The 69535-nt window shown below is 60.0% G+C and overlaps 2 protein-coding genes across 2 annotated transcripts; both read left to right on the top strand.

The window, feature by feature from the left end:
- Positions 1 to 12719: 12719 nt before the first annotated feature.
- On the top strand, positions 12720 to 24953 carry LOC141997317 (WAP four-disulfide core domain protein 2-like). Its single transcript, XM_074969627.1, is given in 5 exon segments — positions 12720 to 12767; positions 12769 to 12967; positions 13241 to 13375; positions 21884 to 22037; positions 24768 to 24953. Coding segments are annotated over 4 exon segments (519 nt in total). The 5' UTR covers positions 12720 to 12734; the 3' UTR covers positions 22036 to 22037; positions 24768 to 24953.
- Positions 24954 to 28634: 3681 nt separating this feature from the next.
- LOC141997643 (uncharacterized) lies at positions 28635 to 56976 on the top strand (the record flags this gene model as incomplete). The annotated part of the gene is made up of 25 exons (XM_074970070.1): positions 28635 to 28741; positions 29299 to 29439; positions 30400 to 30540; positions 31377 to 31520; positions 32605 to 32748; positions 33330 to 33470; positions 33647 to 33790; positions 34437 to 34577; positions 35508 to 35675; positions 36317 to 36460; positions 36747 to 36887; positions 38651 to 38692; positions 39212 to 39352; positions 40076 to 40249; positions 41053 to 41220; positions 41327 to 41494; positions 46218 to 46364; positions 47910 to 48050; positions 49297 to 49527; positions 50542 to 50700; positions 51543 to 51686; positions 54397 to 54540; positions 55017 to 55166; positions 55810 to 55953; positions 56891 to 56976. Coding segments are annotated over exons 1-25 (3573 nt in total), but the record flags the coding sequence as incomplete, so codon positions are not given.
- Between the last annotated feature and the right edge of the window lie 12559 nt (positions 56977 to 69535).

Genomic DNA, 69535 nt, shown 5'->3' with positions numbered 1-69535 from the left:
CACCTCACTGCCTTTGAGCAGGCTGGAGATTTGAACCAGGGGGACCCTGCGGAAAAGCCCCGGTGTCTCGCTCCCTTGCTGGGTCCCAAGACCATAGACACCATCAGCCAGATGGGTGGGGAGGTGGACAGGCTCCCACTCCTGACCCCAACCTATATGTCTGTGTGGAGTTCCCTGGGGTCGGGCCCCTCGGACCCCCCAGTGGGAGCGGAAGGTGATGGTCAATGGGGAGACATTCCTGGGGAGGCGAGATCCTGGGACAGAGAGAACTGGTGTCAGGCCCCGTGTGGTGCAGCCTCAGATGCTGAGGGGCTGTATAAGGGTCCAAAGGATGAAGCCCCTCGCCCTGCCTATGGCCCAGATCCCTGTGCTGACCCAGGAGGGGTCGGGCTGGCTGGTCGTTGGGGTTCTCCAGGATATCAGCTGCGAGACCCTGTTGGGAGGTGACTGTGTCTCTTTGGGACAGGATCCAGGCCTTGCTCCTGTAACGGCCAAGGGTTTGAATTTGAATCCAGGGAACCAATCGGCGGAGAGGGAAATGGTCAGTGAAAATGCAGATGACCTGGCTGGCAGGGGGGGAGGAGCTGCTAGGCTCAGGATACCTGCCTGCCTGTAACCAGCTCCTGGGGCTGGATGGGACAGAGAGATGCTCCCCGCCCCCCTGCACACCGGAGAGGGGGCTCCCGCTGGCTCTGATGCTGTAAGGAGAGCAAAGAGCTCGCTGCCTGCCCCACTGGGACAGCAAGGGCAGCGCTGAGCACGGGGGGAGCTGAGACCCCAGCTGAGGGGGGGATCCACAGGCAGGGCAGGACGGCTGCCAACCAGGTTTGCTGGTCCAGAGGTGCTGCTGGGAACTGATCCCACGGCAGGGAAGGGGGCTCTGGACATAGTGGGGCCCCTCAGCAAGTCAGTCGGGTCAGGGAAGAAATGCATCCTGGTGGTGATGGATTTTGCTAACCGCTACCCAGGGGTGGGGGATCTGCCCTCCGCCGAGGCAGACACGCTGCTGACCATCTTCAGCAGAGAGGGGGTCCCCAGAAAGGTCTTTACAGACCAGGGGTCAAATTTCATGTCAGTCTGACTCCGAGGCTTGTGGGAGAAATGTGGGGTCTGGCCCTCGACCTCTGCATATCATCCTCAGTCCAACGGGCTGGTGAAGAGGGTCAGAGATTGGCCCGTTCTCCAGACCAAGAAACAGGTCCAGACCTTTATCTGGATGGCGGGGTACGACTGGGACTTTACCTCACTTTAACTCCTAGCTACTCCCATCACTGAGCTATGTAAGAAGGAGAAGCCAGGCGAGCTGGTCTGGACCGAGCAGTGCCAGAGGGCTCTCTGTGCACTGAAGGAGGCTCTAATCAGGGCCTGGTAAATCTGGTAAACCCGGACAGTGCCAAGCCCTTTTCAGTGTTCACCGACGCCTCAGACGCAGGGCTGGGCACGGAGCTGATGCAGGTCGATGCGAAGGGGGGGGAGACACCCCATTGGGTGCCCAAGCAAGAAGCTGCTGCCCCAGGAGCAGAATTAAGTGGCCATAAAGAAGAAATGCCTGGCCATGGCGCAGGCCCTTAAAGAGCTGCAGCCGTATCTATTGGGGCGGCACTTTGCAGTGTATCCTGAACCCTCTGCCCCGACGTGGCTGCATCCAATGAAAGGGGATGATGCAGAGCGGTGGGGGACAGAGACACCTGGTCAGAGGGCGGCCAAGTTCAAGATGGGGGCTCTTAATCAAGACAGCCCAAATCACAGCCCTCCAGACTGGAGCGCTGGGAGAAGACCCGATCCCAATTTGAACCCCAAGGGTTTTGGGGTGGAAAAAGGGCGCGAGCCGCATAAACCTTCCCACATGCCGCCAGCAAGTGCCATCAAGCACACCCAACCCAAGGAAGGGCATAAAACTGGAAGGGCCTGGTGTAACTCCCACCAAGGAATGGGGGAGATGCTGGGGCATCCATGGGAACGTTGGTGGGTTTGAACTTCCCCAGGTCACCGGCTAAAGTGACCCCGCTAAGTTTGGTCTCGAAGGGGGGACAGATGGACGAAGTGGGACTGTTCTTAATGTTTCCTCTGAATACTGTAGGGGTGCCTCAGTTTCCCCAAGGCATTTCTTAAGTCTCTAGGTGGTGGGATAAGGGGGTGTAATTGTTGCAGAGCAAAGGGCCAGCGTACATAAATGGCCGACACTCTGTCTCCTGGCAACTGATGGCCTGGGCCCTTCCCCCCTGCAAGGTGAGATCTAAAGGATTGCAGAACAAAGGAATCCGGTGACCTCCTGGCCCGGGAAAGGGACAAAGGCCAGAGGAGGAGGGGCTGGAAGGGGAGTCAGTTTGGGCTGGCTAGAGAGGAGGAGTGAAGTGCAGACGTGCTTGTCTGGCTCACTGCCTCCCAAAATGGACCCAACTGAGGGGTTGTGATGCAGTAGGGAGCGGGGTGGTGTGACGCAGCAGGGAGGGGGAGTGTTGACCTGGGAATGTGGCAGGGGAGTTTCACTGAGGATGGGATACCTGAGAGCCTGTAACCTGAGCCGGTGGGGGGGGCAGGATGGGGAAGGTAGCACCTCTGCCCAGGAAACTGGACAAAGGCTGCAGGAGAGAGCCTGCTGGAGAGATTTTGGTTTCAGTTTTGGGCTGGGTGTGGAACGCAGGGAACCCCAGGGCTGGGGTCTAAGCTCCCTGCCCCCGAGAAGGACTTGACTGAGGGGTCCTGGTTGTACCTACAAGCTTTGTTTTGGACTGTGTTCCTATTGTCCAATAAACCTTCTGTTTTACTGGCTGGCTGAGAGTCTCAGTGAATCCCAGGAAGAGGGGTGCAGGGCCTGGACTCCCCCACACTCTGTGACAACTGGTGGTAGCGGTGGGATGTACTGCACCCCGTGAACGGCGCTTCCTGCAGTAAGTGACTGGGGAGCAGTAAAACGAAGGGGGATTGACGGGGACCAGGCGTGCTGAAGATTCAGAGAGAGACAGTTTCAGGGGGCGGTTAACCCCTGGGAGTGTGTGACCAGAGAGAAGGACTTTTGCAGTAACAGGGTACCCCGGGGGATTGCAGCGAGTGGTCCCGGGGCAGAGGAGTCTGCAGCTCGACCCTGGCAAAGAGGTGGTGACCTCAAGAAGGACTGGCACACGAGGGCTTCTTCCTGGAAACCGTGGAAAGCTGCCCGGCCTGCGAGTGGCCAGCCGGGAGATGTACGCTAAACGCCTTAAGAGCGACCTGGTGGAGCTGTGCAGGCAGAGGGGGCTGCGCATTGGGAGGTCCACCAAGGGACAGCTGATTGCCCAGTTGGAGGAGAGGGATCGCTTGGATGACCCGATCCCAGTCCCTGAGGGAAGCCGCCCGGCGGACGCAGCGTGGGCCCTGGGGCCTGACCAGGCTGGGAGGGGTCCGACTGCTGCCGAGGACATCCCGAGACCCTTCCTACCTAGGCCTGGGGGAGGGGTTGGGGGAAGCCAAGCGAATAACGAGGGGACCCTGACCCCAGCAGTCAGCAGGGGATCCTCCTGGCGGAGCTCCCCGTCCCTGGAGCGGATGCGGCTGGAATGGGAGAGGGAGATGAAAATGAGGGAGCTGGAGGATCATGAAATGCAATGTCAGCATGAGCAGGAGGAGAAGGAGAAACAAAGACAGCATGAACTGGAGCTGGCCAGGCTGAGGAGCAGTGGGGCCCCGGCTGCGGTGAGTGAGGGGGGACCCAAGACTGCAAGGAGCTTTGATAAGTGCTTCCTGGCCCAGCGGAAGGAGGGGGAGGACATAGATAGCTTCCTGACGGCCTTTGAGAATGCCTGCGAGATGCACAGGGTTGACCCTGCAGACAGGCTCCAGTTCCTCACCCCCTTACTGGACCCCAAAGCCGTGGAGGTGTACAGCCGAATGACAGGGGCGGAGGCAGGGGACTACGAACTGTTCAAACAGGCCCTGCTCCGTGAGTTTGGGCTGGCCCCCGAGATGTACCGGAGAAGGTTCCGGAGTCAGCGTAAAACGCCTGAGGTCACCTACCTACAACTGGCCAACCGGACGCAGGGATACGCCCGCAAGTGGACAGTGGGGGCCCAAGCTAAAGAGGACCTGCTGGACCTGATCGTACTGGAGCACCTGTATGAACAGTGCCCTTCCGACCTGAGGCTGTGGCTGGTGGACAAAAAGCTCGCGAACCCCCAGCATGCAGGGCAGCTGGCCGACGAGTTTGTGAACAGTCGGTCAGGGGGTAGCAGGGAGGAGTCCCAAAAGAACAGGCCCCCCCCGATGCAGAGAGAGAGTCACCATGGGACCTCCCAGCGGGCAAATGTGGAGAACCCTCTCCCAAGGGGAACGCCTGGTGTCAGGACCATCCAACCCGCTCGAGGGGACCAACGTGACCTGAGCTGCTATCACTGTGGCCAGAGAGGCCACGTACGGACCCAGTGCCTCAGGCTCAGGGACAGACTGAACAGACCCAACCTACCCAGGGTTAACTGGGTAGGGACCCAGCGGGACGAGGGGCAGACGGCCCAGGCAAGGGGGGCTGCCAGCTTACCACCTGCTCAGGAGGGAAGAGTACCCCCGGCCAGCTCCGCCAGAGGGCTGGAGGCTCTGGACTCAGGGTGCTCGGTTTACAGGGTGGGCGCGGGGCTGTCCCTCCGGAGCGAGTGCCTTGTTCTCCTGGAGGTGGATGGGAGGAAGGTCAATGGATACTGGGATACGGGCACGGAGGTGACGCTGGCCAGGCCCGAGGTGGTGGCCCCAGATTGGGTGGTGCCCAACACCTACCTGACCCTGACGGGGGTGGGCGGGACCCCATTCAAGGTGCCCGTGGTAAGGGTACACCTGAAATGGGGGGCCAAGGAGGACCCCAAGGATGTGGGGGTGCACCACCTTTTGCCCACTGAGGTTTTGATGGGGGGAGACCTAAAGGACTGGCCAAGCAAGCCCCAGACCGCCCTGGTTGTGACCCGTAGCCAGAGCCGGCGAGGGGCACTGCACCCCGACCTCGGGGAGGGTACCACACCGGAGGCGCAGGACCCTACCCTGGTGGGGAGGGAGCGCCGAGGGGCACGGCTCAGAGAGGCTGAGGCCTCAGACCTGACCACTGAGGGGGAACCGGGCCCCATCCCTTCCCCAGCCGCTGAGTTCCAGGCCGAGTTGAGGAAAGATCCCTCCTTGCGGAAGCTCAGGGACCTGGCCGACCTCAGTGTGGGACGGACCATGAGGAGAGGTTGCCAGGAGAGGTTCCTGTGGGAGAAGGGGTTCCTGTACCGAGAATGGGCTCCCACAAGGGAAGTGGAGTCCTGTGGGATCAGGAGGCAGCTGGGGGTCCCCCAGAAGTATCGCCGCAAGCTCCTGTCCCTGGCCCATGACATCCCCCTCGCAGGGCACCAGGGAATCCGGCGCACCCGGCAGAGGTTGCTACAGAACTTTTACTGGCCCGGGGTCTTTACCACTGTCCGGCAGTATTGCCGATCCTGTGACCCCTGTCAGAGGGTGGGGAAGGCCCGGGACAAGGGGAAAGCAGCTTTGAGGCCTTTGCCCATCGTAGAGGAGCCTTTCCAGAAGGTGGCCATGGACATCGTGGGGCCTCTTAGCAAGACAACCCGGTCGGGGAAGAAATACATTCTGGGGGTGGTAGATTTTGCCACCCGCTACCCCGAGGCAGTGCCCTTAGCTTCCATTGAAGCAGACACCGTGGCAGATGCGCTCCTGACCATTTTCAGCCAAGTGGGGTTCCCCAAGGATGTTTTGACAGACGAAGGGTCCAACTTCATGTCGGCCCTGCTCCGGTGCTTGTGGGAGAAATGTGGGGTCCGGCATGACTGGGCCTCAGCGTATCACCCCCAGTCCAATGGGCTGGTGGAGAGGTTTAATGGGACGCTAAAGATGATGCTGAAAACCTTTATGAACCAGCACCCGCAGGATTGGGACAAGTACTTACCTCACCTGCTGTTCGCGTACAGGGAGGTGCCCCAGGAGTCTACCGGATTTTCGCCTTTCGAACTGTTATATGGAAGGAGGGTAAGGGGCCCTCTGGACCTGATGAGAGACGAGTGGGAGGGGAAGGCCACTCCCGATGGAGAGTCAGTGGTGGAGTATGTCCTGATCTTCCGAAAGAGACTGGCTGAACTCATGGGCCTGGCCAGGGAGAATCTGGCCAGAGCCCAGAGGAAGCAGAAGGTCTGGTATGACCGCACGGCGCGGGCCAGTGCCTACGCCACCGGGGATCAGGTGATGGTTCTCATCCCCGTGAGAAAGAACAAACTACAGGCCGCCTGGGAGGGCCCTTTCAAGGTTGTCAAGCAGCTCAAGGAGGTAAACTATGTGGTGGAGCTGTCTAACCGGGCGCACCACCGCCGGGTGTACCATGTGAATATGATGAAGCCATATTATGCCAGGGGGAATGTGGTGTTGGCCGTGTGTGGACAGTGGGAGGAGCAGGGAGATGACCCTTTAGTAGATCTATTCCCTGGGACCAGAGCTGGTTCCCCCCTGGAAACAATTCCCCTCTCGGATCAGCTAACCCCTGCCCAGCAAGCTGAGGTCAGGGGGGTGCTGCATCCGTACCGACAGCTGTTTTCCAACCAGCCTGGATGCACTAATCTGACTGTCCACCGGGTGCAGACAGGGTCTCACCCGCCGATAAGATGCTCCCCCTTCTGAGTCACAGGGAAAACTGCTCAGGACCTGGAAAGAGAGGTCTGGGACATGTTGGCTTTGGGGGTGATCCAGCCATCGGCCAGCCCTTGGGCCTCGCCGGTGGTGCTGGTCCCCAAAAAGGGCGGGTTGATCTGGTTCTGTGTGGACTATCAGAAGCTTTCAATGCCATCACTGTATCTGATGCCTACCCCATGCCCAGGCCTGATGAGCTCCTACACAAATTGGGAGGAGCTCGCTACCTTACCACCATGGATCTTACAAAGGGCTACTGGCAAGTGCCGCTGGATGCAGATGCCAGGCTGAAATCCGCCTTTATCGCCTCTCTGGGGCTCTATGAGTTCCTGACCCTGCCTTTTGGCCTCAAGAGAGCACCGACCACCTTCCAGCGCCTGGTGGATCAGCTACTGAGGGGGATGGAGGATTTGCCGTGGCATATATTGATGACATCTGTGTCTTTAGCCAGACCTGGGAGGACCATGTGTCCCAGGTTAGACAAGTGCTGGAGCGACTCCAGGGGGCTGGGCTGACTGTAAAAGCGGAGAAGTGCAAGGTGGGGATGGCTGAAGTATCTTACCTGGGCCATCGGGTGGGGAGTGGCCGCCTAAAGCCGGAACCAGCTAAGGTGGAGGTGATCAGAGACTGGCCCCCTCCCCACACCAAAAAGCAGGTCCAAGCCTTTATTGGGTTGGCAGGATACTATTGAAGGTTTGTGCCCCACTTTAGCGCCATAGCCACCCCCATCACTGAGCTATGCAAGAAGGGGAAGCCAGACAAGGTGGTCTGGACCGAGCAGTGCCAGGAGGCTTTCTGGGCGCTGAAGGAGGCTCTGGTCAGTGGCCCAGTTCTAGCAAACCCAGACTTTGACAAGCCCTTTGTGGTGTTCACCGACGCCTCCGACACGGGACTGGGGGCGGTGTTAATGCAGGAGGATGAAAAGGGGGAGAGACACCCCATCGTGTACCCGAGCAAGAAGTTGCTACCCCGGGAGCAACACTACGCGGCCATCGAGAAGGAGCGCCTGGCCATGGTGTGGGCCCTCAAGAAACTAGAGCCCTGTCTCTTCGGGCCACACTTCACCGTGTACACCGACCACTCTCCCCTGACCTGGCTGCACCAGATGAAAGGAACCAACGCCAAGCTCCTGAGGTGGAGCCTGCTCCTGCAGGATTACAACATGGACGTGGTCCACGTGAAGGGAAGTGCCAACCTGATAGTGGATGCGCTGTCCCGGAGAGGGGGCCCCGAACTTCCCCAGGTCACTGGTCAGAGTGACCCTGCTCAGTTCAGTCTCGAAGGGGGGAGAGATGGGACACAGCAGGGAGGGGGGAGTGTTGACCTGGGAATGTGGCAGGGGAGTTTCAATGGGAGACCTGAGAGCCGGTAACCTGAGCCAGGAGGGGGAGGGGGAGGTGACACCTCTGCCCAGGAATGTGGACGGAGGCTGCAGCAGGGAACCTGCTGGGGGGGTTTAGTTTCAGTTTGGGGCTGGGTGGAGGAACGCAGGGAACCCGAAGGCTGGGGTCTAAGCTCCCTGTCCCCCAGAAGGACTTGACTGAGGGGTCCTGGTTGTACCCACAAGCTCTGTTTTGGACTGTGTTCCTATTGTCCAATAAACCTTCTGTTTTACTGGCTGGCTGAGAGTCACCATGATTCCCAGGAAGAGGGGTGCAGGGCCTGGACTCCCCCACACTCCGTGACAGGGGTCCTGTTCTCTGTACCTACAAGCTCTGTGTTAGACCATGTTCCTGACATCTAATAAACCTGTTTTACTGCCTGGCTGAGAGTCACGTCTGACTGCGGAGTTGGGGGGCAGGACCCTCTGGCTTCCCCATGACCCCACCTGGGCGGACTTGCTGTGGGATGCACATGGAGGGGCAGAGGAGGCTGAATGCTCCGAGGTCAGACCCAGGAAGGTGGAAGCTGTGTGAGCTGTGTGTCCTGAAGACAGTCTGCTCCCAGAGAGGAGACCTCACCAGAGTCCTGCCTGGCTTCGTAGGGAGCCGTTCCAGAGCATTGCCCGGGGACCCTGTGACACAAGGGAAACAGAGGGGAAGCCTGGAACAGGAAGGGGAGGATGGATTTGCTGCAGGTACATCAGTACCATCAGACAATGCCCCAGCATCACTGCTCTCAGGCTGGCTGTGCCTGGAGTTATGAGTCCAGGTTACTCCATACTCCTGGGCTCCATAAGGTGGAAGATCCCACGTATCTGGACGAGGCATTGCAGGCCTGAGGGTGCTCGAGTGCGGTGAGGTGATGAGGGGCCGATTCGCCCAGGGCGAACCTCTCTGCAACAGCAACAGGCATTACTCACAGGGACATTACCCCCTCCTCGGTGCCTCTGCTCTGCTGTGAAGCGTGGGTGCTGATGTCCAGCACATGTGCCCCATCGGGTACCATGGCTGACCATGCAGACCACTGTTGTCTCCTTGTTTCCTTGTGCTCTCCCCTTGCGCCACCCGTTGTCTCCCGTCTCATACGGAGGCGGTCAGCTCTTTGGGGCAGGGCCTGGCCTGTTCTGTGTTTGAACAGCACCGGACACCCTGGGGCTCCCGGGCGCTATGGTAACAGAAATAGCAGCGAGTCTGGGTCTCTGACTGCCTCCAGAGCGAGGAAAAGCCTCCAGGCCAGAGCCCTTCTGAGCCGAAGGGAGGAGAAGAGCCAGGACGCAATCCGCCACGCCAGGCAAACCGGTAAAGACGACGTGTCGGTAGCTGACAGGACTCACCCCTCCGGGCTGGCCGAGGGGAAGGAGGCGGTTTAGCGGATGCTGGCCAGTAGCTGGAACACGGGCTGCTCCCAACAGCCAAGGGGAAGCAGAGGGGCCGATTTCTCTCTCTTTAGAGCTCAGCCGTCAGTACGGTTCCAAGTGCTTCTTGAGCAGAAAGCTGTGTCCCGCGGGCTGAGCCGGGCAGAGGGCAATTGGCTCCGATCCCCTTGGAGACACTTTGAGGTTCTGCTGTTGATCTCCCAAGCCCTTAGCACCGAGGCCATGGGCCTCGCAGGGCCAGCTTGGACTCTCTCCTGCCAAGGCAGATGGGACAGCGGGTTCTCCTTCGCAAGGGGAAGTCTGATTAGGGCTAGGGGTGCAGCCCCCTTGCTCAGCGGGGCTCTCTGTGGCTGTCTTCAGCCCTCCCGAAGCCAACTCTCCCAAGCCCATCTAACAGGCCTGAGTCAGCCATGGGGAGGGGTTTGATGCTGGCAACTCGTAACTGGTCAGTTCCTGTGTCCCATGTGTGGGCAGCACACGGGGACCTTGGCAGGCGGGCAGCCAAACAATGACGCTTCCAGGATTTCCTGGCTACGGTGGAAGAGGAAGCACCATTTAGCATGTTGCCTGGTATTATCTGATATCTGTATGGTCAGAGCACCTCGGAGCCCCTATCATGGGTCACAGCCCCGCGGCGCTAGGTGCTGTACAAACAGAACACAAGCCGCTCCCTGCCACAAGAACGGACAACCTGCCTGCCTGCCATTCCTGGGGATTGCCTCAGGTCACCTTAGGCTCCCCCAGATGCCACAGGGTGATGTCCATGTCCCTACACCAGTCCCTCTGGTGGAAACGGGCCCCCCGCCATCCTCCCCAGCATGGGGATGCGGAGGGCCCTCCCGGAGCTGCTGTGCTGCAGTCCAGCCGCAGGTGCTGTTGTGCCTGGAGGGGGACGTGAACGGCACCACTTGGCTGATTCAGAGAGAGCCCTTGCTTCAGCTTCACCAGCAGAACCGGAGTCTGCTCCAAGCCAGAGAAACCGGAGCACCACCCACGCAGCTCTCTAGCAAGGCTGTTGAGTGACAACAGCACCCAGCCAATAGAAAGCAAAGCAAGAAGCATTACATCATCCAAGCTAACTGTCATTGGCTGCTGTGGGGTACGAGGGCTGGACAGCGTTACCATATTGCAGGCGTGCATGATGCAGCTGAATGGTGCTGAGGCATCGCTCTTCCCCGCGCCCAAGTCCTGGCGTAAGGACCTCACCCTTGCCTGGTGTTGACACTTGCTCCAGACATCAGACAAAGACATGCAATCTGTGCACCTCAGCGCCGCACTCAGCTACCCCAGCCGGGCATGTAGGTCTCCGGCCTGTGCATGACGTCGCTGGGACTGTGCGTAGATCAGACACTCGATTGCACACCTAGGTAATCGGGGAGCACGCCTCCGCTGGTGCCTGGTGGAGGAGTGGGCCCCACACATGGAGCACCACTTGGCTGCTGCCCCTCCCCCTGGGGCCATGGGGAAGGATTTATGGGGTTCACTCCCTGCTTTGTCCTCCCCTTCCCTCTGCTCCGACGGAGTCCCAGCAGGGTGCAGGTTATGTGAAAGCGCCCTCTCCTCACCCTCTCCTGCGGTGCTTCTGGGTATCAACCCTGGCTTTGTTATTCCATAAACGCTCCCTCACTCCCCGAGCAGTGTGTGCGAGAGCAAACAGCCCGCTGATTTACAGCTGCTCCACACCTTGCCTCATTGTTGACTCTGGACTTTAAATTACTTGGCAGTGTGCACAGGGACAGTGCTGCCAAACTCCGTGTGACCTCAGAGCCTCGAGAGCTCGCCCAGAGCCTAGACGTGTGCCCAAAGCCTGTGCCATGTCCCTGTGACACGGACACGTCTGCCTGCAGCAGATGTTGCTTCCATGTCCAATGTTGCCTGGAGCAAGTCAGTCTCTGGCTGTGCCTCAGTTTCCCCACCTGAGACATGGGGATAAGAAGACATGGACATTCACCTGCCACGCTCCATAACATGGGGTGACAGCACCCTCCCTTCCCTCTTGAGAGCACTGAAAAGCTGAATTCATTCAGGTCTGTGAAAGGACGCTGCTTCTGGGTGGCTACAGGGATGGGCGCAGCAGCTGCTACTCCCAGCCCAGTGCACACAGGCTTTTGGTTCAGACAAACTGCCCCACTTCCCCTGAGCTGGGACAGCGGGAGCTGCGCTGAGCTCTTGGCGGGTCGCTGTATGGAGGTGAGTCCATCACCGTGCTCTCCGAGGGCCTGCGATCATGTCAGCTCTCTTGCGCCCCATCACGCCTTTAGCTCGTATGGGTTTTGCAGTCTCAGCCGCAGAGCGGATTCCTCCTGTCCCCTCCCAAACAGGAGGCGGGAGCGTTGCTAGCACAGTGGCAGCTGCTTTCCACCCCGGAGGCTGCACAGTGGAGCTGTGGGGGAGTGATTTCCGCAAGCCGTCGGGGGTCAGTGCACCCCTGCCACAACCCAAACCAGGGAAGCGTCAGTGCAGGGGGGCGTTTCTAAGGGGGTTGCTAAGGGATCAGTTCTAGGCCCGACGCCATTCAACAGTGTCCTCAGTTACCTCCCTCCATGGAGAGAAACTCCCAGGTATTGCAGGGGAAAGGCAGGACAGGAGCCAGTGGCTGGAAGCTAGACCCGGACTCGTTCCAGTCAGGCGGAAGGCACAAACTGTTAACAGTGCAGGATCAGCCACTGGACCAAACTTCCCCGGGAAATGTGAAGTCTCCTTCTCTTGATGCTTCCAATGCAGGCTGGAGCTTTTCTGGGAGGTGCTTTAGTCAAACACAGGTGATTGGGCTCAGTACCGGGGGGCCAGGAGAAATTCGGTGGCCTGTGAGCTACAGGAGGCCAGACTGGATGATCTAAGGGTCTCTTTTTGCCTTAAGTTCTGTGACTCTATGAAACCACAGTCCTTGGGTTTCTGTGTCCAACCTGCTGCAGTCTGGGGGGACCCAGGCTGCTCCCACTGCCCCAGCTCTCAGACACTGAGCCATCCGTCCTGATGGACCACGAGGGCACAGCTATTTGGAGCCACGCTCGGCGACGCACGGAGCATGTTCAGCCTGTGATTCTCCTGCTCACCAGGATGCAGCAGCCCCTGAGATGTGCCACCCTCAGAAACACCCCTGGGGGAGCTGCAAACCCCAGCTGCTCCCAGGAAACCTGCATGAGAAGCAAGTTCTTGAATCGCCCTGGCCCCCACCTGTCTGGGGCCGGCGGTGGCCACGGGGGGCTGCCCAGGAGCTGCAGCAACTTGCTGTCAGCCTGCCCACTGTGTACAGAAGATGCTGGGTCCCTTCCGAGCTCTCACTTCCTGGTTCGCAGGAGGGCCAGAGCAGATACCTGATACGCGCGGATTGTGCAATGGAATGAAGAGGGAGCGCGACTCTCCCCTTCCCTATAAATCACCTGGGAACCAGTCCCCTCCCTCCCAGGCTGCAGCCCCACCTGTGGGAAAGCTTAAAGCCCAGCCTGGGTAGGTCTGGACAGTCGGAGCTGGCTCCCCACAGCACCATGGTGAAGTCCAGCAGCATCGTCCTCCTCGTGGGGCTCTTGGCTCTCTGGGCCGAGCTGTCGTGTGCATCTGGCCACAACGTTACAAGTGAGTAGGAACGCCACGCCCCAGCCCACATCCCCGCCGAGGGCACCGGTCCTATGTACGCAGCGCTTTGGCTGGAGGGACCCCGGGGGGGAGGGGGTCTGGTGCATCGAGAACCAGGATGGAGCCAGGACCTGGCCCCACACCCTCTAGCTTTCAGGTGCTCCAGAGCTCTCACCATGAGCAATGTTCGTGGGCCCTGGTCCTCAGGGACTCCGGGCCCACAGCCTGGCCCTCTCCCTGGGACCAGCGTGACCCTGGCCTTTCCCGTTTCAGAGAAAGAGGGCGAGTGCCCAGACACAGTGGTGGAGGCGGCTAACTGCACGGAGGAATGCCAGACTGACAGCGACTGCGAGGAGAACCTCAAGTGCTGCCAGACAGGCTGCGGCTGGTCCTGTCAGATCCCCAACGGTAACGCGCCCCCTTAGTGCTCCTGCGGGTCGCCCGGCCCACTGAGTCCCCGCCACTGCCCTGCCCAGGGGGCAACTGGCTGGGAGCACTTTGACATGGGCTCCACCTGACACTGCCAGGTGTGTTGAGTGGCCGGGACGTGCTGAAGTAGCAGGTGGCAAAGGCCGGGGGGTGTGAAGGGAGCTGGGGGACCTCTCTCCAACACGCAGGGACTGCTGTGTGCAGCTCAGCTCCACCGTGCTGGGCTTCTGGTCAGCACCTGTGCTATGTGGCGGTGCCTGCAGGCCCCAGGTGGGGGGAGGGCCCCCACCAGGCTGGGCACTGTAGTTCCTGAGCTGGGGGCCCGGATGAGGGCTGTGCCAGGCACTGCACAGTTCCTGAGCTGGGGCCCTGGGTGGGGGCTGCGCCAGGCGCCGCACAGTTCCTGAGCTGGGGCCCTGGGTGGGGGCTGCGCCAGACACTGTAGTTCCTGAGCTGGGGGCCTGGGTGGGGGCTGCGCCAGGCGCTGCACAGTTCCTGAGCTGAGGGCCTGGGTGGGGGCTGCGCTGGGCGCTGCACAGTTCCTGAGCTGGGGGCCTGGGTGGGGGCTGCGCTGGGCGCTGCAGTTCCTGAGCTGGGGCCCCGGGTGGGGCCTGCGCCGGGCGCTGCACAGTTCCTGAGCTGGGGCCCCGGGTGGGGGCTGTGCCGGGTGCTGCACAGTTCCTGAGCTGGGGCTCCGGGTTGGAGCTGCACCAGGTAGCAAATGTAACACCTGGCAATTACAGGCCAGTAAGCCTAACTTCAGTACCAGGCAAATTGGTTGAAACTATAGTAAAGAACAGAATTATCAGACACACAAATGAACAAGATTTCGTGAGGAAGAGTCAACACGGATTTTGTAAGAGGAAACCATGCCTCACCAATCTGTTACAATTATTTGAGAGGGTCAACAAACAAGTGGAAAAGGATGATCCAGTGGATATAATGTATTTGGACTTTCAGAAAGCCTTTGACAAATGTCCCTCACCAAAGGCTCTTAAGCAAAGTAAGCTGTCATGGGATAAGTAACTGGTTAAAGATAGGAAACAAAGGGTAGGAATTAATGGTCAGTTTTCACAGTGGAGAGAGATAAATAGTGGGGTCCCCCAGGGATCTGTACTGGGGACCGGTGCTGTTCATCATGTTCATAAATGATCTGGAAAAAGGGGTAAACAGTGAGGTGGCAAAATTTGTAGATGATACAAAATTACTGAGGAGAGTGAAGTCGAAAGCAGACTGCGAAGAGTTACCAAGGGATCTTACAAAAAGTGGCAGATGAAATTTAATGTTGATAAATCCAAAGTAAGGCGCATTGGAAAACATCATCCCAACTCTACATAAAAACGATGGGGTCTAAATTAGCTGTTTTCACCCGATGTGCAGCGGCAGTCAAAAAAGCGAACAGTGTTAGGAACCATAAGGAAAGGGATAGATAATAAGAAAGTAAATATCATGATGCCACTATATAAGTCCGTGGTACGCCCACACCTTGAATACTGCGTGCAGTTCTGGTCGCCTCCATCTTACCAAAGAGATATTAAAACTGGAAAAGGTTCAGAAAACAGCAAAAAAATGATTGGGGTATAGAACAGCTTCGATTTATGAGAGATTAAAAAGACTGGCACTGTCCAGCTTGGAGAAGAGACGACTGTGGGGGGATGTGACAGAGATCTATAAAATCATGGCTGGAGTGGAGAAAGTGAAGTGTTATTTACCTTTACACATAAGACAAGAACCAGGATCACCCAATGAAATGAACAGGCAGCAGGTTTAAAACAAACAAAAGGAAGTGTGTCTTCACCCAACGCACAGTCAGCCTGTGGAGCCCGTTGCCAGGGGATGTTATGGAGGCCAAAAGCATAACTGGGTTCAACAAAGAATTAGATACGTTCCTGAAGGTTAGGTCCATCAATGGCTATTAGCCAAGATGGTTGTGACGGGGCTGCCCGTGGGAGCCAGCTGAGGTCACTCAATCAGGGTGAACTGCAAACAGAACGGTGCCGACAAACCCCAAACGCTGGTGGATATTCCAGTACTTAGATTTATCAAACCAGCACAAAACAGCTTCTATAGCCCCTCCCTGGGTACTCAGAAGTCCAAACAACGCAGTTCCCTTAAAGTGCCCAGCCTCTGGCTCCATCCAGACACACCTGTCAAACATAGGATGATAAATTCTGAAAATCTTATTTCATCATAGAAAAGAAAAGGTTCTCCTGACCCCAAAGGGCCAAGCCCCAGGCGCAGGTCAAATAATAACTCAGATCTTACCCCAAATACACGCTTATAGTCAATTCTTATTAACTAAACTAAAATTTATTAAAAGAAAAGAAAAGAGAGAGCGTGCTGGTTAAAAGATCAATATACAGACAGACTTGAGTTCAATTCTTGAGGTTCAGATACAGAGCAGAGCTGAGCTTGTCGTGGACAAAATTCCTTTTAGAGATAGCCCATAGGTTATAGTCCAATGTCCATGTTCAGGGTGACTCCAGTCAGTGACTGGGGATCTCAATCCTTAGGGCTCAGGGTTTCCCCTTCTTGAAACCCAAAGCAGATCTGAGATGAAGAGGAATCATGTTCCAAGGTTTTTATACATTTCCTGCAGCCTTTTGGCCTGAGAAAACAATCGGCTTAACTTTCCTTCTTCCAAACATCCTGGCAATTAGCACAGGGTAATTTATCCATTCAACAGTTCAGATACCGGCTATCACAACCTTCCCAGTGACATATAGACAACAGTACTATTTCACTCCAGTGTCTTCCTAAATGTTAATAGTCCTTTTCTGATCTTTGAATCAAAGCTATAGCCATCGACAAGACTTGTTTGCTGACATCACAAGACCTGAGCAAATATCTCCCCTTCTACCTCTAACAATGCAGACTTGCATTTCAAAGCTCTCTCCATTTCCATCTCTTCCTAACCAGTCTTTAAAGTTTGGCCATAGGTCAGGTCAGTCTGTGAGTTAATTAACTCTTTCTGGCCCTGTCACCTTTCAGTGAGATATATTACACTCATAACGTCACAATGGTCAAGGACGCAACCCCATGCTCTGGATGTCCCTAAACCCCTGACTCCCAGAACCTGGGAGTAGATGACAGGGGATGGATCACTCGATAATTGCCCTGTTCTGTTCACTGCCTCTGAAGTATCTGGCACTGGCCATTGTCAGAAGCCAGGATAATGGGCTAGATGGACATTGGTCTGACCCACTGTGGCCGTTCTGATGTTCTTATTAGGTGGGGCCCTGGGTGGGGCTCAGACTCAGGCAGACAGGCATGTCTGAAGGCAGTTTGTATTCTCCTGTGCAGAGATGCATGGCCCCATGCTCCCGAGCCCCCTCCTGCCCCCCGGGATTTGCAGTTATTCTGAGCAGAAGTTGCCCAGACTTTGCTCGGTTTTAAGCCCGGTTTGGCTGGGAAGCAGACTGCAGCCTGAGCTCGGGCTCGCTCTGCTGTCACCTACAAGCCTGTGCAGCAGGGGGACAGGAGGGGCCCAGTGAGGTGCGTGGAGTTACAGTGCTGTTAAACTAGTCTGAGACCCCCAGTCAGGCCCTACAGATCCCAACATGCAATGTGCCAAGCTGACTGTTCAGATCCAGTGGGCACAGGGCAGCTGCACTTTGCCCCACTTGCTCTGGAAGCTGTGGCAGGCAGCCCCACGCCCCACATCCCGCGGGGAGGCAGGAAGCCCTTGTGCTCTGCCTATCAGTCACCATAGCAGGCGAAAGAGAGTCAGGAGCTGCTTATATCTGCTCCTCCAACCCCCAGCCCCTTCAGAGCACCCCAGCAAACCGTGCAGCCTCCTCCCAGCCAAAGGGAGGCCAGCGGGGACGTGTTTGGGCTCCGGGAAACCAGGAGTCCCTTCTCCCCATGTGCATTGCTCGCTGCACCTCTGTGAGACTCGGTCCCATCTCCAGGCTGGGGACACACAATGCTGGTGGGCCAAAAATAATCTACGGCCCAAGAACAGCTACAGAGGCAGCTGCCGGAGCGGGTGAGAGAAGAGAGGTGGCAAGGCCAGGAGAGCAATGCCTGAAGGCGAGGAATTGCCATGAGCAGAGAGGGATCAGGATTGTCCCTTCTGACATTAAAGTCTATGAGTCTGTAAGAAAGGGAACACTCAAGCTACTTGCAGGGCTAGAGAAACCTTCTGCCTGGGGATAATCCCCGGAGAGGCGGGGAGTCCTGCCGAGGGGCCAACAGGGACATGGAGTGGGCTCTCAGCAGGCGGGGACAGGAGTCCCTTTCCTGTGCCGGGGGAGATCCAGCACATACAGCCCCTGCCAGCCATAGACTCTGCATCTGAACGTCCTTTTCCTCAGGTCATGGCTCCGGGCAGAGTCCCTCTGGGCTGCGTCCACTGGCTTCCCAGATGCCTTCGAGGAGCAGTGGGCGCTGTCCGGGGGGTCTCTGCTTGGTCTCCCCCTCTGGCTCCCTGATTTTGACCCTGTGACCCTCACTCCTGTCCCTGTTTTTCCATTGGTTGTGCCCCGAATGCAGTTGAGACCCGGGTCCAGTAGCTCCGCCCCTTAGGCTGGGGGAGGGGCCGTTAGAGGTGGGCGGGTGCAAGAGCCTCAGCAGGTGCCATGACTCACCCTGGGGCCCGGCTGGGGCATGTGACCGCCAGACACAGGTGTCCCACTCACCCCGCCGGAGCTGCCTCTCCGTCTGTGCAACAGCCCTGCCCGGCCAGACCCCCAGCCGCCTCGCAGGCTCCCGCGGTGCCGGGTCCTGCCCAGCCTTGACCGCCTCTTCCAGCCCCTCCAGCCTTGTCCTGGCCCAGCTCTGACCGGACCCGCTCCAGCCCTGCACCCACCGCCTGACCCCCAGGCCCTCGCACTCACTCCAAGCAGCCTTTGACCTTTGGCCTGCATCTGGACGCCAGCGTCGGTCCTGATTTGCCTAATCTGCAGACTGACCGACTCTGACCCATAGCCTGCCCCTGGACCCCAGTTTCAGTGCTCCCTCAGCCCCGTTCCAACTCCACACCTGGCTCCAACCACCAGGCCTGACCGCCTGGAACCCAGAGCTGACAGGCTTTAACAGCTTCCCATACCGGACCCCAGAGCCTAGATGGAGCAGCTCTGGGCTGCGGCCCTGGAAGTGGCATCCCGGCTCCAGAAACTCCAGAATCAGGTTGTCCAGCTGCAGTTAGAGAATGTCTGCCCCTGGGTGCAGGTCCTGACCCCTCCAGGACCCTTGGGCCTACCCATAGTTGTGGCCCTGGAGTATGGTCCGAAAAGGCCCTTGCCAGAGCAGTTCGATGGAGACAGCTACAAGCTTTGAGGATTTATTAACCAATGCCGCTTGCTGGTCCTGCTGTAGCCATCCTTCTGTCACGGAGTCCCCGGACGATGCTCTGGAACTGCACCCTACGAAGGCAGTCAGGACTCTGGGGAAGTCTCCTTTCTGGGAGCAGCCTGTCTGCAGGACACACAGCTCACACAACTCCCACCTTCCTGGGTCTGACCTCGGAGCATTCAGCCTCCTCTGCCCCTCCATGCGCTTCCCACAGCGAGTCCGCCCAGGTGGGCTCCTGGGGAAGCCAGAGGGTCCTGCCCCCCAACTTCGCAGTCAGACGTGACTCTCAGCCAGCCAGTAAAACAGAGGTTTATTAGACGACAGGAACATGGTCTAACACAGAGCTTGTAGGTGCAGAGAACAGGACCCTGCAGCTGGGTCCATTTTGGGGGGCAGTGAGCCAGACAACCACGTCTGCACTTCACTCCATGTCCCCAGGCAGCCCCAAACTGCCTTCCCCTCCAGCCCCTCCTCCTCTGGGCTTTGTCCCTTTCCGGGCCAGGAGGTCACCGGATTCCTTTGTTCTCCAACCCTTTAGCTCTCACCTTGCAGGGGGGAAGGGCCCAGGCCATTAGTTGCCAGGAAACAGGGTGTCGGCCATTCTCTGTGTCCAGACCCCTGCACGCACCTGCCCTCTAGGGCTCTGCAATGATCATACACCCTTATCCCACCACCTAGATACTTAAGAACTGCGTAGGGGAAACTGAGGCACCCCCACACTATTCAGAGGAAACATTAAGAACAGTCCTACTTCGTCACACCTTCTAACCAACAGAAGTGGGACTGGTCTGCTGAAAAGGACCTAGGGGTTACAGTGGATGAGAAGCTGGATATGAGTCAGCAGTGTGCCCTTGTTGCCAAGAAGGCCAACAACATATTGGGCTGTATTACTAGGAGCATTGCCAGCAGATCGAGGGAAGTGATTATTCCCCTCTATTCGGCATTGGTGAGGCCACACCTGGAGTACTGTGTCCAGTTTTGGTCCCCCCACTGCAGAAGGGATGTGGATAAATTGGAGAGTCCAGCGGAGGGCAACGAAAATGATTAGGGGGCTGGGGCACATGACTTATGAGGAGAGGCTGAGGGAACTGGGGTTATTTAGTCTGCGAAAGAGAAGAATGAGGGGGGATTTGATAGCAGCCTTCAATTACCTGAAGGGGGGTTCCAAAGAGGATAGAGCTAGGCTGTTCTCAGTGGTGGCAGATGACAGAACAAGGAGCAATGGTCTCAAGTTGCAGTGGGGGAGGTTTAGGTTGGATATTAGGAAACACTATTTCACTAGGAGGGTGGTGAAACACTGGAATGCGTTACCTAGGGAGGTGGTGGAATCTCCTTCCTTAGATATTTTTAAGGTCAGGCTTGACAAAGCCCTGGCTGGGATGATTTAGTTGGGGGTTGGTCCTGCTTTGAGCAGGGGGTTGGACTAGATGACCTCCTGAGGTCCCTTCCAACCCTGATATTCTATGATTCCATGATCAGTCTATTGTCTGGAGAAGCCCTAGACTGGACATTATCCCTCCCAGCCTGCCCAGATCCCTCGCTAATATTCGACCACCCTGACAGCCCACAGCGCCGATGTGGACCCGCAGTTCCTCACACTGGGTCCCCAACCTGTCTCTGCCTACAAAGCCCACTTCCTGTACCCAGCGTCTGATACAGCCTGGAACCAGGTGGCCTGGAGCTACTGTTTCTGTCAGGGACTGAACGATGCCAGAAAGGATGAGCTGGCTCGGGTCCAGTCCCCTTCTGCACACAGCCATGCCCGCACATGCCCAGGTCCCAGCCGGGCCTCCCCGTGGGGGGCAGCTCAGTTTAGGAGCCAGCTCTGGTACGGCCTTCCGGGCGCCGGTCCCAGAGAATGACGTGCCGTGTGACGCCCTCCTGGAAGTTGCTGGGAGTGCCACCGATGCCTGACAGTGAGGGGGTCGGGGCCAGTCTCCAGAGCAATAGCGGGTAATAGCCCCCTGAGGTGCTCGGTGCACAGCTGGAGTCGGTGACTCCGCAACCAGACTGGGCCTGGGGGAGCGCAGGGGTCACAGCAAATTCTGCCCTTGGCTGCCCTGCAGGCTCTGACGCTCGGGGCCTGTTTGTACCAGTTCTGGGGGGAGTTGTGGGGACGGGGCCCCTCCAGCTCATCAGCCGGGGAAATCCTGAGCAGAAATGGCTTTGCTCCAGGGGCACAGAGACAGGCCAGCCCTCCAAGGGGCATTGTGCATCCCCTTGGTCCCCAGGCCATTGCCGGGGAGCCTCCGGAGCAGCTGCCCCCCTGCTGATGGGGCTAGTGGAGCTGCTCTGAGCGCAGGCTGTGTCAGGTGCAGTCCATGTGGGTGCGTATCTGGGGCTGCTGCTCAGCATGGAACCCCACTGTGCTGGGAGTGCCCTGTCCCCCCAGAGCAGGGGGCTGCCGCACCCCATTTCCCTGCAGGAAGTGGCTCTCTTGTGGTGAGTTATTATTGTCCAGGCTGGGGCAGGGTCTCAGGGGGGATTCAGCCCCATTTATCTGCACCCCCGTTCCCAGCCAGTCTGCTCCCCTGCACCCAGCTCCTGGCCTGCTCCTCCCTCATCCCCTGCAGGCCTCTGCCTCTCCTCTGGGCCTCACAGGGACTGGAGCAGCCCAGCCCCTTGCAGCCCTCCAGGTGCTGTTTGGCCTGTCGCCTTCTCAGAGGCCTGCTCTCCACGAGGCATTCCCCTTGGTCTGGCTACAGCTCTCAGGGTGTGAAAGCAGCAGCTAGACCTAGCCCTGGTGTAGACAGCGCTAGGTCGACGGGAGAGTGCTCGGTCTCTCGGAGAGCTGGAGTACCACAGCAACCGGAGCGCCCCTGCCGGCCGTGTGGATAGGCACCGCCCCTCCGGCGGTACAGCTGCATCGCTGCAGGGTTTTGCGTGTAGACAGGCCCTGAGATCTCCATACCCGCCCCTACGCACACGGTGTGCGCACAGAGCTGGTACGCGCACAGGCGCTGGGCTGCACACAGCCAAGGCAGGGGCACAGAGGGAGGCCGATTGAAAAGTGAGGCCCTTCGTCTCCTTCACACAGAGCCCCGGAGCCAGGTTGTGCCCCTTGGGTGCAGACACTTTCCTTCCAGAGCAGCGAGCGCTGGTCCCAATCCTGACCCCCCTGGTGGGTGTGTCTGCTGAGCCCCTGGGCCGGGGACCTGCACGCGAAACTCATACTGTCTCCTGCCCTTTCAGTGAAACCTGGCTCGTGCCCAGTGGTGCCAGGTGGAATCCCCTTACTGGGTCTGTGCAGGAACCAATGCAAAGTGGACTCGCAGTGCCCAGGGATCATGAAGTGCTGCATGAACGGCTGTCGCAAACAGGCGTGTGTCCGCCCAAATGTTTAAAGGTGAGCGCGGGGTAGACGGCCCGGCATCCCCGTGCGTGCCCCTGGGGCGCGGGGTAGATGGCCCGGCATCCCCGTGCGTGCCCCTGGGGCGCGGGGTAGACGGCCCGGCATCCCCGTGCGTGCCCCTGGGGCACGGGGTAGATAGCAGAGCATCCCCTACTCCTGGGGGAATTCTGCGCCACTGCATGTATGCAGAATTCATGCCCCCTGCAGATTTTTCTTTGGTTCCCTGCAGAAAAATGACTTTCTGTCAGGGAAGCTCAGGAAAGCTGCAGGAGCAGCCATGCACCACTCCCGAACAGCACAGGTACATCATGTCAGGCACCCAGAGCAGCCAGCGGAGAGGTAAATCACCACGGGGCGGGGGACACCCCAGCCAGTGGCTCCTACCCTGAGCTGGGATCAGCTGCTCGTCCCAGCTGGGCTGGAGGCAGGAGAGGACAGGATTTCCTCTTCTCCTGCAAGAGTGTCTGGGGCTGTGTCAGACCCAACCCCAGAAACCTCCCCCAGCTGCAGGAAGCTCAGCATCCTCCCCTGCTTCCTGCCCCCATTGCTCCTCAGATGTGGAGGGAGGGGGTCACTGTATGGGGACTGCTCCCCCATCCACCCAACCGCTGTGCATCTGGACCTTCCATACCCAGACACCTCTGCCAAGCCTCACCTGGTACATCCAGAACTCCCCTAGCCCTCCCCATACCTGAACCCCACCCCACCAAACCTCAATCCCTGCATCTGGAGCCCCCCTGCCTCCAGACCCCCACCCCTGCAGCCAGACCACCCCCACTGAGCTCCCTGCACTCAAATCCCCACCCTGATACCCCACCCCCTGCACCACCTTGACCTCCCACATCCAGACCCCCACGCCACTGACCCCCAACTAGCTGCACCCAGACCCTCACCGAGCTCCACTCCCCCAGCACCCAGACCCCCTGCTGAGCCCCAACCACCTTCACCTGGAAGCCCCTGCAGAGTCCGATTGCCCCTGCACCTGGAAACCCCACAACGAGCCTGTGTGCATCCAGACCCCCCTCACACCTAGACCCCCCACTGAGCTGCCTGCCCCCAGATTGTCCCACACAGAACTCTCTCATCCCATACCTGGATCCCTCCACACTTGGATCCTGCCTGGTTGAGCCTACCTGCCCCACACCTGGTGCACCTGGCACAGAAGGGCAAGGCTCCAGGGTGTTTCTGGGGAAGGTCCAGGCCTTGTGTTGTGTCAGGGTCAGGTGCATCCTCACTGCTGAGTCCATGTCCTGGGGGGTGGGGGGTGATCTCCCACCTTCATTCAGCCAGTGGCTTGTGCTCCTCACTGCCATGCTGGAGCCTCTGCATTTATTGATTGACAAATAAAACTTGCAGAATTTTTGATTTTTTTGGCGCAGAATTTTTAATTTTTTGGTGCAGAATGCCCTCAGGAGTAATCCCCATGGGTGCTCCAGGGGCATGGGATAGATAGCCGGCATCCCTGTGTGTGCTCGGGGGACACGGGGTAGATAGCCCAGCATCCCTGTGTGTGCTCCTGGGGCGTGGGGTAGACAGCACAGCAGCCCTGTGTGCTCCTGGACGGAGTGGCAGCGTGGAGTGGGGTGGCAGGCAGTGTTCCCTCTAATTTTTCCCACCCATGTGCAGAATGAATTTTGTTATGTGACACATCACCTCCAGGTTGGTGCACAGAACAAAATTCATGTGGCGTGGGTGGGGCTGAGGGGTTCGAAGTGTGAGAGGGGACTCAGGGCTGGGGCAGAGGGTTGGGGTGGGGGGGTGAGTGCTCTGGCTGGGGGTGTGGGCTCTGGGGTGGGGCTAGGGATGAGGGGTTTGGGGTGAAGGAGGGTACTCCGGGGCTACGGCGGGGAAAGAGGACTCCCCGCCCCCCAGCTCTCTCTCCCCACAGCAGCACCTGGGCTGGGGGGAGAGGTCCCTTTCTCTGCCATGGCAGCTCCAGGGCTGGGGCCGCAGGATAGGCGCCCCTCCCGCAGCAGGTCCGGGCCAGGGCTGGGGCTGGGTTTGGCCTGGGGGAGGGGCACCCTGGCTGGTCTGGGCACCCCGGCCATGGCAGAGTAGGGGTTGGGGGAGGGGTCTCCAGGCCACGGCAGGTTGGTGGCCGGGCTAGGTTGGGGCTGGGGGAGGGGTGCCCCTCCCTGGCTGTGGCAGGTCCCTGGCACGGGTTCCCTGAGCTGCTGCACGGTGGGACGCTTACAGGGAAGGTAGGTGGCAGGGCACCCCGCGCCCTATCTCCTATGCGAGGGTCTCATGGCCAGTGCTCCCAGGCACTGTGGGACCTCCTTTCCCACTGCACAGCTATGTGAGAAGCCCAGATGCCACGAGGATGGGCAGACAGCCAGACCTGGAGGGAGATCTGCTACTTGCCCCCCCTCAGGTAGTCAGTGTCATTTATCCTGTGGGGCCAGAGCCAGGAGAGGAGAGGATCTCCCCAATCCCGACCTAGCCCAGGGCGTCACTGTGAGCAGGGCTGATACCGCGAGCCAGCCTCAGCCTCCCGAGATCTCCACCGGCCCCAGGCTTCCAGCAGGGCTCTCCATACAGATTCCCTAGGCTGCGTAGGGCTCGTCAGGGGCCCCAGGACGCAGCCTGCAGGCCAGCAGGGGCTGGCAGTGCCCAAGAGGCAATTCACTGTCAGCACCATCACTGCACCCAGTGCTGGGGCGGGCAGGAGTCCTGCTCACAGCCCGCTCCCTGCCTCCTCATTGCTTGACCTTCCCTTTGCAGATGCCTCCTAGATCTGCCCATCACCAGGCAAAGGGGGAGCGGCTCTCTGACACGCCTGTCGCTCTGCACATGACTCCCAGCGCCCCAGCATGGAGCTGCCCTGCTCTCCAGCTCCCTGCCCAGGGCTCTCACGGACCAGCACATCCAGACTCCAGTCTCTCCCTGACCCCAATAAAACAGCCTCGCCCTACAGCTCTGGTGGTTGTGTCTGCATCTTCTCCAGCTCTTTGGCCCAGGTACCTGGCCAGCTCTGATCCTGCGCCCACATTTCCCCCTGTACACCTGCCTCACCTGTAGGCTCCAGTCCTGCACCCCTGCCTCACCACAGACATTGCACGTGTCCAAACCTGTGCTCACCAGCAATCTGCACCGTGCAAATGGCTGTTTGTCTTGCAAAGTGGGTACACGCTCAATATACAGCTACACTCAGTTGCAGCTCGGTGTGCACAATCCAGGGCTGGGGCTGAGAATGTGCCCCGTGTCGCCCTCCTGGTCCTGCCAGGCTAGGACAGGGCAGTTGCAGTTGGGCATCTTGCTCTCCCCCACGCACTGAGTTTGTCCAGCCCCCTCCTGCGCTGTAACCTCTGTTCGGCCCCTGGGCAGTAGCGGTTGGAGGGCGGAGCTGTTCCCGGCATTGCCTCTCTGTTGTAAGACACCGGGGCAGCGAGGGCTGGGACGGCCTTGGCATAGGCTCTTTGCACCCCTCGGGCAAATGCACTTCATTTGCAGCAGCCCCAAGTGGGGCCATGGAGCCCCATCGAGTGGAGTGGCCCTGAAGTAACGCAGCAGAAAACCCAGCCCTGCAGCTTCCAGCCCGACTCCAGCTCCTTGTGAACAGCCTGCCCCACGGGGCCTGGCCCACTGCCTGGCTGCGTGACTCCCCACGGCCAGGGCCTGGGGCGGGCAGACGCACTCCTGCCTTGGCAGAGCCTGAGCTGCTCTTTGCTGGCCCCGCTGGGCTGGGTCTGGGCCCCAGTCTCAGGCTTGGTCAGCGACACAGGGCACCTCACGTGCCTCACTCCCGGAACTCACTGCCCTGCCCCTCCGCCCGGGACAGCCGGTGGCCCTGCCTGCGGAACGCGCAGTTCTGCTCCTGGGGGCAAGCCAACAGCCAGGGGAGCAGGGGGCCAGGGACGGAGCCAGGCAGGGCGAGCAGCACCCAGTGCCAAAGGAATGAGGAAACCCGAACCCCTCCCATTGTTACCCGCCCTGCCTCTCATGCCCTGGGGCCCCACACTGTCAGCAGCCTGGCATGGCCCCAAAGGCGGCAGGGCTGGCTTTCTGGGCCGGCCTGGCTGTGGAGCTCTGCCCAGGGGCTGGATTCTGGCTCAGCAGGAGCACCCCAGGGATGCTGCCGGCAGCCCAGGTTCCCCCAGGAGCAGGGCTGGTCGTTCCCTCCCCTGCTGGGCGCTGCCTGTGTGATTCTCCCCGGGGCTGGATCTCAGGCCCAGCCGGGGCACACGTAGCCACGCTGGCTTGGTGCCCACATGCCTCTGTGTGCACAGGAGCCGTTTGCAGGGAGAGGTGACACCTGCTGCTCATTCCCTCGTTCCACGGGGACCCGTCTGGACTCCAGGCATCCAAGCTGTCCTGACCCCTGTACGTCTGGCTTTGCCTCACCTTCCCTGCTGCCAGGAGGGGGGCTCGCACTTGCTTGGGCTTCAGGGGCCCTGACCACTTGGGGAAAGAACTCCCCAGGCCTCAGACCACAGGGATGGAGACGACTCTGGCACCAGCAAGGGCCACATCCAGAGGGCTGCGCTGCACCGGCCCCACGGCTGGGCACTGCCAGGGCCAGGCAGCAGGTCCACCCTTGCCAGGCTGGCCTCAGAGGGTCTGACTCACAGCCAAGGGATGAGCTGCGGGGCCCACTGGCCCTTCTCAGTCACACTGCCCAGCTACTCCCAGAAATACCACTGCCTACAAGTTCCACCCTTGCCCAGGCCCCCACCATCCCTGAGCACAGATACCCCCATCGCGCTGGGTGCCCGCAGGCCCAGCTGAGGCAGGGGAGTCATTCCGGTCTCTGCAGGGGGCTCCGTCTCTGAGGAGGGTCTGGGGCTCAGTGCTAAAGGGGGCTTGGCTCTGATGCCCTGCACCTGTGGTGCGGTGGAGGAGCCCAGCACCCTGCCTGACCACGCCCCAGCGGGAGAGGAGAGTGTCCCAGGCTGGCTGGCAGCGCTGCATTGTTCTCTGCTCAGTGTTTGTTTAAACCGAGCCCCAGGCAGCAGGAGAGGCCGGGCCCCATTGCTGAATCACACACTGGTCTCCTCTCTCCCTGGGATCAGAAGCCCCAGCCCCGGGGAGCTTGGACCCTGGCACAGCGGGATGCATGGGCTCAGGTCCCAGCTCTGCACCCGGCTGGCATGGGCTGGGTGTATCAGAGACCTGCACTCTTGCTAATCACAGGGGGGGCAACATGGGCTGATGTGGGCACCAGACATGGGCGTGTCTGAGCCTCCGCTGGAAAGGGCCCTCCCTTAGCGGGGGGGAGGGGGGGGTCGCTGTGTGGCAGAGTCCCTCCCCTTGCCCCTGAGTAGGCGGGGGAGGGTTACTGCATGCCCAGGACTCTGCCCTCTACGCCCATCCCTGCACAGTGGCCACACCAGCTACGCTCAGCGTGTGCTGCCAGGTGCAGATGGCGCTTGCCCCTTGCGCGGGGCCCAGCAGAGCCCAGGCAGCAGAAAGGAGGAGGCCCCTGGGGCTGGGCTGGGATAGGCTGCAGGCACCAGCTGGCTGCCCCGTGTGACAAAGCGGGACTGTTCATGTTTCCTCTGAATAGTGTAGGGGTGCCTCAGTTTCCCCTGTGCAGTTCTTAAGTATCTAGGTGGTGAGATAAGGGTGTATGATCGTTGCAGAGCCCTAGAGGGCAGGTGTGTGCAGGGGTCTGGACACAGAGAATGGCCGACACCCTGTTTCCTGACACCCCGGACCCCTGGCGAACACCCCGCTGGGAATGTCTATTCCTAACCCCATCAGCAGGCAGGAAGAGTGCCAGGAGGCACCGGGATGGCTCTTGGCGAAGGTGGCGATGGCTTGGTGCAGGTGTTTGAGGGCAGCTGTGCCCAGGGACCCTGAACACACCATGGACCCTGAGTCATTTGCAGAGCCGCCTGGCAGTGCGGATCCGGCTGGGCCCTGGCATATCCTGACCACTCTGAATCCCGGCACGTGGTCCCCTTCACCCTGCAATCCAGCCAGGCTCCCCCTGCTCCCCCGTTCCACTCCACTGGCGTCTCTGCCAGGCAGCTCAGCCGGGGCGGGGATTTCGGCTCCCATGGGAGGCGGGCAGAACAGGCCGCCACCACGACGCTTCCCGCCTGGAACGTGGCGAACACTCGCGAACGGCGCTCCCACGGCTTGCAGCCCTGGCACCGTCACTGTCCAGCTAGATCCTGGCCAGCACGACCCAGGGAACCAGCCGCTTGGAATGGACAGCGCAGCTGGCCAGACAGAGCCGGGGTTCCCAGCGGGAAGATTCACACCAGACACCTGGGGCCGGGAGCGGTGCAGGGTGCACCGTGTGGCTTGTATGCCCATCACAGCAGGCTGGCCTGGGGCAACCAAATGCTGGCATCAAAGTGCCGGAGGAGGAGCTCCAGACAGAGGAACGCAGTGGTGAGCAGGAGGGAGGCAGACTCCCCGGAGAGCGCTGTGGGCTGCCTGCCCAGCTCTGCTCCGACATCCGGATTAACATTGTGCTGAGCAGGCCCACAGCGCGGCCCCCGCTCCCAGCGCTGCTTCTCCAGCCAACGCACTGTGAATAGAATGAGCTGGACTCTGGCAGGTGAGCCAGCCCCTCCCCGGCCTGACCCAGCCCCCTCTGGGCCACAGTTTAAATCCTGGCCTGGCTCAGTTCCGGGCACTCAGACCTGGCTCCCGGCACACCATGGAGTCAGGAGGCATCTTCCTCCCCCTGGGGCTCCTGGCCGTCTGGGCCACGCTGCCACCTGCGTGGGGGCAGGAGAAAGGAGGTTAGTAACAGACGAGTGCTAGACTCACAGAGCTGGATCTATGTAGCTTAACAATGGGGTGAGCTGATCCCCGTCTCTTGCGTACCGGCCTGGGGAACAAACATTCACTAAGGGGCTCTCCGGTCTAGCTGAGGAAAGTCCAACACTGTCCAGGGGCTGGAAGTGGAAGCGAGGCAAATTCAGACTGGAAATAGGGTGTTGTACATTTTTAACAGTGCCGGTTGGAACAGTCACCAGCATTTGTGGTGGATTCTCCATCACTGACCAGTTTTTAACTCCACTGGCTGGTTTTCTAACAGAGCCACGCTAGGAATTGTTTGGGAGCAGGTCCCTGGCCTGTGCTATACCGGAGGTGAGGCTAGATGATCAGTGGTTCCTTCTGGCTGGGAATCTATGCAGCTTTGAGTACAGAGAGTGGTCACCTCCCAGCCCAGCAGATGCCACCTGTCCTCTCAGGTGGAGGCAGGTAGCTATGTTCTTATTCCTCAAACCATATAGCTGGGTCCACTCGGTGCAGCCGCTCGCAGATGGGCTCCAGTCTCCTTTCTCTGCTACAGGTAAAGTGGGTGAATGTCCAGCAGGGAGGATTGAGTTTGTGCGTCCCTCCAGGATCTACTGTCTCTCAGACCGGAGCTGCCCAGGGAACGAGAAGTGCTGCAATACTGGGCATATGAGAACCTGTCTCCTCCCTGACAGAGGTATGTGCTGCTCTCCCTGATTGTCGAAGGGACCCTCTGCAGAGACAGTGGGGGAGCGGCTCAGAGCATGGCAGCAGGGCAAGCAAACCATGAGAATGGGCAGGGATGGAATGTAATACTCAGGGACCATACAGGAGAGCAGTCGGTGCCTTTGGAGGACCATGGCCCTGCGCCATTGATTTATTCACCAAAGATACAGCTGGTACAGCTGGAGTCACTAGATAGTGCTGTTTGCTTAGCCTGATGTTCTTGTTCTTAGTGCGCAAGATGGGTATGGTCTTTGCACCGCAGGATTAGCAGCACAGCACTTCTTCCGTTTCCGTGGGGTGAGCTGCTGCAAATAGCAGGGGAGTTCGCCTCTGCCTTCATCTCTCACTAGAACCACCTCCTGGGCACTGGGGTTGGGGCTGAGTGCTCTAAAAGAGGAAACAGCATGCATGCCCTTTGTGACCACCTCTGCTCCAGGACTGCTGTATGTACTATAAATAAACAAGCTCCACCCAGCACCCAGACTCTGCCTCCAGATTTCTCTTCCAATGGGAGACCAATCTGCAAGGCCCCAAAGCCTGCTACTGCTTGGCAAAGGGGCGACCCAGCGGAGTGGCCAGCCCCAAGCAGGGCAGCAGACCCTCAGAGCGCTGGGGAGCCGACTGACAGGTGAGGCTGTTCAGGCAAGCTGGAGCGGCTTGGCTGGGATATCTAAGGTTGCAGAGCATCTAGTGCAAACTCGAGGGGCTGGAGCCATCAGCCCGGCAGCCTGTGCTCCCAGCTGGCTTTCCCGCCATTGAATGCACAGCCGGGGAAGCAGCAGAAGCCCCTGTGTTGTGCTACCCTCATCTTGCATGTGTATGGGGACTCCATTCCCAGCACACCCACTGAGGCAGCTGCAAGGGCCCCTTGGAGGGGCAAGCCCGCCTCTCCTGGGCACAGCGACTGCACTGTGCGTCTCCTGTTCTGCAGTGAACCCAGGCTACTGCCCGGAGCCCAACACCAGGGTGGCGGAGCCCTGCCTGGTGAGCTGCCGGAATGACTCTGCGTGTGCCGGAGGGGCCAAGTGCTGTGCCGAGGGCTGCCGTGTTCGCTGCACGAGTGCCCAGCCAGGTGAGGCCCATGGGAGCGCATGACCTTTTGGCTCTGTGATCCCCACCCCCAGCTGTGCCCTGGGACAGGCTGGTTGGCTGGCTGATGTACAAGGAGGGCAGCGACAGGCCGTGACCAAGGGCCACCCTGCTGCTTCCCAGGGCACTGCCCAGCTGCTGCTGCCTGGGGAAAGATCCCGTCCCTGGGCCAGGCTGGAGGCACTGCACCCTCCGTGCAGACACAAGACAAGAATGGCCCCAGCCAGCCCCCACATGTGCCCTGCCCCCCCTCTCAGGAGAGATGCTGGCCAGGAGTGTCTGCGCTGCCCGCTGCTTATGGATCTAGACCCCACTGTGCTTTGGCACGGGCTGTGGGAGCCGCTGAGCAGCAGCCTGGGCCTGGCCCCAGATGAAGGCCCTGACGTTCCAGCCCATGGCCTGCAGCTCCAAACTTGTCCCTCCCCGGGGGACCCAGAGGGAGGGAATCGCCCCGGGACAGCAGTGCTGCCCATGGGCCGGGCTGAGTGTGGCATGTTCCCTGCACCCACAGAAGGTGTCACTGCCCCTCTCGATCACACACCCAACACTGCTCTGCATGGCATAACGACTGCCCTATAGCAACGGGGAGAAGGGTCAGGAAGTGAGGGCAGAGACCCTGGCACCACGTAAAAGCCTGGGGCAGCGGGCACAGGGACTGGGCAGGGCAGGCCCTGGGGCAGGGGGTACGGCCTTCCCTCCCGGCTGGCTGTGGCCTGGAGAGCTCTCCAGGCAGGCCTGGGGTCGGACAGCTGGCGGGGCCGGGGGTCGGGTGCTTATGTCTCTGCTGAGCTGCACCCTGAGCTGTCGTCTCGCTTCCAGCCAAGCCTGGCGCCTGCCCGCAGAGACGAGTGTCGCAGGATTTCACTCCTTGCACAAACCAGTGCGATGACGACAGGCACTGCCCCGAGGGCCAGAAATGCTGCTTTGCTGGCTGCGGCCTGGCCTGCATGAGCCCCTACACAGGTACCAGCGCGAATCTGACCCACTCTGACGAAGTGGGACTGTTCTTAATGTTTCCTCTGAATAGTGTGGGGGTGCCTCAGTTTCCCCTAGGCAGTTCTTAAATATCTAGGCGGTGGGATAAGGGTGTATGATCATTGCAGGGCAGGTGTGTGCAGGGGTCTGGACACACAGAATGGCCAACACCCTGTTTCCTGGCAACGGATGGCCTGGGCCCTTCCCCCCTGCAAGGTGAGAGCTAAAGGGTTGGAGAACAAAGGAATCCGGTGACCTCCTGGCCCGGGAAAGGGACAAAGCCCAGAGGGGGGGGGCTGGAGAGAGTTTCAGTTTGGGGCTGGCTGGGGACATGGAGTGAAGTACAGACGTGGTTGTCTGGGTCACTGCCCCCCAAAATGGACCCAGCTGCAGGGTCCGGTTCTCTGCACCTGCAAACTCTGTGTTAGACCATGTTCCTGTCATCTAAGAAACCCCTGTTTTACTGGCTGGCTGAGAGTCACGTCTGACTGTGGAGTTGGGGGGCAGGACCCTCTGGCTTCCCCAGGAGCCCCGCCTGGGCGGACTCGCTGTGGGAAGCGCACGGAGGGGCAGAGGAGGCTGAATGCTCCGAGGTCAGACCCAGGAAGGTGGAAGCTGTGTGAGCTCCTTGCCCTGCAGACAGGCTGCTCCCCGAGAGGAGACTTCCCTAGAGTCCTGCCTGGCTTCGTGGGGAGCAGTTCCAGAGCATCGCCCGGGGACTCTGTGACACCCATGCACGGCTGCTACCCAGCAGGATCCCAGCCCTGCGGCACCAGGGATCGGCACCCCCCTCCACACTCACCCCAGCAGCTGGCTCCATGCACACTGGTCCCAGGAGCGGGTCCTAATCCCATTCAGCTCACGCATGAGTGCAGAGGCCTCCCATGCTGGGGCTGCACGCGCTGGGGTCTCCATCCCATGAGCCCAGATACAGCTCCCAGGCACACATCCACACGCATGTGCACACCCAGACACACGCGTCACGTGGGTCTGGCTCACCCGGTGCTAAGGGAAAGCCGGGCCCCTCTGCGCCGCCCCAGGCAGGCCGTGCTCAGGCCCCCTCTTTCCCCAGAGAAGGCCGGCGTGTGCCCAGCCGTGCAGCTGGAGCAGCCCGAGGGGCTGTGCCTGGACGCGTGTGTGGACGACGCTGACTGCCCAGGAGACGAGAAGTGCTGTGCCACAGGCTGTGGCTACAAGTGCCGAGTGCCCCTTGCAGGTACTCCCCCTCCCGGAGCCCAGCCCCTGCTCTGCAGCCCACGCGCCGAGGGTGCCCAGCCACCCGGCACCACCAGGTGAGGCTGGGAGCCCGCTGAGCTGGCGGGAATCCTGCTCTAGGATCCCCCTGAGCAGCCTTCGCGATGGGCTCTGGGCCAGGCGGGAGTATGTGGCAGTGACTGGGATGCGCTTCTGGACCTCTTAATAAAGAACAAGGGGAAACCCAGCCACCTTGTCAATAAATCAGCTCAATAAAATAGGGAAGGACCCGCCCCCAGCCGGAGCCAGCCCCGAACGGAGTGTTAGGGCCAGCCCAGGCCAGGCGAGTGCATCACGCTCCTCCTCTGGCCGCTGGCCGGGGCGAGGTGGGACGCTGGGCTGGCCGTGCCTGGGCTGAGCCGTCTGGCACCCACGGGGGACGTGGGCAGCAGGCTGGGAAATAGCCAACAGGGCAGGAGTGGACGGTGGGGTCTGCGGGCAGGGAGCCCAGGGAGCAGGCGGCCGGCCGGCGTGTCAGCGGGGGCCGGGGGCCGGTCGGCTGTCTCCAGGCGGCCAGGCAGGGGACCCTGCTCTGTGTTCCAGTGCGGCCCGGCGTGTGCCCAGCCGTAGCCCAGCGGTTTCTTGTCTCGTGCCTGCGGATGTGTCGGAGCGACAGCGACTGCCCCGCCGCGAGGAAATGCTGCAGCAATGGCTGTGGGCGGCTCTGCATGGCGCCCGTGCTCGGTAAGGTCATGCCCTCTCCCCACGTCCATCGCTGACCCCGCGTTGGCTCCCAGCCCTGTGGGGCAGCGACCTTCCCGCAGCCTGTTCATGCCACTCAGCAGACGGCGGCTGGACCGGGGCCTGTCTTTGCCCTGCCCCTCGCTCCACGCTCTGCCCTGCCTTTCCCTGCATTGCAGTGAAGCCCGGCCTGTGCCCAGCTCGAGCCCCCGAGGGCAGCGAGGACCCATGTTTTTTTCGATGCCTGAAGGACAGTGACTGTCCAGGGAACGGGAAGTGCTGCTTGATCCACTGTGGCCGCGCCTGCCTCTCCCCGACGCAGGGTAAGAGCTCTCGGGACGTCCCGGGGGCGATGGCCTTGGACCGGAGCAGGTGCTGATCACTGGTCAATGAGGGGCCAGGACCCCACCCCCAGACCTGCCCTGCAGGATCCCGGCCTCCCCAGGGGCTCAGAGGCTCAGCGGAGGCTGGTCTGGATGTTGCTCCCCGGAGCGGGACCTGCACGGAAAGGTTATGGCTGGGGCACGGAGCGGGCGAGTGCTGAAGACAGCAGCTGAGAGCAGAAAGGGCAGCGTCTGTGGGCGCAGGGAGCCGGGGGACCCATGGGGAAGGCGGGACACTAGCAGGGAGCTGTGGAGACCACACCACAGGGCAGCTGTAGAGACTGGGGTCTCCCTGGCCTCTCCAGCCTGGTGCTTTGTGCATCCCCTCAGCCCTAGGAGGGGTGGTGGGGCTCCAGCAGGAGGAGGGATTAGAGCTCTGGCAAGCAGAGGTCGGGGGGCTCCAGTGGGCGCAGGTGGGGGGGCTTCTGGCGGGCGGGGGGCTCCAGCAGGCAGGGGGGTGCAGCGGGCAGAGGTGGGGGTGCTCCAGCGGGCACGGGGGGTCGAGTGGGTGGAGGTGGGGGGGCCTCTGGCGGGCAGGGGGGCTCCTGCGGGCGGGGTCCAACGCTGCGGCTCTCGTGCGTTGCAGTGAAGCCCGGTGCGTGCCCAGCGGCGCTCAGAGGCTCCCTGGGGCCCTGCGTGGAGGGATGCCGCAGCGACAGCGACTGCAGCAAAGCGGAGAAGTGCTGCAGCACCGGCTGCGGCCATGTCTGCAAGCCACCCAGCGAGGGTAAGGGGGCCTGAGAGTCACCTGCCTCCCCTGTCCTGCGGAGGGCTGCCAGCTTCCTAATCCCACAAAGCCAAACAGCCTTGCCCAGCCCTCGCTCACTCCATCCCCCTCCCTCTGTCGCTCGCTCTCCCCCACCCTCACTCACTTGCTCCTTTTGACCGGGCTGGGGAAAGAGCTTGGGGTGCAGGAGGGGGGGAAGGCTCTATCTGGGGGTGCGAGCTCCGGGGTGGGGACAGAAATTAGGGGTTCAGGGTGTGGGAGAGGGGTTCAGGGCTGGGAGAGGGAGTTTGGGTGCGGGAGGGGGTGTGGGGTGTGGGCTCCAGGCAGCACTTGCCTTGTGGGGTTCCCCAGAAGCAGCGATATGTTTCTCGGCTCCTAGGCATCGGGGTGGCCAGGTGGCTCTGCACGGTGCACACTGCATCCGCCCAGAGGCACTGCACTGCAGTTCCCATTGGCTGCAGTTCCCAGCCAATTGCAGCTGCGGAGCCGTCACGCAGGGCGGGGTGGGGGCAGTGAGCGCAGCCCCCCCAGCCGTCCCTCCGCCTAGGAGCCGAGGAATATGTTGCTGCTTCCAGGAGCTTTGCGGAGCCAGGAAGGGAGCCTGCCAGCCCCGCCAACCAGACTTTTAACGGCCCAGTCAGCTGTGCTGCCCGGAGCCATAAGGGTCGCTTTTTGACCGGGCATTCCAGTCAAAAACCAAACACCTGGCAACCTTGCTCGTCCCCTCAAGGCCAAGGCTGCACCCCTCCATTCACCGGGGGAGCCATGCTGGCCTCTGGCTGGGGTCCCTGAACTCCACCTGCAGAGCCCCTCCTCCCCATTGCCACGCGCAGCCCCGGCAGGACCCTGCCCCTGGCCCCCTGGGGAGCAGCGAGACCCTCTGTGGAGTCCCCCCTCTCTGGAACCCCCTCTCTCTGCCTGGGCACCCAGATATCTGCCAGCTCCCTGCCGAGATGGGCATCTGTGACGCCGACCTCCCTCGCTTCTTCTACAACACCAGCTCCGGGAAGTGTGACAGATTCATTTACGGGGGCTGCCGGGGGAACCCCAACAACTTCGAGGGGGAAGCGGAGTGTCTCCAGGCCTGCGGGGGCCCCGGTAAGGGACACAGGGCACCATACAGCCAGCCTGGGCCGGTGCTGGAGGCCCACCAGGGCTGAGCCCAAGGAGGTGGGGAAGAATCTACAGGCCCTGGCCTGCCGGCCTCCCTGGTCCTGGTTCCTCTATCCCAGCCACTAGTGAGCTGGGCCCCAGCCCCCTTGGCTCAGGAAAGGCTGCGACAGGCGCAGAGAGGAGGGTAGGGAAGCCAGGATCTGCGGGATCCCGGGGGAGCCGCTCCCGTTGGGCAGAGGGGCTCGCGCTGCTCCCCCTGGGAAAGAGACACATGGAGGGCGACAGGACGGAGGGCCGCAGGGCAGAGGCGATGGCTCATCCCGTCTTCCCTGAGTCCAGTGATTGAACCAGAGGGGTGGGAATTAATAGGGATGAGGGGGCTGACAGCCGAGGGGGCTGGGGTTTCACCCCTCTCCTGGAAGCCTCTGACGCTGGCTGCTGTCCCTGAGGGGCAGGGGCGGGGAGCCAGAGCGGGGCAAGGCAGGGCTGAATGGGCCCAGATGTTCCTGTGGGGCCCGAAGCTGCTCTGGGCTGGGTGGGTCTGAGGGGGCCCCGAGGAGGGCAGGGCCCACGGGGGTGTTCCCGGCCCCAGCCAGCCCTTGAACTGTCTCTCTGTGTCTGCCCAGTGAGGCCGGGGGTCTGCCCTGCCCGGGCCGGAGAGGGCCAGGCTGACGAGTGCGTCTCGCCGTGCTCCAAGGACAGCGACTGCCCCGCCAGCGAGAAGTGTTGTCTCCGGAGCTGTGGACGGGCCTGTGCCCCGCCCGTGCAGGGTAAGGTGCCAGCAGCCCCGGGGGACACTGCCAGGGCCCTGCGCACGCGGGAGGGCCCCGCTCCATCGCATCCACGACGGGGGGGGGGGCATCTGTGTCCGTGCAGGGAGGAGGAATCCGAGCTGGGGCCCCAGCCCCATTGAGCCCCCGGACTGACCCCGGCTCTGCCCGGGCCCAGGGGCGCTTCGGGAGCCCGAAGGGGGCAGGGCTCTCTGTGCCTGGCTGCGCTGCCGTGGGGCCTGGGGGCTCGGCCCAGGCTTCTCTACCCCCGTTCTCGCTGTTGCAGTGAAGCTGGGCCGGTGCCGCAGGACGCTGTTCGTGTGCATGGGGGTCATCACCGCCGAATGCGACACCGACGCCGAGTGCCCCGGCTCGCACAAGTGCTGCCCAGTCGGCTGTGCCAGGAAGTGCGCCCCTGCTGAGACAGGTACGGGGCCCCTCTCTCCCCCTCCCCCTCGCCCAGCGCCGGCTCAGCCAGGGTCTCACGGGAGGGCGTGCCAGCCCGGGGGACAGCAGAGATCACAGCACGTGCCCTAGCTTGTGTGCAGGGGACACAAGGTGCCGCTGCACCAGGGAAGGACCTGGGAACCCCGCGCCCTCCTCAGGACACTAGGATGATGGCCCCACCCCATCGCACAGCTCCCGCCCAGGGTGGCTCTGGGCTGGCATGGGGGCCGGGTTCCCCACGAGTCTCTGGGATCTGGGAGCCATAGCAGAGCCTGTGGCTATGCAATAGGAGACTGTGGGCCCAGAGATGGTGTCCCTGGGCGCTGGAACTGCTCCCTACGAAGCCAGGCAGGACTCTGGGGAAGTCTCCTCTCTGGGAGCAGCCTGTCTGCAGGGCACACAGCTCACACAGCTTCCAGCTTCCTGGGTCTGACCTCGGAGCATTCAGCCTCCTCTGCCCCTCCGTGCGCTTCCCCCAGCAAGTCCACCCAGGCGGGGTCCTGGGGAAGCCAGAGGGTCCTGCCCCCCAACTCCGCAGTCAGACGTGACTCTCAGCCAGCCAGTAAAACAGAGGTTTATTAGACGACAGGAACATGATCTAACACAGAGCTTGCAGGTGCAGAGAACCGGACCCCTCAGCTGGGTCCATTTTGGGGGGCAGTGACCCAGACAACCACGTCCGCACTTCACTCCTCGTCCCCAACTGACTCCCCCTCCAGCCCCTTCTCCTCTGGGCTTTGTCCCTTTCCCGGGCCAGGAGGTCACCTGATTCCTTTGTTCTCCAAACCTTTAGCTCTCACCTTGCAGGAGGGAAGGGCCCAGGCCATCAGTTGCCAGGAAACAGGGTGTCGGCCATTCTGTGTGTCCAGACCCCTGTACACACCTGCCCTCTAGGGCTCTGCAATGATCATACACCCTTACCCCATCCCCTAGATACTTAAGAACTGCCTAGGGGAAACTGAGGCACACCCACACTATTCAGAGGAAACATTAAGAACAGTCCCACTTCGTCACAGATGGCACCCAGGATTTGGGACCATACCCCAAAGCCGCCCCACCTCTCTCCCCCCCAGCCACTGCTCACTGTCACGTTTCCCTGGGCAGCTGTACCTGACCCCCTCAGAACTCCAAGCTTCACCTTTCTTGGGGCAGGGTTCTGCCATCCTCTCCCCAGACAGGGCCTGAGGCTGCAGACGGCAGTGAATCACTGCGTGCTCTGCAGGCCGGTGGCAGCTCAGGCCCCTGGGAGCCGTGGCGGGGTCACCCAGCGATCTGCCGGCTCTCTGCCAGCAAAGCTCTCGTTATTCAGCACAAACGCACTTCGGAGAAAACTGGTCTCAAAGGAGTAAGCAGCATAGGCGCCCCTCTGCCCTGTGGGGACCTAGGCAGGTCTGACAGTCCATCAGGTGCTCCTGTCTCTCATCACCCGCTCCGGTCAGTTGCCACCTGGAGGAGGATGAGCCCTGCTCTGCTCAGCGCTGATGTTCAGTGTCTCCAAGCCCCCAGGTCAAACCAGGGAAGCTGTTTCCTGGCAGGGAGACATACCCAGGGGCAGGGAGTCAGTTACCCCCACTGACTTTAGGCTTGCAGGAAACCTCCTTTATCTGGCCACGAGCCGGCAGCACAACCACGAGCCAGCCCAGACACACACGCAGAGCATGGCACCCGCACACAGAAGGCTTCGCGCACGGCAGGTGTCCCTTGCGCCTGTCACAACTGCAACTCCCTCCTTTCTCTTCCCAGCGCCCAGAGGCAGCGACAGCCTCCTCCCTGCCCGTGACTGGGGTAAGTGACACTGTCGAGGGGAGAGTGGGGCTAACGGGCAAGCGATGTGCCCCAGAGTGTCTGTGGAAGACAGGCAGAGGGCGCCTCTGGGATGAGACAGGGATGGGGGGGAATCTTCTACCTGAACTCTCCTCTCCAGGCTGTGGCATCCCCAGGGTCTCTGCCAGTTCTCGCGCCCTTTCCACCATCAAAGCCCTCCCTCCATGTGGGCAGGCCAGCATGGCGCTGTGCAGCCCATCCTGCTCAGCCATGACACCAGGCTCTTGTTCCTCCCCCGAGGGGGGCATGCTGCCTCTGTAACTCTCCCGCCCCTGCCAGCCCGGGCAGCCAGCTCCCACCCCAGACAGCCCAGACAGACAGCTCCCACTCCAGACAGCCCAGACACCCAGCTCCCACTCCAGACAGCCAGCTCCCACCCCTGCTAGCCCAGGCAGCCAGCCAGACACCTAACGGGGAACAGCAATCCGCTAACCCTCCGCACCCACGGGCTGTTTACACCAGGGACCCTCTCTGTTGCAGTGAGACCTGGGACCTGCCCCCCTGATCCGGTCCGATGTGCCCACTCAGCACCGGCCCACTGCTCCGGTGACCCCGAGTGCCCGGGAATGCGGAAGTGCTGCTATATCGCATGCAGATTCCGCTGCGTTGACCCGGCACAAGGTACCAGAGACGGCGAGTGGTTGTGCGTGTCTCAGTGCAGTGAGCGCGCCCTGCACCGGCTGAGCTGGGGTCCCCTTGGGACGGGTGCGCCAGCCCCCGGCTGCAGACAGATCGCTGCACTGCACCAGCCACAGCAAACCAGGGAGGGACCCAGGTACCTGGTACCTTCCCAGCTGCCCCACGCCCATGACACTGGGGACGGGCTGGGGCTGGGGCTGAGCCTGACACTCCCCCATCACAAATTCCCCCCTCGGACAGGCTGCAGCTGCCTGCGAACCTGAGCCCTGCAGGAGCCCCCAGCGTCCCCCAGCTGCCCCGCTGCAGCCTGTCGTGGGCTGCCCAGGGAGCTGTGTGTGTCTTTGCAGCCCTGACACCTTGGGCCCTGCTCTGCAAAGAGCCACCCAGCTGGAGCGACAGACTGTAATGGGGGGCTCCAGGCTGAGTGGATAATGGGGGGGGGCTCCAGGATGAGTGGATAATGGGTGGGAGGGGGCGGGGAAGCTCCAGGCTGAGTGGATAATGGGGTGGGGGGAGCTCCAGGATGAGAGGGATTCTGGGGACAGGGGTCTGGGGGAATTTCTTTCTCTGACTGACCGGCCGGTAGCTGCGTCCAGCCAGGGCTGTGAGGGGTGGAACTGAGGCTTCCCAAGGCTCTGCTCAGCCCCCAGCCCCCCTGACCCCCCCCCCACACACACACACCCTGAGCATGTCCCTTGCTTGCAGAGAAGCCCGGCTATTGCCCGGTCCTCGTGCCCGCAGGCCTGAACCTCAGTAAGAGCTGCCGCCCCTGCCTGGCGAACAGATCCTGCTCCACCTGCTTTCGGGACGCGGATTGCCCAGGCCTGGAGAAGTGCTGCCCAGGCCGGTGCGGAACCCGCTGCTCGGAGCCCGTTTCCAGTAAGAGAACATACAACCGGCCACACAGAGTCAGGCCAGTGGTCCCACTAGCCCCGTACCCTGTCCTGACAGAGGCCAGGCCCAGCTTCTGGCAGTTAAGGGTTTAGGGACACCCGAGCATGGGGTCACCTCCCTGACCATCTTGGCTAATGGCCATCGATGGACCTAACCTCCAGGAACTTATGTAATTCTTTGTTGAACCCTGTTATACTTTTGGCTTTCACAGAATCCCCTGGCAGTGAGTTCCACAGGTTGATTGTGCACTGTGTGAAGAAATACTTCCTTCTGTTTGTTTTAAACCTGCTGCCTAGTAATTTCCTTGGGTGAGCCCTGGTTCCTGTGTTATGGGAAGGGGTAACTAACACTTCCCTAGTCACTTTCTCTGCTCCATTCATGAGTTTATAGGTCTCTATCTATCCCCGCTCAGTTGCCTCTTTTCCAAACTGAGCAGTCCCAGGAGGCACCAGCCTGGCCCGAGCAGAGGATACCTGCAGCAGGGTGTGCATCCCCCGCCCTTCACCTGCCCCCCATCCGTGAGCGGCAAGACTCAGAAACTGGGGCCCAGGGGGCAGGGCAGGACCCGCAGAGCATAGCGCCCTGCCCGACAGGCAGAGGCGGCGCTGGGAGCCTGCAGAGCATTGAGCTCAGCGTCCTGGGGCAGCAGGGAGAGGCCACTAGCCCTGCCGTGCTTGGCTGTGACCGCGGGGCATGGAGCCGTGTCGGAGACAGAGCGCGACAGGCCCCGGCTGAGCCGCATGGAGTCACGTCCCCTGCACTCCCTCCGCTCTGCTCTGCATCCCCAGACTTCTGCCAGCTCAGCCCCGACACTGGGCCCTGCAAAGCCTGGGTCCCTCGGCTCTTCTACAACTCCAGCTCCAGGCACTGCGAGCTGTTTATCTACGGCGGCTGCCAGGGGAACCAGAACAACTTTGCTGTGGAAGAGGAGTGTCTGCAGGCCTGCGGGCCCCCTGGTGAGAGCAGGGCCTGGCGGGGGGGAGTTTGAGCTCGCTCTGTAGGGGCATCCTCCTCCAGGCAGTCCACATGGCACTGCCGGGCACTCTCTGTTCTCTGTTCTAGACATCTGCAAACTGCCCCCTGAAGCGGGACCCTGCGACTCCGCATTGCCCCGGTTCGTCTACAACGCTGAGGCCGGGCGGTGTGACGGGTTCACGTACGGTGGCTGCGACGGCAACAGGAACAACTTTGAGACGGAGGCCGCGTGTCTCCAGGCCTGCGCAGGCCACGGTGAGGTGTCAGCTCAGCCGCTGGGGCCCCGAGCCCTCCCGTCGGGCCGCCGGCTTGGCCAAGCTGCGGGTTTGGTCAGTGGCTCAGCCACTTCCCTCAGAAAGTCCCTCCAGAACTTGGGGTTCTCTTCTGAGCCTGGGGCCACACAGACCTGCCTTCTGGACACATCGGTCTCGAAGCCTCCCCGCTAGCCCTGCCAGGGCGAGGGCCCTCTTGGACCCCGTCTGTGGGCAAGGCCTATGAATGACGTTAGCTGGCCTCTCTGCAGTGTCTGGACCCTCCTCCCTTGCTCCCTGGAGACCCACTGAACCCACTGACTGGCACAGGCTCCCTGCTGCTGACGCACTCGGGCCCCTCTGACTGTTTGCTCTTTAGGGTTCCCCTTAGCCCCCCTAATCGCCCACACCCATTCGAGCTGCCTGCCGACCTCAGGTGGGCCCAGAGGGGCTGAGATTCCTCAGCTGGCTGGGGAGCAGGAGTCCTGTGCCCTGGGCTCTGGCCTGTCCTCGGCCCTGCCCCAACCACTTTCTCCTTCTCTTTCAGGCATGGCCTAGCCCTGGCCAGAATGGGGCTCCACGGGGAAGCTGCAGTCCCTGGGGACCAGTCCCATTCACCCAGCATGACCCTTTGATGCAATGCTCTTCTGCTGTCAAGTCCCTGTCCTGTGTGGAAATAGGTTTTTCTGCATGTGCTTCTCACAAACTTGTTACTGTGTCCCTGGGGTAATGGGGTCTCACCGGAGGTGCTTGCATTGTTACAGATAAAGGGATGTGGCTGATTCAAACCTGTTCCCCCTCTAGTCTGGATCATTAGCCAGTGTCTGAAATGCAGAACAACATTTCCACACTGTGCCTGCAACAACCTGCCCCTGGCGCTCCCCACCTCCACCCCATCAGGCACCGATCGGCAGGGTTTGCTCCGGTGCACTGGAACCTCGGTGTGGCCCAGTCAGACTCACGCAGTGCATTCCACGTGCTTGTGGAGATGTGACCAGCCCAGGGGAGAGATTTAGCTGCTTGGAGCAGGGCCTGTGTCTTCCCCTGGCCCCACTCAGAGCGCAGCCCTGAGTGTTGCACAAAGAATAGAATCGGGGTGGGCCGCCCTTTGCCCTGCAGGATTCTTTTGTCTCCCATTTTCTCAGATTTTTTCAGATGCTTTTATAGAATGTGGGTGCATTTGGAACACAATTTGCATACCCAATTCCTGCAGTTACATGCACAAGCATGGTAAATGCAGCTAGATGCCCTGCCAGCTATTTGCCTGGGCACTTATCACCACTGAACATGCATCCTAACACCTGGGCCCAATGGCACCCCCTCTTATTCTTCATCCACGGGCAAGGAGAGGCTGGGGAAGGGTACTTGCGTTCCGCACAGTTGGCTGGATTGTCTCTATCTCCTTCCAGCATGACACCTCTCAGCCCCTGGGCAGTAGCAATCCGATGGCTGAGGTGCTCCCTCGGGATGGTGTCTCAGGCAGGCACCGGGTCTCTGCTGCAGGGGGTCAGCCTGAGATCACACAGACAGTGGGGCCATGACCCTGTCATTCAGGATCACTGCACACAGCAAAGGCTTCATTTGCACCTTACAGGATTGAAACAGGATCTGGATGCAGATCTGCTGGTGTCTCATGCGCTACCCATTTGGGGTGACTCCCAGGGTCGGCAGGCCCCACCCTCCCGTACCAGAGTCTGACCTGTGTGGTCCAAGCTCAGACCATCCATAGACCCAAAGCTCGGGCACATGCTTTGCCAAACTGAGGCCAAACATTTCCCAAGAGGCCAAGGAAACTGTTTTTGCTCCCATGATGTCTCTGTTCTGTGACACCATTTCATGTCTCCTCCAAGGCCCTTCAGGCCTGGCCGCTAACATTATGCTTCTCAGCTGTCACGTTAAAGGGCCCCAGATCACTTTGGTCTCTGTTTCAGTTCTGTTTATTGAGGATTTTCCATATTCACTGAACCCCGAGCGAACAGAGAGACAATATAATACAGCAGTGCAGGGACTCTCCAGTAGACAAGCATATGGCATGTCAGAGTTTAACCCAAATCCTTATTGTTCCTGAGCCCCCAAGGGAGAGCAATGGGGCTGGAGCAGAAATGGGGGATCGGCACGAGAGCGGAGGGGGATCCAGGCAAAGGGGCTGCCGGAGACCTGCGCTGGGCACCAGGGCCTGCACTGCCGCAGTGGGGCTCTGTCCTGACCCCCGGACATGGAGCAGCAGGCCCAGGCTGCAGATGGTCATGCTGACATGCACCCCGCGGCTCGCCGGCCGATAAGCCTGTTGACACAATCTGGCAGGGCATCCAGCACGGGATTCTGTGAACTCCCCGTCCTGTGTTTGTGCTGCTCCCAGGCTTGGCACTGGCTGGGAGCTGGCCTCTGGCAGGATGCTACAGGTCACCACGTGGGAGCCAGCCCTTCCCCGTGCTGGCCCTGCCCCACCCATGCAGGGTTTAAATCCCCACCTAGCTCAGCCCTGGGTGCTCAGAGATAGCCCCTGACAGCACCATGAAGTCAGGTACCATCTTCCTCCTCCTGGGGCTCCTGGCCCTGGGGAACGCCACATGGAAGAAGGAGAAAAGTGGTGAGTGGTTTGCCCTGTTCCTCTGGCCCAGGGCAGCTGGGGTGGATGTGGGGGATCTAGAGCCCAGCACCATCTTGGCCTTCAATGGCTGGCTAATGAAGAGCTCCATTGCCATAGCCCTGCGTGGTGCTGATGTGGGCTCAGAGGAGGAACAGCCACATGCTGCCCATGGAAATCCACCCTGCCTATAGGGCTGCTTTCCAGCTGGGCCCTTGCCCAGGGACTGGGCCATGCATGCTATAAGATCTGCACGAGCATACTCGGAGCATGTGCAGTACGCAGCCCCGGTGCACGGCCATTAGGCTATGCAAGTGCACACAGGTATTTACATCCATAAGTTGCAGGTGGAACAGCGAGGCCAGGGTTTGAAAACCTCAGCCCCAAACCTCCCCACCCCCAGGACTGGCTGTGCTGACAGCTGATGTCAGGTCTGGGTGGCATGGCACCAGCTCAACCTGGTAAGGCCGGTTTTTAAGAGGCACAGACATTTTTGCCGCCTGGCTTCACCCCCTGCTCAGAGCAGGGAACAGCACAATGCTGTAAACATGGGAGGTCTGTCCGTGCTCCAGCTGCCAGCCTGGCTTCCCCAGCTGAGCTGCACCAGGGAACAGGCTCTTCAGGGTTTCAGAGGGAAAGACTTGACTAAACAGCAGCGGTAATGTGGATTTCGCACTCAGCCGTGCTAATGTCGCCAAAGTGAAATGACTAAAGGTGGCTGCAAAGCCTCTGATCTGTAACCGGTGCAGGCACAACAAAATAGCTGTCCGTGTGCCTGGAGAATCACAAAGATAATAGCTGTATTTAAGAAAGGGGAAAAAAGAGATCCTCACAAATACAGCCCCTTTAGCCTGACCTCTGCAGAACACAAGGGTTTAGAACAAATTGTGAAGGAAAGAATAAAGACGTGGAGGTAAATGGGATAAAATGCACCACGGGTTTACCAACGGCAGATCGTGCCTGACTAACCTGGTGTCTTTCTTTGATAAGAGACCTGATTCTCTAGAGGAGGGAAATGTGGAAGATCTAATCTAGCTGGACGTCAGTAAACGATGCAGGTGGGAAATTCCTAGTTAACTGGAGAAGACGGGATTAGCACAAGAACTGTGGTGTGGGCAAGGAGCTGACGAAGGGGAGATGACCACGGGTTGTGCTGGAAGGGGGAGGGCCGGGCTGGAGGGAGGTTCCTGGTGGCATTCCTCTCGGATCAGTCTTGGGACCACTCTTATTGGCTGTTTTGATTGGTCACCTTGGCACAGGAAGTAGGAGTGAGCTAATGAAATTTGCTGAGGACACAAAGTTGAGACATTTTGTTTCAAATGTAGCTACGAACAAAAATAAAGGTAAAACCACCTGGAAACCAAAGGTTTTGCTCCACCTGAAACGACAGTCTGTGTGTGTGTCTTGGCCACTGAATCAAAAGCTCCATCGTTCACCCAGCACGAGCCCGAGGGTAGCACAGCGCGAGAGTCAGAGGCAGCGCAATGGCTGAGGGGCTGGGTCCTGCTGCCACTGATGTTGGGGAGCAGGATCAGGCCCTTCCGTTCTCCCGGGCGCATCAGACATTGGCCAGGCAGCAGGTTCTTCCCTTGCAAAACCCTAGGGGGGCCCACAGGACATTAGGGTGAACTCTGAACAGCTCCGCTCGACCGCCTGCGGCCTGGGAGAGACAACGCTGGCCTGTTACCCCAGGCTGTTTGCCTTCGAAGGGCGAATCGCCCCAGGGAAGGAGCAACGGGCGCCCAACAGCCCAGTCACACAACTGCAGGAGAACCGCGTCCTGCTCCACTGCGGCTCCCCGCTGTGCAGGCCCGGGGCGGGCTGGGTTAATGGGCTGAGGGCGTGGACGTGGCGAGGGGGCTTTAGAACAGTTAATAAATATTTACCCGCCTAAACCTTGCAGCAACTCCCTGCAGCTTCCTTCCCGTGCCTCCCTTCTCTGGGGTAATGACAGAGCCTCTCCAGCAAGAGCCACCAGCTTCAGTCCTATGGTGCTGAACGCTTGGCCTCAAGGGTCAGGCCGGGACCCTGCATTCCCGGGGCTGGGGTGGGGAGAGCACAGCAAGGACAGCTGCTCCCCTCCCAGCAGGGCGGTTGAACTGTCTCCTCCAAGTGATCTGGGCTCTTGTCTCCTGCACAGCCACAGCCAAGGACGGTGAGTGTCCGGCCGAAATGAAGGGGCCCGCACGACCCCCCCAGGCCTACTGTCTCTTGGATGAGTCCTGCCCAGGGAGCGAGAAGTGCTGCAGCGAAGGGGACAGGAGAGTCTGCGTCCTCCCGGATTCAGGTACCGGCCGATCCCCCTGTGGGCAGGCAGGGGAGGCTCTTCAGTCCTGTCCCATAATAAAGCAGAAGGTGGGGGTGGGTCTGACGAGACGAAGGCAGCTCAGCCAGCACCACCACAAGGGGGTCTCTGCACAGAGATGTAGCGGCCGGTGGAATTCCCTGCCACTGGAGCTCAGAGGGCTGGATGGCACTACCACGCGTTAAGATTAGGGTGATCAGCTCTCAGGCTTCAGGGCATATGCTGACTGCTGCAGGGGTCAGGAAGAAATTGCTTGTCCCCCACATACAGCCCTGCTCAGCTGGCCAGATACATAGCGGATGTTTGCCTTTCTCTGGAGCGTCAGACGCTGGGGAGTGCCAGAGGCAGCCTCAGAGCAGGGGCTGGGGAGACTCGTCTTTGGTTAGTTAGGAATCAGCAAAAAGAAAAGCAGCTCTGGAGGACTGAAATCTGAAGCCGTTCTCCCGGCTCCCCAGTCTCCGGCCCCGTCGCCCAGGAACGGCTCTGAAGAGCTCATTTTGCCAAGCTGAGAGGCCTTTCTCCCCTGGCGTTAGCTGGGCAGGTGCCCCCATCCTGACGGGTCTCGGGGGAGCTCTGGGTCCCACAGCCAGTTCAAAGGACACGTTCCCTGCGGGGCCCGGCTCAGGCGCCGCTGAGCTGTACTACAGGGTGCTCCGTGGGGAGCGAGGCCACGAGCTCTGCACCAGGGCACTGGGAACAGATCCTTAGGGCTCTCGGAGAAATGGCTGCCCACAATCAGCCAGGGCCAGACCCACCCTGCGATGCCCTCATCGGGGCTCCACCAGAGCCCTTAGGCTACAGCAGCTCCTGCCACGTGGCAGGGGGGAGCCTGACATTGTGTCCTGCCAGCTGAAAAGTGACGTGCGGTGTTTTGGCTCTGGCCGTTGGGTCACAATAACCCGCAGCCTGTGATGCAATGCACTCCTCACCTCAGCTCCTGGCTCACGATCCCCAGCTCCCTCCCCGGGCTCTGCAGGGGAGGCAAAGGGAGACGTGTCCAAGCTGTGCTGGCCAAGGGGCAGACTCCTGCTTCTGCAGCATCGGTGTCAGCACACCCTGCAGGAAGGAGAGTGGGGGAACCCGTCCAATCCACGGGCAGTACTGTCTGGAAACGGCATCTCTTCTGATACAGGCCGCAGCTTCCCTGGACTTCAGGCTCTCTCCTTCCCGCCCTTGGGAGCCGCTGCGCTCTGTTGTGTGTATTCGCAACATCACCATGCACGTTAGAACGGCTGTCGTTAGTCACACCGGTGTGCTACCTTTTCACACTGCACCTGGTGCTCATTCTGTAGGCGCTCGGGCTGCTCCAGTGAACATATCACAGACACCAGGAACTCTTCCTTCACAGCAGTGACAGGAGCTATAGGGAGATGGGCAATTCCATAGCTGATAGCCACACAAAAGGGCATTGCATTGCCATGTACCTGCCAGGCCTTTGCCTATTTGACCGAGCGATCCACACCCCAGAGCTGAGCCGTAAGTACACATGGCTTGACAAATCCCCTGTTCTTTTTCCTTCTTTCCCAGTGCACCCGGGGTATTGCCCCAAGCCAGACGCAGGCCTGGTCACCATCTGTCTTGTGAGCTGCTCCGACGACACGCAGTGCTCCATGGACGAGAAGTGCTGCACCATCGGCTGCCACAGAAAATGCACCAAAGCTGAGCCAGGTAAAACGCTGCGAAGTAGCTCAAGGGGCTGCATCAGCCTGGTACAGCCGGCTGGCTTTCCAAACCAGTGAGGCCATGATAACATGGGCATTTCGCACGCACCGTTGTGTGCCGCGTTCGTGCATTCAGTCACAACAGCTGTCCGCTCACGTGGCAAATCAGGCACATTTGCCAACACACGGACCCAATTTGCATGTGCAAACCTGGTCACTGTGACATGACCTGCCCTTGCAGCCGTGTACCTGAACTCTCTGGAAATGGCTCCCCGCCCCTCGTCCCGCAGCGAACCTGCGCTGACAGACAGTGTCCACAGGCTCCCGGCAGCTAACAAGCCCCAGGGCTCCACTGCAGGGAGGAGTGAGAAAAGCCTTTTCACAGAATAGCGCACGGCACAAGTGAGCAGCTTCATCCTTAAAAGGCTGCTGCTCGCAGACGGAGGCAATGCAATCCAGACTCTCCATGCATTCAAGGCCTCTTCAGTATATTCTTCTCCCATCTCCAGTGAGCACAGATGGGAATGTGGGGGGGAGGGAACAGCCCTGCATATACCCCTGATCACTGCAGCAGCCCTGTGGGCCAGGAAGGCCTGCGCCCATGGGAGGAAATCCCACCCCCAGCCTCCACCGCAGAATTAGCTCTGGGTAGATAAATGCCACTGCCCGCTGCAAGGCCTCCACAGCCGCTGGGACACAGCCAGCCGGGCCCCCTCCCCCTGCAGGCAGAGAGCCCAGACAAGCGAGCTGCTTTCCCCCAGGCAGAACGCCAGTCCCAAGCAGCCCCGTTGCCTTCAGTGGAGCTCCCCGGGGCTTGAAGTGAAGCAGGTGCCAAATGCTTTGCTGGAGCTGGGCTTTGGGAGGTGGAACCCAAGGAGCTGCCCCTGTAGTGCCCAGCCAGGCAAAATGCCCAGTGGGGGAGGACCTTGGGCTGGGCTGATAGTGACTAACTGAGGCTTTTGCAATCCGCTGAGCACTGCCATGCAGGAGAGATGGGTCAGTATGACCCCAGCCCTTATCTGGGTCCAAAATCCTGCAGCTCCCCAGCCAGGCCAACAAGGAACAAGCCTCCGCACCAGCAGCTTCTAGGAGCCAAGCATCTCCCACACGGTCACGCCATTCTGCACCTGAGCCGGCCTGGCCGGGGCTTTGCCCCCAGGGAGCCAACAACCCCCAGATGCTTCTCAGGCCAGGGTGGGGAAGGCCCTGCCTGTTCGCCGACGCGGTTACACTGGACTCTGACTCTTTTCCAGCTTCCCCGGGCGTTTGCCCCAAGAGGAAAGTACTACAACCATTTGCTCCTTGCAACAACAAGTGTGCTAGCGACAGGAGCTGCCCTGGGGAACAGAAATGCTGCTTTACCGGCTGTGGCCTTGACTGTGTCCCTCCACAAACAGGTGCCCTCAGCACCGCCCTGCCGCCCGCCCAGTCCGGAGAGGGCTGGGACTGGACCAAACAGACTCAAGAGGGAGGCAGTGCTACAGGTGAAGAGGGGCCAGGACTCTGAGTGCACAGGGGGGTGGGGGGACTGGTCCTAGGCTGGCCCATTTTTCACCAGATCCCCCGCCCCCTAGAGAGTCACTAGGGCTTGTTGGTCCCCCACAGACAGGGACATCCCTGCCCTTCGGCAGTGAAGCTGGGCCCTTCCATCGCTGGGAGGGGCGGTGCCGCAGTGACTGGGACTGCAGCCAGTGCTGGGTGCAGCCACAACCGCCCGTCAGTAACGGGCAGGGTTCCCAACCCTCCGGGATTGTCCTGGAGTCTCCAGGAATTAAAAATTGATCTTTGACTAAAGATTATGTCCTGTGATGAAACCTCCAGGAATACGTCCAACCAAAATTGGCAACCCTAGTAACGGGCAGAGGGAAACCTGTGATTTACAGGCTGTTGGTAACAGCGCCTCTGCACTGCAGCTTTGTTAGCCCAGCAGCCACCTGCGCTAACTGGAGGGGTGTTCTGAACTTGCTGGCACTTTCCCTGTGCTGGGAACAAAGGCCCAGGGTTATTTATTTAGCCCAGTTCTAAAAGCTCCCTCCTGCTCTGTGAGGTGTCACTGTAACCAGGCAGTAATTAGCCAAGGCAACCGTCATGCGCTGGGGAGAGCGGGACGCCGCATTAGGAGCCCGGCATTCACTTCCGGGCTCACTTGGACCCTCACCTTGGGCTGTGCATTTGCAGGAGCTGGTGCGTGCAGTCGAGTGCGCAGAGATGGATACACACTAGCCGGCCTGCTCGGTGCCCGCTAGTGCCAGGATAGCGTGCAGCAGTGCCGGGTGCAGATCCTTGCTTATGCACGTAGCTGGTTATCTGCATGTGCCTCTTTCTGAAGGAAAGTGCCTCAGTGTCTCCACCGGAGAAACGAGGCTACTGCCTGTTTCCCAGCGGTGGGTGCATGGGGCTAGCTGAGCGCCACGTACTACCATGGTGTTATTGCCACTAGGGGGTGGGGTTTCTGCCGCCCACGGGCGGTTGTTCCTAGGGCCTCATTTCTGTTGCAGGGAAGCCTTGGACACCAAGGAAACGTGGAACCTGCCCACCCAACCTCGTCAGGTGTCTCTACACAGAGCCCCCTCTGTGCCACAATGACACCGACTGCCGGGGGCGGCAGAAGTGTTGCTATAACCGGTGTCGGTTCCGCTGCGTGGACCCGGAGGAAGGTACCAGAGACGGCGGGCAGCACCACGCGTGCTGTCGGCACGAGGGCTAGGCACAGAGTTACTGGGGCAACCCCCCCGATTCACAGGGGGCACCAGGGCAAATGGCAGCTGCGCCCGGGCCCAAACAAATCCCCACAAATCGCCTCTCTCCCCATCAGCACTGGGCTCATCCCGCTTCGCATCCTGCCCTCCAACGCCCCTGCCTTTGGGCACGGCTACTGAGAGCAGATTTTTTATCCCCGAGGTGCCCCTAAAGACCCGGGGAAGAGCCTGCAATTAATGCCCTGCCCAGGCTGCAATCCCTGGTGGGCAAAGGGCATTGCCCGGTGACACTGCCTCAGCCTTTGGCAGCGAATTGGTTGAGGGTGGCACAAAGTGGCTGTGGATTAGGGTAGAGGGAAGGCAGGGAGAACGAGCGCTGGGCGAAATTGGGGAGAGAGGAGCTTGGGCAGCAGGGTTAAGGCAGGGTGCTGAGAGCACCCAGGGCAGGGGGGGGAAGCCAGGGGGCAGCCAGGGCAGAGGGGTGAAGACGGGGGGTGAAGGCAGGGGGCAGCCAGGGTGGGGATGAGGGCATGTATAGAATCATAGAATACCAGGGTTGGAAGGGACCTCAGGAGGTCATCTAGTCCAACCCCCTGATTGAATCAGGACCAATTCCCAATTTTTCCCCAGATCCCTAAATGGCCCCCTCAATCATTGAACTCACAACCCTGGGTTTAGCAGGCCAATCCTCAAACCACTGAGCTATCCCTCCCCCCCACGTAGTTCTCTTTCCTCCCATGGGGATGTCATCTGCCCACCCCTCATCTCTCATCTCTGCCCTGTGACCCCTCGTGTTCCAGAGAAACCCGGCGTCTGCCCAGCTGAGGCCCCAGCGGGCGTCCTCGATCCCTGTTTCTTCCGCTGCTCGGCGGACGAGGACTGCCTGGGAAGTGAGAAGTGCTGCGCCCTGAGCTGCGGCGCGGCCTGCCTGGAGCCAGGGCAGGGTGAGTGTCCTGGCAGCCCCGCACAGACCCTGTCAGGACCCCACCCCAGACCTGCCCTGAGGGACCCTGGCTTCCCCAGGGGCTCAGGGGCTCAGCGTCTCAGCGGAGGCGGGACGCTGTGTCCACCAGGAGCTCAGCCGGGGGCCAAGAGGTGGCAGGTGCTAAGGACAGCAGCTGAGAGCGGAGGGGGGCAGTGTCGAGGGGGGCAGGCGGGCTGGCGAGGAGGAAGACAGGGCCAGAGACAGGAGGAGTCCGTGGGGAAGACGGGCCGAGCAGAGGGGGGCGGGAAGACGGCCGAGCAGAGGGGGGCAGGAAACGGGACCCCAGGACGACGCCAAGGCTGCAGGGCTCCCCGTGCTGCCCTGCCCCAGGCTGCGGAGCCCGCAGCCCACAGCAGGAGGCGACCCAGCGGCCCCGGCCAGGGGATTGCGGCTGCCACAGACCCCCCCACTTTGCCACTTTGGGGCGGGACTTAGGAGAACACCTGGGAAAGGAGCAAGGCCGCGGGACAGCGGCTCGCGGGTTTGGGGTCTGAGGAAGGAGGGCAGGCGATAGGCCCAGCAGGGAGGACAGGTGCCCGGTCAAACCCCAACCCCAACCCCTCCCCTGGGGCGGGATGCTGGAGATGCTTAGCCCCCAAGGCAGGCAGCCCCGCTCAGACATTCCCCGGTGCCGTAGCCCCCAAGGCAGGCTGCCCCGCTCAGACATTCCCCGGTGCCGTAGCCCCCAAGGCAGGCAGCCCCGCTCAGACATTCCCCGGTGCCGGGCTCATGTTTAACACCTGGCTTCTGCGGCACAAACGGGGCAGGGGGCCGAGGGCTGGGGGGGCCCATCCGAGGAGGCACCAGCCTCAAGGTGCTTAGAGCTCTGGGCTGGGGGCCCCCACCCTAGCGCCTCTCACGCCCACTGCGAGGCATGAAGGAAACGCCCCACAGCTGAGTCCGTGAGGAGAAGCTGCAGGGGATCCCAGCCCCCGGGGTCCCACCCAGAGAGGAGAGGCAAGGGGGCAGAGGCACAGCCCTTCGGGCTCAGGGGAGTGAGAGCTTTAGCAGTTTGCCCCGTCTCTCTCCACCGCATGGGAAGCCGCCCAGAAATGACAGCCCGGCAGGCCCTGTGCTGGCGTTGTGTGCCCTGCCAGTGTCTGGCAGCAGCCCTGGAACAGGGACACTCTCCCCCAGGCACCGTTAAACCCTACTGAGGCGTTCGAGGTGCCTCTAGAAGGGCTCTTGTTCTCAGTCTGTGGAATGCTCCGACTTCCTGTAGCGTAGGGTTGCCAGGTGTCCGGTTTTCGACCGGAACGCCTGGTCGAAAAGAGACCCTGGCGGCTCTGGTCAGCACTGCTGCCCGGGCCGTTAAAAGTCCGGTCGGCAGTGCAGCAGGGCTAAGGCAGGCTCCCTGGCTGCCATGGCTCCGGGCAGCTCCCAGAACCAGCGGCATGTCCCCCCTCCAGCTCCTATGCATAGGGGCAGTCAGGGGGCTCTGCACACTGCCCCCCACCCCAAACACCAGTTCCACAGCTCCCGTTGGCCGGGAACCACAGCCAATGGGAGCTGTGGGGGTGGTGTCTGCTACCTGGCCATGCCTCTGCTTAGGAGCCAGAGCGGGGACATGCTGCTGCTTCCAGGAGCTGTCTGAGGTAAGCGTCTCCCGGAACCTGCACCCCGCACCCTTCCCATGCCCCAAACCCCTGCCCCAGCCCTGATCCTCCTCCCACACTCCGAACCCCTCAGCCCCCTCCTGGAGCCCTCTCCTGCACCCCAAATCCCTCATCCCTGGCCCCACCCCAGAGCCTGCAGCCCCAGCTGGAGCCCTCACCCCCCCCCGCACCCCACCCCCCTGAGCCAGCCCAGTGAAAATGAGCCAGTGAGTGAGGGTGGGGAGAGCAAGCGACAGAGGGAGGGGGGATGGAGTGAGCAGGGGCGTGGCCTCAGAGAAGGGGTGGGGCCTTGCAGACGGGGCATGGGCAGGGGGCAGGGCAAGGGTGTTCAGTTTTGTGGGAGTTGGGGTGACCAGATGTCCTGATTTTATAGGGACAGTCCCAATATTTGGGGTTTGTCTTATATAGGCGCCTATTACCCCCACCCGTCCCGATTTTCCACACTTGCGGTCTGGTCACCCTAGTGGGAGTAGAAAGTGGGCGGCCCCACTGTCGCGCCCTAGAGGCTCCCGCCCTGCCCTAGAGGCTCCTGCCCTCGCGGGCTGCCCCACGAAGGGTCGGTTCTGTACCCTCAGACATTTGCCAGCTGCCAGCCCAAGCGGGTCTCTGTGACGTCTACTCCTTCCGGTACTTCTACAATGCCACCGCCCAGAGGTGTGAGCCGTTCTTGTACCACGGCTGCCGGGGAAACGCCAACAACTTTAGGACAGAAGCCGAGTGTGTCCAGGCCTGCGCAGGCCACGGTGAGGGAGAAGGTTTCCCTGCAGCCGGCTCTGCCGGGGGGGCCCGGATCCCCTGCCCCGGGACACCAGGGACACCCCGGCACTGGAGTCAGAGGGTCCTGGTGGGAGAGAGGGCTCAGGCCCCGGGAGTCGGGAAGCGGAGGGGCCCTTTGCCCCAGGTGAGGCCAAGAGCCCGGGGCAGGGGGATGAAGAGGAGGGAGAGAGCAGGGCCGGGGGGAGACGGGGCCCTGGCTCACGCTCCCATGGAGCCAGGAGGCTCTGCCTGCGAGTGGGTGTCTCACCGCCGCCCGCGTGACTGTTCTGTGCCCAGAGAAGCCCGGCGAGTGCCCGGCCGTAGAGCAGGGATCGGCTGGGGCCTGCGAGGAGAGATGCCGCCGTGACGACGACTGCCCAGGCGCCCAGAAGTGCTGCAGGAACGGCTGCGGCTCCGAGTGCCGCTCAGTGACCCCAGAAGGTGGGAGCCGCTTGCTGCTGTGAGGGGAGCCAGGGCTCCCAGGGGTCCCCTCGACGCATGCACCCCCGGCTGCACGCGCACCCCCGAGCGCCGGCCGGACTCTCGCTGAGCACTCTCCTGGGGCGGCCGGCACGGTGGGGAGGGCCACACGGGTCTCCCAGCCTCCAGGGGGGTCAGCGCCCGGCCTAGGGAGCAGGGGCCACGGGACTGTGCTGAGTGCAAGGGGGAGGGGAGAGCTGTTTATGGCCGGGGGCAGGGCAGGTTGCTGGATTTATTGTGCTTGGGACTCACTCTCCTTCCCAAAGTGCTCCCTGTCCCAGGAGACAGGTGGACATGCGAGGGGCCAAGCAGGGACAGGGGTTGGGCTAGGCCCAGACAGAAGGCCAGGGCCAGGTTGGCCCATTTCCTGCCAGGACGCCCTTACCCCACCCGGGGCTGCGGCCCAGGGTCTGATGCCCCGTGGCTGTCTATCGCAGTGAGGCCTGGAGTCTGCCCGGCGTTACCAGGAGGAGCCGTCGGTGCCTGTGATGAGAGATGCCGTTCCGACAGTGACTGCCCGGGCGCCCAGAAGTGCTGCAGCAACGGCTGTGGCCTGGCCTGCGTGGCCGTGGCTCTCATCCCAGAGGGTGAGGATCGCAACACTAGACCCCACTGTGCAGCCACCCATAACACGCTGTCCCGGCAGCTCGGGGCACGTCCCTCCACCCCGCCCTGGGCGGTTTATTGTTCTCCCCCATTGCTCGATAGAATCTCGTACTACGTTCAGTTTGCTAAATGCGGGAGTTCTGTCCTAGCCAAGAGGGCGATGGGAGGTTCCCCTGGGGCGACCCCGAATGTTGCCCTGACACACCAGGGCCTGGTCTGTTCTGAGGCCATTCATTCCTGGAGGGGTCCCGAGTGCTGGCAGTCCTGCTGCTGAGCTAGTTTCTGCTCAATTGCTTCGGTGCAGCATCAGCTTCCCCTGCCCCCCACCCCACCGCTCAGTGTCCGTGGGGGTCCTCAGGGATCTGACAGAGCCAAGTCCTCGAAGCTGAGTCACAAATTGCCTGGATAACGGGGCATGTGCCGTGAAACGGCTCTTGCACAAGACGAGAAGGAGGTTCAGCAGCCAGGCTTGTGCACGCTCCAAGTGGAAGTGCAGCCAGCATGGCAGTACACCCCTGCCCAGCCACGTGGGGCTCCCTGGGGCCCACAGCCTTGGCTGGCTGCCCGAGGAGCCCTGCACTGCGAGTGGGGGCATCCCTGCCACGTCTGCTCTGTGTGTTGCAGTGAAACCCGGCGTCTGCCCAGCCCAAGCGCCAGCGGACAGCCTCAGCCCATGCTTCTTTCGATGTACCAAAGACAACGATTGCCCGGGCCAGGAGAAATGCTGCCGTCTCAGCTGTGGCATTGCCTGCCTGAGACCAAAGCACGGTAAGAAACAGCTACTACCACGCCAGGCCCGTGAGAACTGGGGATGTTGCCCCCGCAGGACACCCCGCAGCACCCTGGGCGTGTGTCTGAGGCTGTGGGAGAATCGGGGCCACTCCCTGAGGATATGTCTACACGGCACAGACCTGGAACAGCAGGGCTTCGGCCAGCGCGCTAAAAATAGCGGTGGAGACGTTGCCCTGGCCTTGTCCCCTGCCCCACCCCAGCTCGAGAGCCGGAGCCGCAGCGTCTACACAGTTATGTTTCATGCACTAGCGCAAGCCCTGCCCCCACAAGACTGGGGAGATGGCCTGGGCAGCTCGCTCTCTGGTGCAGTGTAGACGTACCTTCCAGGGCCAGGTCCCCACCCCGGAAACACGCCCTGAATGATCCTGACTCCCCCAAGCCCCAGGAGGTCTGACCATCTCCTTATTGGCAGGGAGCTCAGTCCCAGGGGGCGGGGAATGGGGACGTGGGGCACAGAGCACTGGGGGCCAGGGGGCAGAGGATATGGGTCCAGAGAGCTGTGGATCGAGGGCCAAGATGGAGCAAAGAGCGAGGACAGAAGGGGCAGGAGCGCTGGCTGCACGCAGGGCACGTGAGCTGAGGCAGAGGGGGGACGGGCAGCTGAGGGCAGGGCTTGGGGCAGGGAGGGGTCTGGGGGAGAGGACTGGACGTGCCAGGGCCCAAGCCAGATGTGGGTCACAGGGCAGAGAGGGGGCGACCTCAGAGAGCAAAGGGCAAGGAGAGGCCATGGAAGGTGCCAAGGCAGCAGGCCAGGGGACTGGTTCTGGGCCGCCCTTCAGGCCGGGCCTGGCCCATTTCCCCAAGAACGCCCCTACCTGCCCCCCCCATTCCCTCATGGAGTCGCTGGGACTTGGCTGGGGCAGCTCTGTGACTGGGCAGGGCCTCACTGCCACGCGCCTGGCCTGTGTTCCAGAGAAACCGGGGCTTTGCCCAGCATTTAAAATCAGAGACGAGGGGCCGCCCCTGACGCTGTGCCAGCAGGACAGCGACTGCCACAAGAGAGACAAGTGCTGCAGGATGGGCTCCAGCTACGTCTGTGCACCGCCTTCCCCCACGGCAGGTGAGACGGCACGTGCCCACGTGGGCTGCTCCAGGGGCACCCGCTGCCCACCCCGTCACTCCCTCCCAGGGGCCGATGGCTCAAGGGCCCCATGCCAGCCAGAGCCAATTGAGTGCACCATTCTGCCCCACACACCGCCCTCTGCCAGTCATAGAGACAGAGCCTCAAGCCCTGTCCCAGTGCTGCCCCCAACCTCAGCGGGGCTGAGCTGACCCCCACATGGTGCCCTCTAGCTCTGCCCCTGGGGTGGGTGGCTGTAGGATGGTGTCACGGAGTGCCCGGGCGATGCTCTGGAACTGCTCCCCATGAAGCCAGTCAGGACTCTGGGGCAGTCGCCTTCCGGTGAGCAGCCTGTCCGCAGGGCAAACAGCTCACACAGCTTCCACCTTCCTGGGTCTGACCTCGGAGCATTCAGTATCCTCTGCCCCTCCGTGTGCTTCCCACAGCGAGACCGCTCAGGCGGGGCTCCTGGGGAAGCCAGTGGGTCCTGCACCCCAACTTCGCAGTCAGACGGGACTCTCAGCCAGCCAGTAAAACAGAGGTTTATTAGACGACAGGAACATGGTCTAAAACAGAGCTTGCAGGTGCAGAGAACAGGACCCCTCAGCTGGGTCCATTTTGGAGGGCAGTGAGCCAGACAACCACGTCTGCCCTTCACTCCATGTCCTAGCCAGCCCCAAACTGAAACTCCCTCCAGCCCCCCCTCCTCTGGGCTTTGTTCCTTTCCCAGGCCAGGAGGTCACCTGATTCCTTTGTTCTCCAACCCTTTAGCTCTCACCTTGCAGGGGGGAAGGGTCCAGGCCATCAGTTGCCAGGAAACAGGGTGTCGGCCATTCTCTGTGTCCAGACCCCTGCACACACCTGCCCTCTAGGGCTCTGCAGTGATCATACACCCTTACCCCACCACCTAGATACTTAAGAACTGCATAAGGGAAATTGAGGCACCCCCACAATATTCGGAGGAACCATTAAGAACAGTCCCACTTCGTCACATCTCTCCCCCCTTCGAGATCGAACTGAGCGGGGTCACTTTAGGCGGTGACCTGGGGAAGTTCGAAGCCACCAACGTTCCCATGGATGCCCCAGCGTCTCTGCCATTCCTTGGTAGGAGTTACACCAGGCCCTTCCAGTTTCACGCCCTCCCTTAGGTCGGGGGTGGTCGATAGCACTCGCAGGCCGCATGTGGGAAGGTTTCTGCGGCCCGCCCTTTGGCCACCCCAAAACCCCAGGGGGTCAAACTTGGATTGGGTCTTCTCCCCAACAAGCTGGCCAAACACAGCCACTTGGTTATAGGACTGTTTAAGTTTCTTAACAGCTTTCACTCCATCTGAGACCTTCTCAAAGCTATCCACACTGGGTCTTTCAACAGAACAGTCAGTGGATCCATTCACAACAGAGAATTTCTGGCTGTTAGGAACTGAAACTTTCTTGATTAAATCACTTTCACACCCTTCAGTTGCAGTAAACTGCTTGCAAAGACTCCATGAGGATTCCTTTCCCTAGGGCTTTTCTATGCAACAATTCACCCCTCCCAGAAATTCTGCTCTTACCCTCTTTACCTAGGGCTTGCTCTAGAGGAACACATTCCTGAGCAACAACAGACTCTTTCTGGGTCTCCCTTACATCCAGAATTACCTATGGCCCATCCGGTGGATTCCTACACAATCCCCTTTCAGGCAAACTGACAGACTTCCTAGATAAATGGTCAGAAGCCTTCTCCTTCCCTTTGCCACACACAAGTTCAGGAATCTTTTCCTTCTTGCTACAGGTTTCCACACCCTCCATAGGTAACACAATCACATCACCTTCACGCTCTCCTTGTGCCCTGGCTAGGATCTCACCCTGATTAGACAGAGTTGCGACACCCTTTCCCAACCACACACGAGCAACAGGCAAAATACAAGCACCAGAATTGTCTGGTCTCTGGGATTTTACATAGACACTAACTGGATGCGACCTAGTTACAGGGCCATTCTCCTGAGCAGACACAAACTTAGGGCCATTCCCTTCCTGGGCTTTAGCTGAATCCAGAACCAGCTCTGAGACAACTGCACAACGCTCAACCATCACAGGCTGCAAGGCCCCTTCTGTCTGCTCCACAGACCAAGAAGAGCCGGACACACTTTCTCCTTTACCAGACACACAGCTTGGGATCTCATTCCCCTTGTCCCAGCACACAAGGCTGATCACAGACACCTGCTTGGAGATCAGGGTAGCTCCCTCCACAGGCAAGTCAATACCTCTGACAGGCACAGGCATGTTTCCTTCACTGTCCCAATTCTCCACCCAGCTAACAGGTAAGGTCCAGGGACACTCATCTTCCACTCTCCTCGCCTTCCCACCCTGCTGACTAGACACAGCCATCAGCTCACAAGGCTGCCTAGGCTCATCCAAACTTTCCTTACCCAGCACCTTGCCACTCCCCACAGATCCCCTCCCCTGCCTGTGTCTCCCCCCACTCAGCTGGGGTCTCAGCTCCCCCTGTGCTCAGCGCTGCCCTTGCTGTGCCAGTGGGGGTAGGCAGCGAGCTCGCTGCTTTCCTCACTGCATCAGAGCCAGCGTGAGCCCCCTCTCCGGAGTGCAAGGGCGCAGGGAGCATCTCTCTGTCCCACCCAGCCCCAGGGGTCTGCTTACAGGCAGGCAGGTAGCCTGAGCCTAGCGGCTCCTCCCTGCTGCCAGCCAGGTCATCTGCATTTTCACTGACCATTTCCCTCTCCACCGATTGGTTCCCTGGATTCAAATTCAAACCCTTGGCCGTTACAGGAGCAGGGCCTGGATCCTGTCCCAAAGAGACACAGTCACCCCACAACAGGGTCTCGCAGCCGATATCCTGGAGAACCCCAACAACCAGCCAGCCCCACCCCTCCTGGGTCTGCACAGGGATCTGGGCCATAGGCAGGGCGAGGGGCTTCGTCCCTGGGACCCTCACCCAGCTCACACAGCCCCTCAACCTCTGAGGCTGCACCACCCAGGGCCTGACAACAGTTCTCTCTGTCCCAGGATCTCGCCACCCCAGGAATGTCTCCCCATTGACCATCACCTTCCGCTCCCACTGGGGGTCCGAGGGGCCTGGCCCCAGGAAACTCCACACAGACATATAGGTTGGGGTCAGGAGTGGGAGCCTGTCCACCTCCCCACCCATCTGGCCGACAGAGTCTATGGCCTTGGGACCCAGCAAGGGAGCTAGACACCGGGGCTTTTCCGCAGGGTCCCCCTGGTTCAAATCTCCAGCCTGCTCAAAGGCAGTGAGGTGGGCATCCACATCCCCCCCCCCCTAACCAGGGCAGCAATTTAGTCTCGAGGTTCCCTGCGGAACTGGCCCCCCGGGGTCTATCCCCACTCACCCCGGGGAGGTTCCCTAGGCCTCTCCGCTCCCCCACCGCCAGTTCATGCTGCTGCTGCTTCTGCAGCTCTTTCTCGGGCTCTCGCTGTCTCTCACAGTCCTCTTGCTCTCTCGGACTCAGCTCCAATCCCGTCCGTCTCCGATCCCCGGATGGGGAACCCGATCGTGAAGACCCTCGTCTGGTCGGGGACAGGAGTCTTGGGGATGCCTGGCTACTACTCCAGCTGCTCCCAGATCCTGCTATAGCCCCATTTGGGGTCAGGAATCTGTCCCTTAGAGCGGTCATCCTCCTCCAGCTGCACGATTAACTGTGCTTTGGTGAACTTTCCAATGCTCAACCCTCTCTTTCTGCACAGGGTTACAATGTCCTTCTTAAGAAGACGGTGACAGACCATCACTCCACTCTTCCCAAGTTGTTGTGGACTCACGGGCCTGTGTGCTCGCAGCTCCCCACGGTTTCCAGGGAAAACCCCTAGTGTGCCAGCCCTTCTCGAGGTCACCACCTCTTTGCCAGGGTCGAGCTGCAGACTCCTCCGCCCCTGGGACCGCTCGCTGCAGTCCCCCGGGGGACCCTGTTACTGCAAAAGTCCTTTTCTCTGGTCACACAATCCTAGGGGTTAACCGCCCCCTGAAACCGTCTCTCTCTGAATCTTCAGCACGCCTAGTCCCCATCAATCCCCCTTTGTTTTACTGCTCCCCAGTCACTTACTGCAGGAAGCGCCATCCACGGGGTGCAGTAGATCCCACCGCTGCCACCAGTTGTCACGGAGTGCCCGGGCGATGCTCTGGAACTGCTCCCCATGAAGCCAGTCAGGACTCTGGGGCAGTCGCCTTCCGGTGAGCAGCCTGTCCGCAGGGCAAACAGCTCACACGGCTTCCACCTTCCTGGGTCTGACCTCGGAGCATTCAGCATCCTCTGCCCCTCCGTGTGCTTCCCACAGCGAGACCGCTCAGGCGGGGCTCCTGGGGAAGCCAGAGGGTCCTGCACCCCAACTTCGCAGTCAGACGGGACTCTCAGCCAGCCAGTAAAACAGAGGTTTATTAGACGACAGGAACATGGTCTAAAACAGAGCTTGCAGGTGCAGAGAACAGGACCCCTCAGCTGGGTCCATTTTGGAGGGCAGTGAGCCAGACAACCACGTCTGCCCTTCACTCCATGTCCTAGCCAGCCCCAAACTGAAACTCCCTCCAGCCCCCCCTCCTCTGGGCTTTGTTCCTTTCCCAGGCCAGGAGGTCACCTGATTCCTTTGTTCTCCAACCCTTTAGCTCTCACCTTGCAGGGGGGAAGGGTCCAGGCCATCAGTTGCCAGGAAACAGGGTGTCGGCCATTCTCTGTGTCCAGACCCCTGCACACACCTGCCCTCTAGGGCTCTGCAGTGATCATACACCCTTACCCCACCACCTAGATACTTAAGAACTGCATAAGGGAAATTGAGGCACCCCCACAATATTCGGAGGAACCATTAAGAACAGTCCCACTTCGTCACATCTCTCCCCCCTTCGAGATCGAACTGAGCGGGGTCACTTTAGGCGGTGACCTGGGGAAGTTCGAAGCCACCAACGTTCCCATGGATGCCCCAGCGTCTCTGCCATTCCTTGGTAGGAGTTACACCAGGCCCTTCCAGTTTCACGCCCTCCCTTAGGTCGGGGGTGGTCGATAGCACTCGCAGGCCGCATGTGGGAAGGTTTCTGCGGCCCGCCCTTTGGCCACCCCAAAACCCCAGGGGGTCAAACTTGGATTGGGTCTTCTCCCCAACAAGCTGGCCAAACACAGCCACTTGGTTATAGGACTGTTTAAGTTTCTTAACAGCTTTCACTCCATCTGAGACCTTCTCAAAGCTATCCACACTGGGTCTTTCAACAGAACAGTCAGTGGATCCATTCACAACAGAGAATTTCTGGCTGTTAGGAACTGAAACTTTCTTGATTAAATCACTTTCACACCCTTCAGTTGCAGTAAACTGCTTGCAAAGACTCCATGAGGATTCCTTTCCCTAGGGCTTTTCTATGCAACAATTCACCCCTCCCAGAAATTCTGCTCTTACCCTCTTTACCTAGGGCTTGCTCTAGAGGAACACATTCCTGAGCAACAACAGACTCTTTCTGGGTCTCCCTTACATCCAGAATTACCTATGGCCCATCCGGTGGATTCCTACACAATCCCCTTTCAGGCAAACTGACAGACTTCCTAGATAAATGGTCAGAAGCCTTCTCCTTCCCTTTGCCACACACAAGTTCAGGAATCTTTTCCTTCTTGCTACAGGTTTCCACACCCTCCATAGGTAACACAATCACATCACCTTCACGCTCTCCTTGTGCCCTGGCTAGGATCTCACCCTGATTAGACAGAGTTGCGACACCCTTTCCCAACCACACACGAGCAACAGGCAAAATACAAGCACCAGAATTGTCTGGTCTCTGGGATTTTACATAGACACTAACTGGATGCGACCTAGTTACAGGGCCATTCTCCTGAGCAGACACAAACTTAGGGCCATTCCCTTCCTGGGCTTTAGCTGAATCCAGAACCAGCTCTGAGACAACTGCACAACGCTCAACCATCACAGGCTGCAAGGCCCCTTCTGTCTGCTCCACAGACCAAGAAGAGCCGGACACACTTTCTCCTTTACCAGACACACAGCTTGGGATCTCATTCCCCTTGTCCCAGCACACAAGGCTGATCACAGACACCTGCTTGGAGATCAGGGTAGCTCCCTCCACAGGCAAGTCAATACCTCTGACAGGCACAGGCACGTTTCCTTCACTGTCCCAATTCTCCACCCAGCTAACAGGTAAGGTCCAGGGACACTCATCTTCCACTCTCCTCGCCTTCCCACCCTGCTGACTAGACACAGCCATCAGCTCACAAGGCTGCCTAGGCTCATCCAAACTTTCCTTACCCAGCACCTTGCCACTCCCCACAGATCCCCTCCCCTGCCTGTGTCTCCCCCCACTCAGCTGGGGTCTCAGCTCCCCCTGTGCTCAGCGCTGCCCTTGCTGGGCCAGTGGGGGTAGGCAGCGAGCTCGCTGCTTTCCTCACTGCATCAGAGCCAGCGTGAGCCCCCTCTCCGGAGTGCAAGGGCGCAGGGAGCATCTCTCTGTCCCACCCAGCCCCAGGGGTCTGCTTACAGGCAGGCAGGTAGCCTGAGCCTAGCGGCTCCTCCCTGCTGCCAGCCAGGTCATCTGCATTTTCACTGACCATTTCCCTCTCCACCGATTGGTTCCCTGGATTCAAATTCAAACCCTTGGCCGTTACAGGAGCAGGGCCTGGATCCTGTCCCAAAGAGACACAGTCACCCCACAACAGGGTCTCGCAGCCGATATCCTGGAGAACCCCAACAACCAGCCAGCCCCACCCCTCCTGGGTCTGCACAGGGATCTGGGCCATAGGCAGGGCGAGGGGCTTCGTCCCTGGGACCCTCACCCAGCTCACACAGCCCCTCAACCTCTGAGGCTGCACCACCCAGGGCCTGACAACAGTTCTCTCTGTCCCAGGATCTCGCCACCCCAGGAATGTCTCCCCATTGACCATCACCTTCCGCTCCCACTGGGGGTCCGAGGGGCCTGGCCCCAGGAAACTCCACACAGACATATAGGTTGGGGTCAGGAGTGGGAGCCTGTCCACCTCCCCACCCATCTGGCCGACAGAGTCTATGGCCTTGGGACCCAGCAAGGGAGCTAGACACCGGGGCTTTTCCGCAGGGTCCCCCTGGTTCAAATCTCCAGCCTGCTCAAAGGCAGTGAGGTGGGCATCCACATCCCCCCCCCCCTAACCAGGGCAGCAATTTAGTCTCGAGGTTCCCTGCGGAACTGGCCCCCCGGGGTCTATCCCCACTCACCCCGGGGAGGTTCCCTAGGCCTCTCCGCTCCCCCACCGCCAGTTCATGCTGCTGCTGCTTCTGCAGCTCTTTCTCGGGCTCTCGCTGTCTCTCACAGTCCTCTTGCTCTCTCGGACTCAGCTCCAATCCCGTCCGTCTCCGATCCCCGGATGGGGAACCCGATCGTGAAGACCCTCGTCTGGTCGGGGACAGGAGTCTTGGGGATGCCTGGCTACTACTCCAGCTGCTCCCAGATCCTGCTATAGCCCCATTTGGGGTCAGGAATCTGTCCCTTAGAGCGGTCATCCTCCTCCAGCTGCACGATTAACTGTGCTTTGGTGAACTTTCCAATGCTCAACCCTCTCTTTTTGCACAGGGTTACAATGTCCTTCTTAAGAAGACGGTGACAGACCATCACTCCACTCTTCCCAAGTTGTTGTGGACTCACGGGCCTGTGTGCTCGCAGCTCCCCACGGTTTCCAGGGAAAACCCCTAGTGTGCCAGCCCTTCTCGAGGTCACCACCTCTTTGCCAGGGTCGAGCTGCAGACTCCTCCGCCCCGGGACCGCTCGCTGCAGTCCCCCGGGGGACCCTGTTACTGCAAAAGTCCTTTTCTCTGGTCACACAATCCTAGGGGTTAACCGCCCCCTGAAACCGTCTCTCTCTGAATCTTCAGCACGCCTAGTCCCCATCAATCCCCCTTTGTTTTACTGCTCCCCAGTCACTTACTGCAGGAAGCGCCATCCACGGGGTGCAGTAGATCCCACCGCTGCCACCAGTTGTCACGGAGTGCCCGGGCGATGCTCTGGAACTGCTCCCCATGAAGCCAGTCAGGACTCTGGGGCAGTCGCCTTCCGGTGAGCAGCCTGTCCGCAGGGCAAACAGCTCACACGGCTTTCACCTTCCTGGGTCTGACCTCGGAGCATTCAGCATCCTCTGCCCCTCCGTGTGCTTCCCACAGCGAGACCGCTCAGGCGGGGCTCCTGGGGAAGCCAGAGGGTCCTGCACCCCAACTTCGCAGTCAGACGGGACTCTCAGCCAGCCAGTAAAACAGAGGTTTATTAGACGACAGGAACATGGTCTAAAACAGAGCTTGCAGGTGCAGAGAACAGGACCCCTCAGCTGGGTCCATTTTGGAGGGCAGTGAGCCAGACAACCACGTCTGCCCTTCACTCCATGTCCTAGCCAGCCCCAAACTGAAACTCCCTCCAGCCCCCCCTCCTCTGGGCTTTGTTCCTTTCCCAGGCCAGGAGGTCACCTGATTCCTTTGTTCTCCAACCCTTTAGCTCTCACCTTGCAGGGGGGAAGGGTCCAGGCCATCAGTTGCCAGGAAACAGGGTGTCGGCCATTCTCTGTGTCCAGACCCCTGCACACACCTGCCCTCTAGGGCTCTGCAGTGATCATACACCCTTACCCCACCACCTAGATACTTAAGAACTGCATAAGGGAAATTGAGGCACCCCCACAATATTCGGAGGAACCATTAAGAACAGTCCCACTTCGTCACAGATGGTAACCATGGGGATGCCCAGGGGCTCTCCCCGTGACAGTGGGTGGTGGAAAGCAGCTGCAGGGAGCCCGGAGGAGAGCACCAGACATCAGCTGTCTCCCAGCACACCCATCCCCACTTGCCACGGCTCCTGCTGGCTTCATCTGCCAGGCCCACTGATACTGACCCCACCCTGCGCTGAGCGCTGGGAGATGTCAGAATCCGCCTGCAGCCCCCTTGGCCCCGTTCCCGGCAGGGCCTCCACCCCTGATACCGGCTGGAGCGTTAGGGCTTGTCTGGATGGGCCGTCACTGCTCTGTGTCTGCTCTGTGTTGCAGAGGAACCCGGCGCTGGCCCAGCCGCCCCCGAGGGGCACGGTGGGCAGAGATGCCGCAGTGACTGGGACTGCCCAGGAGCAGAGAGATGCTGCAGCCATCGGTGTCGTGCAGAGTGCCCCGCGCAGGGTGAAGGTAAACCCCACCCTGTGCCATTGGCACGGGACTCAGCTGATCATAAGAACAGAATAACGGCCATACAGGGTCAGAGCAAAGGTCCATCTAGCCCAGTGTCCTGTCTTCGGACTGTGGCCAGTGCCAGATGCCCCAGAGGGAAGGAACAGAACAGGGAATCACCAAATGATCCATCCCCTGCGGCTCATTCCCAGCTTCTGGCAAACTGATGCTAGGGACACCATCCCTGCCCATCCTCGCTAATAACCATTGATGGACCTATCCTCCATGAACTTATCTAGTTCTTTTTTGAACCTAGTTATGCTCTTGGCCTTCAACAACATCCTCTGGCAAGGAGTTCCACAAGATGACTCTGTGGGTTTTTTTGTGTGTGAAAAAAACTTCCTTTTGTTTCTTTTAAATCTGTTGCCTGTTAATTTCATTTGGATCTAGACTGTTCTCAGTGGTACCAGATGACAGAACAAGGAGTAATGGTCTCAAGTTGCAGTGGGGGAGATTTAGGTTGGATATTAGGAAAAACTTTTTCACTAGGAGGGTGGTGAAGCACTGGAATGGGTTCCCTAGGGAGGTGGTGGAATCTCCTTCCTTAGAGGTTTTTAAGGTCAGGCTTGACAAAGCCCTGGCTGGGATGATTTAGTTGGGGATTGGTCCTGCTTTGAGCAGGGGGTTGGACTCAATGACCTCCTGAGGTCCCTTCCAACCCTGATATTCTATGATTCTATGACCCCTAGTTCTTGTATTATGAGAAGGAGTAAATAACACTTCCATAGTTACTTTCTCCACACCAGTCATGATTTTATAGACCCCTATCATATCCCCCCTTAGTCGTCTCTTTTCCAAGATCAGAAGTCCCAGTCTTATTAATCTCTCCACACAGGGAAGCCGTTTCATACCCCATCTCATTTCTTTTGCCCTTTTCTGGACCTTTTCCAATTCCAATATATCTTTTTTGAGATGGGGCGACCACATCTGCACGCAGTATTTAAGATGTGGGCGTACCATGGATTTATAGAGAGGCAGCATGATATTTTTTGTCTTACATTATGTCACGGAGTGCCCGGGCGATGCTCTGGAACTGCTCCCCATGAAGCCAGTCAGGACTCTGGGGCAGTCGCCTTCCGGTGAGCAGCCTGTCCGCAGGGCAAACAGCTCACACGGCTTCCACCTTCCTGGGTCTGACCTCGGAGCATTCAGTATCCTCTGCCCCTCCGTGTGCTTCCCACAGCGAGACCGCTCAGGCGGGGCTCCTGGGGAAGCCAGTGGGTCCTGCACCCCAACTTCGCAGTCAGACGGGACTCTCAGCCAGCCAGTAAAACAGAGGTTTATTAGACGACAGGAACATGGTCTAAAACAGAGCTTGCAGGTGCAGAGAACAGGACCCCTCAGCTGGGTCCATTTTGGAGGGCAGTGAGCCAGACAACCACGTCTGCCCTTCACTCCATGTCCTAGCCAGCCCCAAACTGAAACTCCCTCCAGCCCCCCCTCCTCTGGGCTTTGTTCCTTTCCCAGGCCAGGAGGTCACCTGATTCCTTTGTTCTCCAACCCTTTAGCTCTCACCTTGCAGGGGGGAAGGGTCCAGGCCATCAGTTGCCAGGAAACAGGGTGTCGGCCATTCTCTGTGTCCAGACCCCTGCACACACCTGCCCTCTAGGGCTCTGCAGTGATCATACACCCTTACCCCACCACCTAGATACTTAAGAACTGCATAAGGGAAATTGAGGCACCCCCACAATATTCGGAGGAACCATTAAGAACAGTCCCACTTCGTCACATCTCTCCCCCCTTCGAGATCGAACTGAGCGGGGTCACTTTAGGCGGTGACCTGGGGAAGTTCGAAGCCACCAACGTTCCCATGGATGCCCCAGCGTCTCTGCCATTCCTTGGTAGGAGTTACACCAGGCCCTTCCAGTTTCACGCCCTCCCTTAGGTCGGGGGTGGTCGATAGCACTCGCAGGCCGCATGTGGGAAGGTTTCTGCGGCCCGCCCTTTGGCCACCCCAAAACCCCAGGGGGTCAAACTTGGATTGGGTCTTCTCCCCAACAAGCTGGCCAAACACAGCCACTTGGTTATAGGACTGTTTAAGTTTCTTAACAGCTTTCACTCCATCTGAGACCTTCTCAAAGCTATCCACACTGGGTCTTTCAACAGGACAGTCAGTGGATCCATTCACAACAGAAAATTTCTGGCTGTTAGGAACTGAAACTTTCTTGATTAAATCACTTTCACACCCTTCAGTTGCAGTAAACTGCTTGCAAAGACTCCATGAGGATTCCTTTCCCTAGGGCTTTTCTATGCAACAATTCACCCCTCCCAGAAATTCTGCTCTTACCCTCTTTACCTAGGGCTTGCTCTAGAGGAACACATTCCTGAGCAACAACAGACTCTTTCTGGGTCTCCCTTACATCCAGAATTACCTATGGCCCATCCGGTGGATTCCTACACAATCCCCTTTCAGGCAAACTGACAGACTTCCTAGATAAATGGTCAGAAGCCTTCTCCTTCCCTTTGCCACACACAAGTTCAGGAATCTTTTCCTTCTTGCTACAGGTTTCCACACCCTCCATAGGTAACACAATCACATCACCTTCACGCTCTCCTTGTGCCCTGGCTAGGATCTCACCCTGATTAGACAGAGTTGCGACACCCTTTCCCAACCACACACGAGCAACAGGCAAAATACAAGCACCAGAATTGTCTGGTCTCTGGGATTTTACATAGACACTAACTGGATGCGACCTAGTTACAGGGCCATTCTCCTGAGCAGACACAAACTTAGGACCATTCCCTTCCTGGGCTTTAGCTGAATCCAGAACCAGCTCTGAGACAACTGCACAACGCTCAACCATCACAGGCTGCAAGGCCCCTTCTGTCTGCTCCACAGACCAAGAAGAGCCGGACACACTTTCTCCTTTACCAGACACACAGCTTGGGATCTCATTCCCCTTGTCCCAGCACACAAGGCTGATCACAGACACCTGCTTGGAGATCAGGGTAGCTCCCTCCACAGGCAAGTCAATACCTCTGACAGGCACAGGCACGTTTCCTTCACTGTCCCAATTCTCCACCCAGCTAACAGGTAAGGTCCAGGGACACTCATCTTCCACTCTCCTCGCCTTCCCACCCTGCTGACTAGACAAAGCCATCAGATCACAAGGCTGCCTAGGCTCATCCAAACTTTCCTTACCAAGCACCTTGCCACTCCCCACAGATCCCCTCCCCTGCCTGTGTCTCCCCCCACTCAGCTGGGGTCTCAGCTCCCCCTGTGCTCAGCGCTGCCCTTGCTGTGCCAGTGGGGGTAGGCAGCGAGCTCGCTGCTTTCCTCACTGCATCAGAGCCAGCGTGAGCCCCCTCTCCGGAGTGCAAGGGCGCAGGGAGCATC

Source organism: Natator depressus, chromosome 13, assembly GCF_965152275.1.
Source record: "Natator depressus isolate rNatDep1 chromosome 13, rNatDep2.hap1, whole genome shotgun sequence".
Taxonomy (NCBI): Eukaryota; Metazoa; Chordata; order Testudines; family Cheloniidae; genus Natator; species Natator depressus.
The sequence above is the reverse complement of the archived record's forward strand: the minus strand, read 5'-3'. Positions and strand labels throughout refer to the sequence as shown.